The sequence below is a fragment of the Corythoichthys intestinalis genome, chromosome 4, assembly GCF_030265065.1.
Source record: "Corythoichthys intestinalis isolate RoL2023-P3 chromosome 4, ASM3026506v1, whole genome shotgun sequence".
Lineage (NCBI taxonomy): Eukaryota > Metazoa > Chordata > Actinopteri > Syngnathiformes > Syngnathidae > Corythoichthys > Corythoichthys intestinalis.
In genome coordinates, this window is record NC_080398.1 from 40,897,936 (window position 1) to 40,970,024 (window position 72,089).

General features: G+C 38.6%; 1 protein-coding gene across 1 annotated transcript; it reads left to right on the top strand.

Annotated features, from left to right (window-relative positions):
- Positions 1–6,910: 6,910 nt before the first annotated feature.
- Positions 6,911–54,146, top strand: LOC130915340 (toll-like receptor 2 type-1). Its single transcript, XM_057835300.1, has 8 exons — positions 6,911–7,016; positions 38,385–39,389; positions 39,570–40,752; positions 44,269–44,667; positions 48,059–48,132; positions 53,274–53,308; positions 53,707–53,867; positions 53,936–54,146. The coding sequence occupies exons 2-8, from the start codon at positions 38,395–38,397 to the stop codon at positions 54,083–54,085; spliced, it is 2,997 nt and encodes a 998-aa protein (XP_057691283.1). The 5' UTR covers positions 6,911–7,016; positions 38,385–38,394; the 3' UTR covers positions 54,086–54,146.
- The last annotated feature ends 17,943 nt before the right edge of the window (positions 54,147–72,089 follow it).

The window sequence follows — 72,089 nt, forward strand, 5'->3', positions numbered from 1 at the left end:
CCAGTACATGTGAGGGCCCGTCTGAGGTTTGAGAGGGGTCATGGGAGAAAGTCATGTGGTCAGATGAGACCACAGTAGAACTTTTTGATGCAAACTTTACTCGTCGTGTGTGGAGGAAAAAGAAGGATGAGTACAATCCTAAGAACACCATCCCCACTGTGAAGTACTGGGGTGGAAACCTCATGCTTTGGGGCTGCTTTCGGCATAGGGGACAGGACAACTATATTGCATAAAGCAGAGGATAATGGTGAAATGTATCGTCAGATTTTGAGCCACAACCTCCTTCCCTCAGTCAGAAACTTGAAGATGAGTCATGGCTGGATCTTCCAACAAGACAATGATCCGAAGCACACAGCCAAGCTGACCAAGGAGTGGCTGCGTAAAAACCCTATCAAGGTTCCCGACCTTCTGCAGACCTCAATCCAATAGAAAAGCTTCGGATGGAGCTGAGACTTCATGTTTCTCAACGACAGTGCCAAAACCTGAGAGATCTAGAGAAGATTTGTGTGGAGGAATGGGCTCAAAATACCTGTTTCCATTTGTGAAAACCTGGTGAAGAACAACAGAAAGTGTCTTACCTCTGTTATTGCAAACAAAGGCTTCTGCACTAAATATTAGCACCGATTTTCTCAGGGGTAGAAATATTTATGAACCCCAGTAAATTACAAATAAATTATTGAAAAATGATACAATGCGAGTTCCGGAATGTTTAATTTTTGGGGGGGATTATGTCTCTATAAGTGGAAATGCTTCTATGAAAAATTTCAGACCTCTAGCTATTTTCTAAATGGGTGAACTTGCAAAATCACAAGGAGTGCAAATACTTCTCCTCCTCACTATTTCTTTCTGATTCATACTCGTACAGCACCACAGCCTCTCACCCGCCCTTCTGCTAAGCAGTGTGGCCAAACTGTGCTTGTGTCTACTACTTAAAGTTAACGATGATTGACAGGTTTGTAGCTTTTATCTTGCCAGAGACGCTTGGTAGCTCTACGATCAAAGTCACACATGTGTCAATCATCGGTAAACTAAGGCTAGGTTCGGACCACAGGTTTCAATGCACGAATCTGATTTTTTCGTGATTTTCCGACTCGAGTGAGGCACGGTTGGAATGGGACAAGTCGCAGAGAAGTGAACCATTTCAAATCCGATCTGTGTCACATTGGTATGCGGCTTAAAACCGATCTGGGCCACATTTTTCCAGAATGTGGCGGCGGTCTGAACTGTCAAGTCTTCCAAGTCTGAATTCATGCAGCAATTACGTCAGGAAAGAGTGAGAGCGGCAGGCAGGACGGCAGCGATGTAGCTGTGCGTTAGCGTTAGCGCCTAGCTTGAACTAGGCTTTTACGCAGGAGGCGGGCTTGACCACAGTCATAAAAAAAAAAAAAAAAAAATGAAGAAAAGGATAAGCCTGATAATGCTTGTTTTTTTCTCTGCGCCAAATAAGCAATATTTCCGTACTGCTAACATGGCCGAGTCGGGGCAAACACGTAAGGCTTATGTGAGTGCATGTGTGCGTTCTAACAGTTCATATAAACTTTGAATAACAGACTAAACAAGGATTAATAATGTCCATTATTTGTGTCCTCTTTTTGGAAATCAAATTTTGATCACCCTGGAATGACGTAGAGCCAGCAAGTGTAGACATTTGTTTTGATGCTTCTGCCCATGCGGGTCAGTTTCTCAGGCGTATCGGACAGCAAATTAGTGCGCACGCTTAATACTTGAAAGGGCTCAATGGACAAAGGCAGTCTTAACGGGCACGCCCAAAAAAACAAATATGACAAAAAAAAAGACCTCCAGTATGAACCTAGCCAAAGTCTCGTGGATTAAATGTGAAGGTTCTTCTACAAACAAGAAGTTTTTAATTGCCTTGATTGTCTTTTTTAGGGGCTACTTCCCTTGGCTCTTATTTCCAATCCATTTTATTTCATCGCTAGAGCGTGTCTGAAGTGATCAAGCCTGAAAGAAAAGGTCATGGAACATCAAATGTCTTTGACCAAACAACACGCTGCCCTTTACAGCTGCTTGTTAATGAACCAAACTCAACCTTTAGCTCTGTACTTGCCCGCCCCCCCCCCTTTTTTTTTTTTTTTTTTTTTTTTTAATTTCTCAACGGATTCTCAATGACTAAGTTCACATGGACAATTTTATTTGGATTAAAAGCCGGATCGGAACAAAAATGCTTCATGTACACACCCCATGGGGAATATTCTAAACCAGGGGTCCCCAACCTTTTTTGCAACACGGACCGGTGTTATTTGGGTCTTTTTTTCAAGGACCGGTGTTCTGACAAATTTTGCAACCCATCAAAAATTGCAACGATGCATTCTGCGCATGCGCGTAACGTTAAACATAGCCGCAAAATGCGCAAATGTAGCGATTCAAAAGTAAACACTACAAACTTTCTTGAAAGAAAGGAATATTAACTTACGTTTGATCATGGAAGGACTTGTAGAAAAGTTCTCCACGGATACAGTGCCTTGCAAAAGTATTCGGCCCCCTTGAACCTTGCAACCTTTCGCCACATTTCAGGCTTCAAACATAAAGATATAAAATTTTAATTTTTTGTCAAGAATCAACAACAAGTGGGACACAATCGTGAAGTGGAACAAAATTTATTGGATAATTTAAACTTTTTTAACAAATAAAAAACTAAAAAGTGGGGCGTGCAATATTATTCAGCCCCCTTGCGTTAATACTTTGTAGCGCCACCTTTTGCTCCAATTACAGCTGCAAGTCGCTTGGGGTATGTTTCTATCAGTTTTGCACATCGAGAGACTGACTTTCTTGCCCATTCTTCCTTGCAAAACAGCTAGAGCTCAGTGGGGTTGGATGGAGAGTGTTTGTGAACAGCAGTCTTCACCTCTTTCCACAGATTCTCGATTGGATTCAGGTCTGGACTTTGACTTGGCCATTCTAACACCTGGATACGTTTATTTTTGAACCATTCCATTGTAGATTTGGCTTTATGTTTTGGATCATTGTCCTGTTGGAAGATAAATCTCCGTCCCAGTCTCAGGTCTTGTGCAGACACCAACAGGTTTTCTTCCAGAATGTTCCTGTATTTGGCTGCATCCATCTTCCTGTCAATTTTAACCATCTTCCCTGTCCCTGCTGAAGAAAAGCAGGCCCAAACCATGATGCTGCCACCACCATGTTTGACAGTGGGGATGGTGTGTTCAGGGTGATGAGCTGTGTTGCTTTTACGCCAAACATATCGTTTTGCATTGTGGCCAAAAAGTTCAATTTTGGTTTCATCTGACCAGAACACCTTCTTCCACATGTTTGATGTGTCTCCCAGGTGGCTTGTGGCAAACTTTAAACGAGACTTTTTATGGATATCTTTGAGAAATGGCTTTCTTCTTGCCACTCTTCCATAAAGGCCAGATTTGTGCAGTGTACGACTGATTGTTGTCCTATGGACAGACTCTCCCACCTCAGCTGTAGATCTCTGCAGTTCATCCAGAGTGATCATGGGCCTCTTGGCTGCATCTCTGATCAGTTTTCTCCTTGTTTGAGAAGAAAGTTTGGAAGGACGGTAGATTTGCAGTGGTCTGATGCTCCTTCCATTTCAATATGATGGCTTGCACAGTGCTCCTTGAGATGTTTAAAGCTTGGGAAATCTTTTTGTATCCAAATCCGGCTTTAAACTTCTCCACAACAGTATTTCGGACCTGCCTGGTGTGTTCCTTGGTTTTCATAATGCTCTCTGCACTTTAAACAGAACCCTGAGACTATCACAGAGCAGGTGCATTTATACGGAGACTTGATTACACAAAGGTGGATTCTATTTATCATCATCGGTCATTTAGGACAACATTGGATCATTAAGAGATCCTCACTGAACTTCTGGAGTGAGTTTGCTGCACTGAAAGTAAAGGGGCCGAATAATATTGCACGCCCCACTTTTCAGTTTTTTATTTGTTAAAAAAGTTTAAATTATCCAATAAATGTTCCACTTCACGATTGTGTCCCACTTGTTGTTGATTCTTGACAAAAAAATTACATTTCATATCTTTATGTTTGAAGCCTGAAATGTGGCGAAAGGTTGCAAGACTCAAGGGGGCCGAATACTTTTGCAAGGCACTGTATGTATTATATACACAAATAAGATGTACTGCTAGCAGTCCAATCAATGGATTTCTATGATGACATTCTAATCTATCCCGTAGTATTATATCTAGAGTAGACAGGGATATTGGTGTGTTAAGCAGGGGCACAGGGTTAATTTGGCCAAAATGCGGTCGTTATCATTATTTCTGTGCGGCCCGGAAGCAAACGCGCCCCGGACCAGTACCGGTCCGCGGCCCGGCAGATGGGGACCCCTGTTCTAAACCGACCCATTCCGATCAAGATTCTATTTCGAACGAGAGGGGTGGTTTATGTCAATTGACAATCTGATTGGTGCGCATGGAAACACTATTTTCCAAAATTTCAGAACAAATCGTCTTTACCTCGCATGTTCATGACATCAACTACGTTTCTGTATGCGTCTCAGAAGCTAGTAGAAGCAGAGCGCGCACTGGAGACATGATCTTAAAATTGTTGAAAGACTCGATGGTAGAAAAACAGGAATAGTACACGAAATAATGTTTACATTTAATATCGAAAGGTATCGAGCGATGTTCTCTTGACACAGGAGCCAGTAGGGCTTCTTCTACTACTACTATTTCCAGTATATTTGGTCATGTTGCCTTCAAATGCTTTGGGAATAATGAACCTTGCCACAAAATTACTACATTGCAAATTACAAGTACGACTCGTTCATGTGCGTTTATTGTCGTAGCAAAAAACAAACAAACAAAAAACACACAGAAACAGACTTAATTTTGGTTTGTTGCATGGGCAAAGCTTTTTTAGACCTATTAATTTATCTACTACAACAAAAATAGAATGCATCAAAATTAAGGGTGTAATGAAAGAAAAATTCTTGGCCGAAACCGAATGTTAGAAAGACTTGGCCGAAAATCAGAAAACCGAAAGTCCGAAAAATACATGCACGTATAATTCATTTTTTCTTTTTTTTTTTTAAATTTTATTTCATTATTTTCCCATTACTGCCCTTTGCCTTGGCATTTGTTCTACAACCCTGGAGGCTCGAGAAATTTAAAGGTGCAGATTCTGAAACCCTATCGGAGGGTGCGGTGGCAGGGACCAAGAAGGGGCCCTGTGTAACCCTCTTAGTCTAAGTGTCGCTGCCATCTTTGTTCGGTGTTTGTTTTGGTCAACAAGGCAATAAGCAATTTATCCTGCGTGATTAGTTGAATTTGTCTTTTATCCCAGACAATAGTTATTGGTTGTTTTGGTTGTTGAGGTTTTCACTTTCGCAGTGATTGATGATGGCTGACTTGTGATGTTCCTGTTGTGCTTGTACTTTTATCGTCTTTATTGTCTCATTATTGTCTCCTTCTCACATTCCTTCTTGTGTTCTGTTTTTCTTGTGATAAACCTCCTCCCTGTCTCCCCGAAATATGATTTATTGTATGATTTGCATGGAATATATGGAGTTACATTTGTTTTCTGGGTGGATTTTGTTCTTTGGATGATGATGATGAATATCTGTCAGATATTAGCGCTCTTTATTAGCGCTTAGCGCTCTACTGCTTTAAGATGGCGGCTGTTTACTAACGCTGCCCAGACGCGGCCGAGTCTGTCATTTCGCATCTAGTTCAACATACATGTGATCTCTATGAGACTTATCAGACGCTACCTGCTATCATGCGGGCAGGTATTTAGCAACGTCGGCGTCGTTTGTAGCGGCTGTAGTTTTAAAAGTAGTCCGAGCAAAACGTGATACTTAGAGCTGTCAAAATAAACGATTACTCGAGGTGAATAAAATTCCTCGGATCAATTTTTAAACTCGAGTTACACTAGTTGCTCGAGTATTCGTTTCAGCTCTAATAGACAGCAATTCATGCCAGACATCCCAGGAATCTGACTGAACTTCAGCAGTTTTTTAGAGAAGAATGGGCCAAGATTAGTCCTGATCCATATGCCAGACTGATCTGCAGCTACAGGAAGCGTCTGGTTGAAGCTATTGCTGCCAATGGGGGGGGGGGGGGGGGGGGATACAATCACTTACTTATTTTCCCCCCTTCTGTCATTGTTTGCATACTATCCTCATTATTCTATAAAAACCTATAAATGTTTGGTTGGTTTTAGTTAAAGCAGACGCTGTTTTTTCATCTGTGTGATTTTGACAAAGATCGGCTCACACTGACTGTGATTTTATGCAGAAATGTGAGAAATTCCAAAATGTTCAGATACATTTTCATACCACTGTAGATGGTAGCTTTTGCATTACATGCAAAGCTCCCATCAATAATATCATCATAATTACATATTAATCATATTTTTGGGGACATGTAGATTATGTACCAAATGTGAATGTTATGGCTTACGTGAGGTCTTTATTTTATTTCATTTTTTTTTTTTTTTTATGAACAAAAGTCACTTACCAAACAAAGGGCAGCTCATTTCTTGAAAATCGCGCTTGTATGTTAAATCAACAATGCGTTAATCTCTCTCAAGTGTCAATTTACCAGAACGTATGAATGTTACTTCCTGATGTTGTCGTATTATGCCTCTGTAAAAACTGGAAATTTCCCATTGTGCGACTAATAAAAGCTTCGTCATGCTTTTTCTATTCTGTCAAGTGATATATACTGCAATTTTATACTGAAGGAAAAGTTGTCAAGAGAAAGTTTTCCGAGCGGTTTTGTCAAATACAACAGTCAAAAATCTAATCATAAGAAAGGACTAAAAGGAGAAAAAAAAAACATTTTTTCATGCAACAAGGAGATAGTTTGACTTTCAAAGAGTAGGCAGAGTGAAAAAAAGAAGTCAAGTTTTGGAGGCAGTTCCACATTCCTGAACATCACACACAATAAATACTCACACACAGAGAAAGGAAAAAGGGAGGGAGACGCAAACTGGTCTGACACACTGCCCGAGTTTGACTGTGCGGCCACCCGAACGAAAACAAGCAAGAGCTTGACCACCCCGCTGAGCTGGTGAGTTGGAAAAACTAAACATCTTAACACAATTACTGCAATTTAATACCCAGTTTGTGTTGTTGTTGAATGGATGCTCATGTTGTTCAAAGTAGTGTTGCTCAATTGGTGGCTAAAGGCCAAAAAGTGGCAAACAAAATGAAACTGTTTTGGCTGGTCTGTGAAGAGCTAGTGCAAAATAAATGGCTGAAGGAATTTTCACATGCAGGCAATAAGGGTGTAAGTAAGGAGGACCAAAGCTGCCAAAATTTAAAAACAGGGCTCCACAGCAAAAGTAGGTAACTTTTCAACCTTTATAAAAAAATTTCATCACATTTGTGATGATACATCGACTGATAACTAGTTGAATTACACCTCTTTTATATCTTGAGGGGGTCTACAGTAGGGGAAATAAGTATTTAGTCAACCACCAATTGTGCAAGTTCCCCTACTTGAAAAGATTAGAGAGGCCTGTAATTGTCAACATGGGTAAACCTCAACCATGAGAGACAGAATGTGGAAAAAAACCCAGAAAATCACATTGTTTGATTTTTAAAGATTTCCAAATTAGAGTGGAAAATAAGTACTTGGTCACCGACAAACAAGCAAGATTTCTGGCTGTCAAAGAGATCTAACGTCTTCTAACGAGGTCTAATGAGGCTCCACTCGTTACCTGTATTAATGGCACCTGTTTTAACTAGGGCTGTCAAACAATTAAAATTTTTAATCGAGTTAAATACAGCTTAAAAATTAATTAATGGTAATTAATCACAATTAATCGCAATTCAAACCATCTATAAAATATGCCATATTTTTCTGTAAATTATATATATATATTCTGTAAAATAAATTGTTGGAATGGAAAGATAAGACACAAGATGGATATATACATTCATATACGGTACATAAGGACTGTATTTGTTTATTATAACAATAAATCAACAAGATGGCATTAACATTATTAACATTCTGTTAAAGCGATCCATGGATAGAAAGACTTGTAGTTCTTAAAAGATAAATGTTAGTACAAGTTATAGAAATTTTATATTAAAACCCCTCTTAATGTTTTCGTTTTAATAAAATTTGTAAAATTTTCAATCAAAAAATAAACAAGTAGCCCGCCATTGTTGATGTCAATAATTACTTACACTATGCTCATGGGTGCTGTAGCCTATAAAATCAGTCGCACCCAAGCGCCATCAGAGGGCGGCAAAACTTCATAAAACACAATTAACAAGTGGGCATTTCACTCTACTGTCATTTAAATCTGTCTGAGCGGGACATGTGCGTTAATTGCGTCAAATATTTTAACGTGATTAATTTAAAAAATTAATTACCGCCTGTTAACGCGATAATTTTGACAGCCCTAGTTTTAACTCATTATCGGTATAAAAGAAACCTGTCCACAAACTCAGTCAGTCACACTCCAAACTCCACTATGGCCAAAACCAAAGACCTGTCAAAGGACACCAGAGACAAAATTGTAGACCTGCACCAGGCTGGGAAGACTGAATCTGCAATAGCTACAACGCTTGGTGTAAAGAAATCAACTGTGGGAGCAATTATTAGAAAATGGAAGACATATAAGACCACTGATAATCTCCCTCGATCTGGGGCTCCATGCAAGATCTCACCCCGTGGCGTCAAAATGATAAGAACGGTGAGCAAAAATCCCAGAACCACTCAGGGCGACCTAGTGAATGACCTAAAGAGAACTGGGACCACAGTAACAAGGGCTACTAGCAGTAACACAATGCGCCGCCAGGGACTCAAATCCTGCACTGCCAGAAGTGTCCCCCTGCTGAAGAAAGTACACGTCCAGGCCCGTCTGCGGTTCGCTAGAGAGCATTTGGATGATCCAGAAGAGGACTGGGAGAATGTGTTATGGTCAGATGAAACCAAAATAGAACTTTTTGGAAGAAACACAGGTTCTCGCGTTTGGAGGAGAAAGAATACTGAATTGCATCCGAAGAACACCATACCCACTGTGAAGCATGGGGGTGGCAACATCATGCTTTGGGGATATTTTTCTGCAAAGGGACCAGGACGACTGATCTGTGTAAAGGAAAGAATGAATGGGGCCATGTATCGAGAGATTTTGAGTGAAAATCTCCTTCCATCAGCAAGGGCATGTGGCTGGGTCTTTCAGCATGACAATGATCCCAAACACACAGCCAGGGAGTGGCTTCGTAAGAAGCATTTAAAGGTCCTGGAGTGGCCTAGCCAGTCTCCAGATCTCAACCCCATAGAAAATCTGTGGAGGTAGTTGAAAGTCTGTGTTGCCCAACAACAGCCTCAAAACATCACTGCTCTAGAGGAGATCTGCATGGAGGAATGGGCCAAAATACCACCAACAGTGTGTGAAAAGCTTGTGAAGAGTTACAGAAAACGTTTGGCCTCCGTTATTGCCAACAAAGGGTACATTACAAAGTATTGAGATGAACTTTTGGTATTTACCAAATACTTATTTTACACCATGATTTGCAAATAAATTCTTTAAAAAAACAAACAATGTGATTTTCTGAAATTTTTTCCCCACATTCTGTCTCTCATGGTTGAGGTTTACCCATGTTGACAATTACAGGCCGCTCTAACATTTTCAAGTGGGAGAACTTGCACAATTAGTGGTCGACTAAATATTTATTTGCCTCACTGTATATCGCTTTCACCGGCAAAAATTAACTTTGAGGAGGGTGGCATTAACCCAGCCACACACACAAAAAAAACCTACAAATTATCATGAAGATGGAAGTTGATGCTAACTAAAGATGTCCGGGATGCCGATCGATCGGGTCCAATCACGTCATTTTCAAAGTATCGGAATCGGCAAAAAAATATCGGACATGCCTTTTTTAAAAAATATATATTTATATATATATATATATATATATATATATATATTTTTTTTTTTTATTTTAATCGTTTTCTAATTGTATTTAACGTTACAGACAAAGTGTCTTACACTCATCCAGAGTAGTTTTGGCTTAAAGTAGGGCTATCAAATTTATTGCGTTAACAGTGGTAATTTATTTTTTTTCCATTAATCACGTTAAATAATTATTGCATGCGCTGCACGACCCACTCACGCATTGTCGCGTTCAATCTATAAAGGTGCCATTTTACCTATATATAGAGCAAAAAGGAAGCGTATGATGGGTAGAGAGAATTTTGACAGCCTTTGGAGTCTATTTTTATTTGACCAAAGCCTTACAATCCCCCTCTCAGCACTTGGAAATAACGTGGGAGGCAATGTGGGGAAGAACGGTTGTAGTTGATCATTTTCTTAACACCGTCTATTGTTACCCAAAGCAGAGAAGATATATCAATTGGTGCCACTACGCTGAGTCATGGTTGCACTTCCCATCATGCATTTGGGCAGAACAGTTAAATGGCTACAGTCAGGGGCGGACTGGGACTAAAAAGCAGCCCTGGACTTTGACTCAGCCCAGCCCATAAGAATCGCTATACGAAGGGAAACACAGACCCCATAGGGGGGTCCTGGAACATGCCCCTCCCGGGGGAATTTTTTTTTTTTTTTTTTTTTTTACATTTTATTGTAAAATGCACCAATTTCGTGCACTTTGAGAGAAAAATGAAGAAAATGTGTCTAGACTGTGACTGTCTGACTACGGGCGCTCAAAGTACTGCAAGGCTGAACTGGAGTTGGATTCATTTTCTGTACTAGCTCTATGATCAACCTGAATAAACAAATGAAAGAATTTATTTTTCAAAGCAAGTTTTACGTATCCAATTGATTATAATATATCTCTATAGATCTCTGTCTATAAAATGACTTCATTGTTTATGCCATAATTCAGTGGTCTCCAAACTATTCCACATAGGGCTGCGGCGGGCGCAGGATTTCATTCCAACAAAACAAGACAAAACCTCTGCACCAATCTGGTGTCTTACAAGTGTAATCAGTTGATTGCAGTCAGGTGCTGCTTGTTTTAGCAGAAACTTCATTGGTTAAACTGTCGGTACTCGATCGGTTAAAACAAAAACCAGGCCCCACAGCGGCCCTTGAGGACCGGTTTGGAGACCCCTGCCATAATTAATCTTGCCATACAAATAATAAATTTCAATGAAAATACAATACACATTTCAAGACAAATCCTGTATACATAAACTTCATTAGAAAGTATTAACCAGAAAACAAAACGATATATAAATGATTAATAATGTATATAACATCAATTTAACTACCTAAACTTTAAAGTAAAACCATTCATTTTATTAATATTTTGTTATATTTCTTCTGAATTAATATTGCTATGCTGAGTGTGCATACATTGTTTTACGGCTAAAATATTTTTTCTTAGGAGAGGGATAGTAGGACTAGCATACTGTAACTTGACACGATTGCAAACGGGTACATCGACTAGCTGGCACTAACCCTTTAATTGTCATTTATTTGATTTAAAATGTAGCTACCTGATGGATAACAATTGCCAGTTTACAGAGCAAGTAACCCTCTTCATCCCAATTTACTTGCCCTGCGCTTGTCTGGGGAACTTCCAACAGTTTATCGTTGCCCCCTCCCTCTTCTTTTCTCTCTCCCAGCACCGTCTGCACGTCAGAGCGGCTGCAGCTCCCTCTCACCATCGCCGGGAGCTGAGCTGTTGTTACCCGACGTGGCCGTTGCAGCCAGACTGCTGCTTGCGAAAATATTTGTCGATTTATGACATTTTAATGCTTCACTCTCCAGTTTCTTTAATTTTTTCTCTCTAACCTTCTCCGCGCCACCCTGCTCTTTTCAGTTTTTTTGCCACCACCATCCATATTGTGCATTAACACTCGTCGCTATTTTGCTTCCACAAGGAAGGAACCAATGAAGGCTACTCTGTGCTTTCGTCGTTCCTAGTCTATCAGATTGGCGGTGAAAAGCCAGGCGCATTGCTGCCACCTGTCGGATTGGATGCGAACTGTAGATAATCAGAGGATGGGGGGATAAAAACAGTGATGCATAATGAATGGCGGCCGCCGGCCGTCCAGGGCACCGGCCGTTCTGTGATCCTCCAGAACCCACAGATTACCAGTCCGCCCCTGGCTACAGTATCGTCTACTGAAAACTCAACAAATACACTAGATGGCTATATTTAGTCACAATATACAAAGTCACATTTATCCTTTAAGAATTACAAGTCTTTCTATCCGTGGATCCCTCTCACAGAAAGAATGTTAATAATGTAAATGCCATCTTGAGGATTTATTGTCATACTAAACAAATACAGTACTTATGTACTGTATGTTGAATGTATATATTTGTCCGAGTTTTATTCATTTTTTTATTAATGCATTGTCAAAATGTATATGATCAAGAAAAATTATTGGGAATGATTGGAATAGAATTGGGAGCAACAAAAAAAAAAAAAGCAATCGGATGGGGAAATATCGGGATCGGCAGATACTCAAACTAAAATGATTGGGATCGGGAGCAAAAAAACATGATTGGAACAACCCTAATGCTAACGCTTTCGTGCGAATCCTGCAAGGAAGGCAGAGCGACAGAAACAAAAAGTTTTGTCTGAGAAGGAAAAAGAAAGGACTAGCATATACAGAATAAACATTGCCACGGTTTTCACTCGCTGGCGTGAAGTCGTCAGCGCTGAATAGTTCGGGTGGGCGGGGTGGTTAGCCATGCTAAGCCAAACGGTTACTAACCGTCATGTGCTATTGTTTAACCACAACTGGATTCATTACCTTATTACTTTTCATCTTTCACACAGCCGCTGGAAACAGAAATGTTGTTCAATCCATCTGCAGGCGACCATTATGATTTTACGTCACTATACATGTGTGCGCTGGACCTCATGGGAAACGCAGCGCTGGTCCTCATGGGAAACACAGTCTTCCTTAAGGCAAAACACGACTGCTTTTGTCCACCAGCGTCACTAAAATCGAGCTATACTCAAAAGTCACCAAGTGTTGTTTTAAATGTTGCAATTGGGCCAGGTTGCGAGAGCTGTCGTCTCCTGTTTTCAAGCTGCCATATCTGCTAAAACAACACAGCAGCTTGAGTTGCCAGGATAGTTTTCCGCGATTTGTTTTTATAGTGTGATTTAGCTTATAGCTTTATCAGTAGTTTTGTCGGAAAGGCTCTAATTCTGAACTCGTGAACGAGGTTATTTTCCCCATGCATGACTAAGCATGGCTTGAGCACAAATAACATTCACATTCTTCAGTACAAAATAACAGCAGAGATAGCCCGGAGGACTCGAGAAGTGCTGATTGCGGCACTCTGTCTGCTTTGACTCATTTTTACTTCTACGAGATCATAAAAACACCTAACAAGGCCGTGTCGCAAGTCCGCGTCTAAAACAGATAGTGTTAAAGATTTTAGCAGCCTAAAAAGCAACAGGATGCTACTTTGGAACAAGTTAGCTTGTGACTCACAGCATGCTGCTTGCGCAAGAAAACAGCAACAATTTAAAATATTTTTCCCTACAAAACCTTGGATTTATGGGATCATTTATTATTCGTTTTTACAGCTTACCGGCAAGTCTGAATGTAGAGTTTTCAGTATACTGCTCTACTCTTACGATTATCCTTCAACACAGCAGAAAGAATATATGAGTATATGTTGTATGTGAGTATGTGTTGTGGTTTATGATAAAACCATTGGAAAGTTAATAATTAAGGGTGTAACGGTACATGTATTTGTATTGTATTATCGGTAAGTGGTGCTCGGTTCGGAACGGAGGCGTACCGGACGAGTTTCTGACGTAATCTAACCCTTACTTTTCGAGGCTGTGAGTCGATCAGGTTACAGTTTCTTTGTGTAGATTATATTTACTCAGTCATCTCTACTATAATAAGTACCAACACGGAAGGACAGTATAACCCAGAAACGTCAACGGCGCGACAACGTGGCCGCCGCGAGAACGCAGTGAAACGCGGGCGTTAAAGTCAATCAGCCAATGTACCCCGTTAGAATTAACTGGCATTAGCTACCATATCAACGAATATTTAGTTTTTGTCCACGGTCTTTATGGCTTTCTGTCAAAACAGATAATCTAGCATTGCCACACTTGCCAGCAAATTCCTCACTACTTCCCTTGTAGATTTTTACAGGTGAACGAGCTCAGAAGCACATACCTTTGGGTCAAAGGTTAAATAAATAAATCATTGCATAAGCCACAGGCATGCAAATGACTGCACTTAGCATACGTGACTTTGTTTTGGGGGAATTTAACAAGAACCTACCACATTTTGCTGGCATATTGTGGCGTTCAACAAAAGAGCACAAAAACATTGTCGGCTAGCACAGCTAACAATCGCCTCAGGATCATTAACCCCTCGATGCCTGAATATACAATAAACCCCTTCAGTACCATTGACGACGCTGGACATCGGATCTTGTGGCGCCCAATCATCCTTCTGCTGTGAGTAGAAGCATTGGATGAAACCATAAGTATGTCAATAAACATTAGCATTAGGGATGTCCCGATCGCATAATTTTTCACCCGAGTCCGACACGTTTGTGCCTTTGATTGAAGAGCTACCGAGGTTTCTCTGGCCAGATCAAAGCTACAAAGCTGTCACTCATCGTTACCTTTAAGTACCAAACGCTAGTTGCACAGGTAACCAAGAAAAACAGTTTGGTCGCACTGCTTAGCAGGAGGGAAGGTGAGAGGCTGTGGCACTGTGCGAGCATATAGCCGAAAACCAAATATTTTTTAGTATTAAAAACCTGATCCTTTTCATCCGATTCTGATCCTCTGAAAACTGGCGCGATTCGCCAGATTTACGATCACGTGATCAGATCGAGGACAACCCTAAATAGTATAGATGAAAAATACTAGAAAGAAAATTGAAACATACAGCTAAAAATTTGAAAACCCTCATATTTAAAAATACAAAATCAAATATATATAGTTTTTAAAAACAAAAATAATAACATGACAAAAGGAGGAATTAATAATTTTTTAATTCTTTAATTTTAATCATTTTTATATATGTATGTAATTTTTGTGACCTATTATAATTTTATTTTTATTTGATTTTCTATATTTTTTTCAATTTCTTTTATTTTTAATTTTTTTTAGGGCTGTCAAAATGATCGCATTAACAGGTGTTAATTAATTTTTTAAATTAATCACGTTATAATATTTGACGCAATTAACGCACATACCCCGCTCAAATAGATTAAAATGACAGCAGTGTAATGTCCGCTTGTTACTTGTTTTTTGTTGTTTGGGGCCCTCTGCTGGTGCTTGGGTCCAAATGATTTTATGGGTTTGGGGAGTGAGCATGGTGTAATTATTGACATCAACAATGGCGAGATACTAGTTTATTTTTTGATTGAAAATTTTACTAATTTTAAATAAACGAAAACATTAAGAGGGGTTTTAATATAAAATTTCTATAACTTGTACTAACATTTATCTTTTAAGAACTACAAGTCTTTCTATCCATGGATCGCTTTAAGAGAATGTTAATAATGTTAATGCCATCTTGTTGATTTATTGTTATCATAAACAAATACAGTACTTATGTATCGTATGTTGAATGTATATATCCGTCCTGTGTCTTATCTTTCCATTCCAACAATAATTTACAGAAAAAAAGGCATATTTTATAGATAGTTTGAATTGCGATTAATTACGATTAATTTTTAAGCTGTAATTAACTCGATTAAAAATTTTAATCGTTTGACAGCCCTAATTTTTTTGTATTCAGAACTTACCTATTTTTAGTTGTATTTTTATTAGTTTTCTCTATTTAGTCTCTTTTTTTTTAGCTATTATTATTTTCAAGTACCTATACATTCCTCAATACTTTTTAATTTATTTTGCAAATATTCACTGTCAGTGACGATGATAAACATCTGATCATGTAGTTTTTAAAGACTCTTTAACCCTTGTATTGTGACCCCAACACAATCCGTGAGTAGTCATGTGATAATGTCTGTAGAATGAGCTGGAGCTCAGCAAACTAGTTACACTTACGCACCACTAGGGGGGACAAAGTGTGCCAAAATGTGTGTTGGGGGGGGGGGGGGGGGGTTAACACGATATGGCAAAATACTGTGGTATGGTTACTGTATGTTTCACACTTCTGAGATTTGATTTGATTGTGTATTGTGACTAGGCATCCCGTCCCTAAGGTATCAGCTATTTATCATTGTCAGTGAGTCAGCTGTGCAACACGATGACTGGAGGAGGTGAAACTCCTTAACTTTTTACGGGAATACTTCGACTACAGAAAAGTTAGACGGCCGCAGCTTAGAGGAGGAGGGCCAACCAAAATGTAAAACATGGCTGCCGTGGAGGCAAAACCTCCAATATGATTTCGCATTTATACAAAATTAAAGGTTAGTAAACACTCTCATGAACGTTTCCCACCAGCTACGAGAGTTAACTCCAGAGTGTTTAGTATCTAGCAATGGTAAAATGTGTTTTTTTCTTCTCTCTGGCAACTGTTTTGAGAAAGAGGGCGTGTGTATAAGGTAAACATGACACGAGTCATACATACATGCTTTTTATGGAAAATAATTCAATTTTTTTTTTCTGATGGTAATAATGTTGAGCTGTTGCTGTGGGTTTAGTCCCACCTAATGGACTGCATTTATTTTAGGGCTGCAGCTATTGAATGTTTTAGTAATCAAGTAATCGACTGACGATTCTATCGATTAATCGAGTACCGTAATCAAATAAAACATTTTTTTTAGGTAAGGGAGATTAGGTAAGAGCAATTATAAATATACACGAGAAAACAAGAGATTTCATCTTATATTAAACCATTTTCAGTCAATGTCTATTTTCAATGTACATATTTCTTACTTGAAAATATCATTACGCTTGATAACAGACATCACTCAAAAGTTAGGTGTTTTTCCTCACGTGTTTAAATTGAATTTCCATTTGTGTCAAGTTATTTTTAAGTTCTAGTTAAGTTTTAAGTTAGTCTAAACTAAGTTCTGATAGGATTTTGAGTTTTTGCAGTGTTCAAAATAAATGTATGATACCTGCTGTATTGGAGCACATTAGTGACCAGTGCTACTTGGTGTTTTATCCAGCAATGACTACTGAGCTAAAATTGACAGTGAGCATTATTAAGTTTTATTTTACACCCTCACCACTCTACAGCGCCATGTTTTCACAGATTAAATAAAGCCTGTACAGTTGTGATCAAAAGTTTACATACACTTGTGAAGAACATAATGTCATGGCTCTCTTGAGTTTCCAATTATTTCTACAACTCTGATTTTTCTCTGATAGAGTGAATGGAACAGATACTTCTTTGTCACAAAAAACATTGATGAAGTTTGGTTCTTTTATGACTTTATTATGGGTGAACAGAAAAAAGTGATCAAATCTGCTGGGTCAAAAATATACATACAGCAGCGCTAATATTTGGTAACATGTCCCTTGGCCATTTTCACTTCAATTAGGTGCTTTTGGTAGCCATCCACAAGCTTCTGGCAAGCTTCTGGTATAATCTTTGAGCACTCCTCTTGACAGAATTGGTGCAGTTCAGTTAAATTTGATGGTTTTCTGACATGGACTTGTTTCTTCAGCATTGTCCACAAGTTCTCAATGGGGTTTGAGTCAGGACTTTGGGAAGGCCATTCGAAAACCTTAATTCTAGCCTGATTTAGCCATTCCATTACAACTTTTGATGTGTGTTTGGGGTCATTGTCCTGTTGGAACACCCAACTGCGCCCAAGACCCAATCTTCGGGCTGATGACGTTAGGTTATCTTGAAGAATTTGAAGGTAATCCTCCTTCTTCATTATCCCATTTACTCTCTGTAAAGCACCAGTTCCATTGGCATCAAAACAGCCCCACAGCATAATACTACCACCACCGTGCTTGACGGTAGGCATGGAGTACTTGGGGTTAAAGGCCTCACCTTTTCTCCTCCAAACATATTGCTGGGCATTGTGGCCAAACAGCTCGATTTTTGTTTGGTCTGAACTTTCCTCCAGAAGGTCTTATCTTTGTCCATGTGATCAGCAGCAAACTTCAGTCGAGCCTTAAGGTGCCGCTTTTGGAGCAAGGGCTTCCTTCTTGCACGGCAGCCTCTCAGTCCATGGAGATGCAAAACACGCTTGACTGTGGACACTGACATCTGTGTTCCAGCAGCTTCTAATTCTTGGCAGATCTTCTTTTTGGTGATTCACGGTTGAATCTTCACCCTCCTGACCAATTTTCTCTCAGCAGCAGGTGATAGCTTGCGTTTTCTTCCTGATCGTGGCAGTGACAAAACAGTGCCATGCACTTTATACTTACAAACAATTGTTTGCACTGTTGCTCTCGGGACCTGCAGCTGCTTTGAAATGGCTCCAAGTGACTTTCCTGACTTGTTCAAGTCGCTTTTTCAGATCCATGTATGTATATTTTTGACCCAGCAGATTTGATCACTTTTTCTGTTAACCCATAATAAAGTCATAAAAGAACCAAACTTCATGAATGTTTTTGGTGAAAAAGAAGTATCTGTTCCAATCACTCTATCAGAGAAAAATCAGAGTTGTAGAAATAACTGGAAACTCAAGAGAGCCATGACATTATGTTCTTCACAAGTGTATGTAAACTTTTGACCACAACTGTATGTAAGACACGTTAGCCACGCATCGACAGTGGTCATAATTAATCGAAACACAGCCCTCCAAAGGGCTAACGTTACGTGAGCGAGTGACAGTAATATTTATTAGCGCTGAGAAGTCTATTGCTTAAAGATGGCGGCTGTTTACTAACGCTGCCAAGACGCGGCCGAGTCTGTCAGTTCGCATCTAGTTCTAAATACATGTGATATCTATCAGACGCTACCTGCTACCACTGTAGCATCACGCGGGCGTAGTTTTTAGCAACGTTGTAGCAAGTTTGTAGCGTCTGTCAGATGCAGTAAGTTTTTTTTTTTTTTAATTGCTTCTTCTTCTACGCACGTTACGTCAGCACGTTGTCCCGCATTAAAAGTAGTGAGAGCAAAACGTGATGCTTAGAGCTGGCAAAATTAAACAATTCCTCAAGGTGAATAAAATTACTCGGATTGGTTTTTAAACTCCAGTTGCTCGAGTATTCGTTTCAGCTCTATTTTATTTATAATATTTCAGGAATTAAATTTTTTTTTTCAAATTTTTAATTTTAACTCAATGTTATACATATGTTCCAATTTTGTAATATGTTTTGAAAAATAAAAATCCTATTCAATGGAAAACAAGTTATCGCAAAGTAACACATTTTAGAGCCAATTGCAATTCCATGATACTGTGAAACTGTGATATTTTTGCTTAACTCGTTCACTCCCAGTCATTTTCACCGGAGCAATCCCCTTTGCTCCCGGCCGTTTTACTGGATTTTGACTGATTTTGCAAGGCCCACAGAAAATTCTATTGCGATAATAAGGAAAAATATTGCAATAAAATAATGCAACCGGTTAAACTTGAGAGTAGCTGAGATCTGTCATGACAAAATATCGCTTCAATGATATCTGGCGCCATCAAGCGTCGTGAACGAGGAAAGTAGCTGAGATCTGTCATGACGGAACATCGCTTCAATGATATCTGGCGCCATCCAGCATCGTGAATGGGTATAATGTCTAGACCGCGAATATAAGACGAGCCCCTCTTTTTCAATCTTATTTCAATGCAAAAAAAACACCGTCTTATATTCGGGCCAATACCGTAACTTTGACTTTAACACAGCTATTTTTTTGCTTTTGTGACATCCCAAACATCTGAATAATGTTTTCCTTTTACAAAATAACATAAACAACAAGACAAATAGAGCTTTTGATAGCAAAGTAACACTTTATTTACACATAACTACACTATTGAACTGAGAGATGACACTGTTGTGGCCGCGGCTGCGCGGTAAATTTTTCCCTCATCATCGCCTCTCATCAAGATAGATTTTTTTTTTTATCTTTCTTTTGTAGTGACCACTACCTCATAATAGAATTCACCTTGGGAACTTGTGTGGGGCATGTGCCTTGTGTTTTATATCGTTCTCCACATTTTTCTCACGCTTCTTACTTCTCCCAACTTCCGTTTCCTGACTATTTCTCTTCATTCACTTCCTTACATGGTCAAATATGAGTTCTTACCAAATGCGCTACTGCCCTCCAGTGGCCAGTTTCATTGCTTTAAAATGGATTTTGAGCATTGTGCTTTGGAGCAAAGTTGCATCAGAACCTAGAGATGTCTCTTGTGGAAAAAAACGTAAAAGACGTACAAATACGTTTTTGGGACACTGAAACAATTAAAAATAGAACGTATTTATACGTTTTTGGGAACAAATGAATTAAGACTATTATACCGTCAGAATCTCACACTGGCACATGCCTAATTTTGACCGAAGCACAATACATGGGATAAAGAGTCTTTAACCCTCATATTGTGTTTGGGGTCAGAATGGACCCATTTTCAAGTTTGGTTATGTCAAAATACTCAATGTCAAATACTCCATGCCCTGGCCCTTCCCTACCTTTGCGATCTTCTCCGTCTAAACAATCCAACCCGTTCACTTCGCTCTACCACTATTCTTCCCCTCTCCGTCCCCCATGTCCGCCTCTCCACCTTTGGTTCCAGAGCTTTTAGTCATTGCGCCCCCCAGCTCTGGAACTCCCTACCCCCTGATCTCCGCAGCATATCTACTCTATCACTTTTCAAACCTAGACTGAAAACACACCTGTTCACTCTTTCTTACCCACCATAACCCCAAACTGTTATATTTTTACTTCTTTTAATTGTGCTTTTAATTTTTTATCCTTTTAATACCTTTTTATCGTACTGTGATTCCATGTCTCTTGTGAAGCATCTTTGTGTGTTTTGAAAAGCGCTCTAGAAATAAAATGTATTGTTATTATTATTATAAAAGAACTCATGTATTTTGCTTAACCCAAAAACAATATACTGCAAAGGTTGAGTATTTTCAGTTGGAGTCATAAAACACAATACAAGAGTTAAAGAGTCTCTAAAAGAGTGTCACTCGTAGACGTCCCATCCATTTGAAGTGGGAGGGCTAGCAACGGAAAAATAGTGCCAGCCACCCACTTTAAATTGATCAGACACCGACCTCCATCAATGCCAGCCAGCTGTCTGAACTTCCAGCTACGATGCATCATGCATGTGAACCTATTGACAGGAAATGAATAACACAATAGAGCACATGACCCAGTTTTTCCAAAGCTACCCCTTTATTGATTGACGCAGCAATGCCAATGTGTCACTCAGATAAAGCCTGACCATTCCTCCCACTGATAAGCTCCAGAGCAAGATGCATCAAAACTTCCTCCATGTGACTCAGTCTTACCAAAGCTACCGTACCAGTTAATAGTAAACCAGCCCAAGGACACACATTCACACAATACAGATTCTTGCCCACACAGGAAACTGTTTCACCCTTCAGAAATACCCTGTCAAAACCCACAGATTTCGTTGAAAACATTTGCAGGTCAAGTAGTTCAATGCGTGGAAACTGGCAAACTAATAAGGCGTCCAAAACATGCCATTTTTTAAATTGGAAAGCGGTTGGAAAGAAATTGGCTATTCAAGAGTCGACCGGCTGTGTACACATGAGGAATGTAACCATGGCAACTCACGGTGGTTCAAAATCAAAAGGGAAAATACATATAAAATCTAATCCAACAGCGACTGTCTGAGATGTCTATCAAATTACTCTCTTCGACACCCTCAGCATGATGATTCTATTTTTTTTTTTTTAAACTGGTTTAAATAGTATTGTATTGAGTGTTAGCTGAAACAGACTCCACATACTGACGGTGGGCGTTTTGTGGATGATCGCCAAAGCATTTGGTGATGTAAAAATAGTATAAACCAAGCCATTTAACTCATTCGCTGCCATTTATTGGACGGTCGATGAATCGTTGAGAGACGTTGTTGAACTAAAAATCCAAATCATCTCTTTCCAGCCTTTTATTAGTAAAAATTCTTATTCGCATTTTTTCTATTCATATATGCCTCTTTATATATAACTTTTTTTTCGAACAAAAAGTCAGTTTTTTTTTTCCCTCCATAGTTTGGGGGTTTGACTTGTACTCAAAACACCGAAAAGAAATTGTAACGTTAGCATACCCTACACTTATTCAGTGTGTGGTTTTTCGATTCTTATTTTAAATTGCCTTTTAAGCCTTAGATGCATAAGTGGGTCAAAAATGACCCGGTGAGGTTTTTTTCTTGAGATATCTTCGGAATGAAAAATTGTTATCAATTCATATTCCAGGTATTCCCCAAGAAACGTGTTTTTGATATCATGCCATTCAAATTTTTGATGAACTTTTTATACATTTGAAGAAATTGTCATTTTTGTATTACTACCCTAAGCTTCCACAAGTGGGTCAAAAATGACCCACATGCGTTTTCTATGGAATCCAATGGAAATCTTTCATTCTTATCAACTTTGGCTGTCAGGCATAAATTTACCGTGGACCACACAGACTAGGTATGTAAAAAGTGACATCCCTTAAGAAGATTATTTTACACAGCAAGAGCTGATACGTGTACTGTAAGTATTATGTCCATATAGTATTTTGTGTGTGTGTCTTTCATGACTCTTTATTATTATTTATCAACAAATTAACCTACTTCATAACTAGCTAGCTAACTGAGGCTAGGTTCATACTGCTGGTCCTAATGCACAATTTCATTTTTTGTCATATCTGTTTTTTTGGGCGTAACCGTTCAGACTGCCTTTGTCCATTGAGCCAGTTCAAGTATCACACATGCGCTCTAATTCGCTGTCCGAGATGCGCTCAGCAAACTGGCCCGCATGTGCAGGAGCACTGGAGCAGAGAGAAAACCGAGCATTGTCAGGCTTATTCTCAACCCATTTTATTTTTTTATGACTCTTGTCAAGCCCGCTCCTTCCCCAAAAGCCGCGTTCAAGCTAGGCGCTAACGCTAATGCACAGCTGCACCGCTACCGTAGCATCCTGTCGCTCTCGCTCTTTGCTGATGTTAATTGCTGCATTAATTCCAATTTGGGGTACTTGACAGTTCGGACTGCAGCCACATTCTGGAAAAATGTGGCCTGGATGGGATTTTAAACACATACGAAAGTGACCTTGATCGAATTTGAAAATGGTCCACTTTTATGCGACTTTTCCTGTTCAGTCGAGTCGGAAAAACACGAAAACATCGGATTTGTGCTAGATTTACAGCTAAAATGGTCCTACAGATGTTGGATGATGGAGAGGCAGTGACGGGGTTGGACTCAAGTGTCCGAAATGTCTGATGATGAGGACCCAGACTATTGTCCAGGTGGCAGTGGCAGTTGTCCACTTGGAAATCCAACTGAACAGGATCAATCTGACTTATAAGATTCCACTTATGTGTCCTCTGAAGAAGAAAGTGTCCAAATCATGGCCAACAGAATGAGTTGGTAGGGCTCTTACTAAAGAGAATTACCACCCAACCAGGGCAGAATACAGAGCCACAATATTCTCAGAAATCGGTCAGTGCCTCCACAAGGGCTTAGCACCGCTGGCTCACCAAAAAGATGCATGGGAGCTCTTTATCATTGATGATAAAATACAAGGAAGGATGAAGTCTATTGCTGTTTTTTTTTTTTTTTAAATGTTAATTGAATCATAAAGATATTTCAAGCATCAAATCATTCTTGTGTGGCCCTAAATATCATACTAATTAATATACAAGTGATTATTCTTCACCAAAATGGCATAAAAACACTTTGGTTCTAATATGGGTCATTTTTGACCCACTTATGGAAGAGTGTAGGGTCCAGTAACTTGTGCATCTAAGGGTTAAGATAACGTGTCTGTTATAGGTGTTGGATTTTTTTTTGGTTTGAAATTTTCCCCCTAAATATGCGAAATATGCTCCGGTGCGACTTACATGTTTTTCTTCCACCTCATCATACATTTATCGGCTGGTGCGACTTATTCTCAGGTACAAGTTAAAAAAAAAAAAAATACGGTACGCAAAATGAAACACTAAAGGAACAATCAATATTCTTTACTCAATTTAATTTAAAATAAATAAAGGACGACAAAAAGGAAAAACACTTAATATTCTATTTTTTATTTTTGGGGTGAACTTACAATTTTACAATTACAATTTTTACAAAAAAAAAAAAAATATATATATATATATATATATATATATATATATATTCTCCGATTTCTAATTAATCAAAATAACTGAAAACATCTGCTTTTGATTAGAAATGATAAACTTTATTTCATCATAATATTATACTAATACATTTTATTAGATTATATTTTATATTACTATATAGCAGCAGCTTGAAGGCAGGCTGTTACATGAAGCTTCAGGCTTGTCTGTTTTGTAAATATTGTAAGATGTTTTTTATCTTGCATGAGAGAATATACAATGTTGCTTCAGCCTTTTAAGGTGTTTACTGATTGATCCTTGCACTCTAAATGTAACTATTAGCATTATGTAGCAATCGCGTTAGCATTAGCTTTAGCTTGGCATGCAACCAAGTGCTGCGTTCGTTGGTTTGGTAGCACTAGACCAAATTGTTCCTTTAAGTCACAGGTCATCACTGTGAATTTGAAGCTGTTGCAGCAATTTTAAAAAATCCTTTATAAACTATGTGCTTTAGAAAAAAAAAAGTATATCGGCCTCAAATATCAGCAATCGGCCGGAAAATTTTCAAGATATTGGTATCAGCATTTGAAAATCCCATATCGGTGGATTTCTAATAAATACAGTACATAATATAAACTGTAATATGCTGTACACTATTAAAAGATTGTTACTTAATACTTATGTTACTAGGAAATTTGACGTATATCGTTATCAGCCGTTTTTTAAAATCCGACCGGCCGTTATGAAAAAGTCCATTTAAAACTACGGAAAAGGACTAGGGATCCCGCCATTTTTCAGAGGATCGGAATCGGGTTTTTAATTTAAAAAATAAAGATTTCTGTTTTTCTGCTTCATGGCTCGTACAGCCTCACTCTCCCTTCTGCTGCTTCTCTTGGTCAGCAGTGCACTGTGACTTTTGCTTGTTAAAGTTAACAATGATTGACAGGCGTTGAAGTTTTGATCTTGCCAGAGAAGCTTGTTAGCACTGCCTTCAAGGACGCCGAATGTGTCAATCATCATTTAGCTTGTTAAACACTAGTGTGCTGTGGCAACTCATTGTGTGTGTGCGCGCGGCATTATGAAGGCGGCATGGTGGGACAGTAACACGTTAAAGACTTTTTTTCCCGGACGGCTATTTATTTAACCTTTATTTAACTTTATAAGAGATGTTTCTGGGTATAGGAAATTCAGGCACTTCTTAAGCTATTATTTTTTATTTGTGTGATTCAATAAACATGCTTTAGGAATTTCATTTTTGCATCATTCCATTTTTTAATGCCAATTTTTAAACTTTTACTTCAAATGAATATCAGCTCCAAAAATGGGATATTAGCCCCTCTAAATACTAATAACCTTTATTGGTATCGATCCTGAAAAACTCATATCGGTAGATCTCTAATTTTCTTTGCGCAATTAAATGTAAATCCCTGAGTTATTTACCTCTTAATAACGTGATTTATTGATGAGCAAAAATACTCTATGACTAATCATCTATCAAAATTATTATTTTGTGGCTGCCCGAAAGAACATCAACTACATTTCCAACCAGGTAATATTTAGGTACAGCGACATCCATCTTTAATGCTGTCAGAAACAAACAAATAAGCTATTTTTCATGTCAGGCTTTTCCTCTCAACATCGAACCGGCAACAAAAATCAATAGGACTTGGAACATTAAATTCATATATCAGCACTGAAGCGCACATAAACACACACCCACGTGGAGGGAAGTTGTAAAACTTCCTTGCACGTGAGCCAAGCACTATAACAAAGCATGAGGAAATGTTTTGATAGAGTCCATTTACAGTCTGCAGCAGGGAACTACCGCTTGAAGGTATGTGTTCAATGGAATACCTTTGTCCTGTATTTTTTAATTACTTACGGTATGAATTACGGCAACAGCTATCAAATATTTTAGTAATTGAGTATTCGACTGAAAATTCCATTGATTAATCGAGTAATCGGATGAAACATTTTTTTTTAGGTAAGGAGCAATTATAAATATACATGAGAAAAAAGACATTTCAACAAATATTGAACCGTTTTTAGACTATCTTTACTTTGAATGTACATTGTTGAAAATTTTTGTCAATACAAAAAAAAAAAAAAAATCTTGTTTCCAACTTGAAATGTCATAATGCTTGATAACACACATTACTTAAAAGTTAGGTGTTTTCCCACGTGCTTCAATTGAATTTCCATTTGTGTCAAGCTAATTTTAAATTATAGTTAAATTTTAAGTTAGTCTAAATTGTAAGTCCTGATAATATTTTAAGTTTTTGCAGTGTTCAAAATATATGTATGATACCTGGAGCAAATTAGGCACCAGTGCGACTAAAATTGATAGTTAGCTATATTATGTTTTCATTTTAAACCCTCATCACTCTACAGTGCTGTCTTTTTACAGATAAAGCCTGTATGAAAGATGCGTTAGCCACACATCAACAGTAGTCATAATTAATAGAAACATAGACTTCCGCAGAGCTAATGTTACGTTAGCAAGCTAGAGTAACGTTAATTTTAATTATTAGCGCTACGTTAACTTAATTTGACCTTGTCCTGAGCAGGCATGTGCCGGTATGAGATTCTGACGGGATGATAACCAGTGTTGTTAATCTTACTGAAAAAAAGTAATTAATTATAGTTACAAATTACTTCTCCCAAAAAGTAATTGCGTTAATAACTCAGTTACCTGAATGTAAGAGTAATTAGTTACTTGGCAAAGTAATTGGTGATAATTACTTTTTTTTTTTCCCTCAAAAAAAAAAAAAAAACATTGGCCACACTATGTGAAGTTTTTTGTGAAGGTTTTTGGTACAATTGGCCCGAGCCCAATTCTTTACCCTAATTTACCCTTTACCCTGAATCAACTGTTAAAAGTTGTTAAAATTGCTCCCATTATTGCATTTGTTCCCTTCTCTCTACTTTCGACATATGAAAGTTTTAAAACTGTTTCATCATTTAAAGATAGATTCAAGTCAAGATTTTGCCGATTTAGAAATATTTTAGATAAAAAGTTACTTAGGTTCGCTAGGAAGGTTCTCTACAACAGAGCCGTCCTAAAAAGTCTACTGCTTTAAGATGGCGGCTGTCTACTAACGCATTTAGTGCCATGCAGTGTTGTTAATTTTACTTTTAAAAAGTAATTAATTACAGTTACAAATTACTTCTCCCAAAAAGTAATTGCGTTAGTAACTCAGTTACCTGAATGTAAGAGTAATTAGTTACTTGGCAAAGTAACTAGTGATATAAATATTTTTTTCTCAAAAAAAAAAAAAAAAAAACACAGGTCACACAATGTGAAGCTTAAAGGGTTTGGGGGACAATTGGCCCTAGCCCAATTCTTTACCCTCCACTTAACTAGACACAAGGGTATTGCGATAACTAGCTAGTAACCTTTACTATGTGTGGAAGTCATTTAAAGTTGTGAATCAATCGTTAAAGTTGTTAAAATTTCTCCCGTTATTGCATTAGTTCCCTTCTGTCTACTTTAAACATGTGTAAGTTTTAAAACTGTTTCATCATTTAAAGATAGATTTAAGTTAAGATTTTGCCGATTTAGGAGCATTTTAGATAAAAAAAAATTACTTAGGTTCGCTAGGAAGGATCTCTACATCAGGGCCTTCCTGAGAGGTCTACTGCTTTAAGATGGCGGCTGTTTACAAACGCATGTAGTCCTTAAAACATGTTGGCGATGCAGCAGTGTCTGTCATTTGCATCTAGTTCTATAATATGATATCTACCGTGTCATGTGGGTGTAGTTTGTCGGCTATGGCTGCAGTCAGGTATTATTGGAGCCACCTAGCATCGCGGTTGCAACGGCGTCTTCCCCATTCCTGCTCTGCTCTCGTCCCCGTGAGTCCGTTTCTCTCAGACTTTTTTTTATTCAACCAACTTAGTAACGCATAGTAACGCACGCCTTTCCCGCCTCAGTAACGGTAACGGCGTTGCCAAGATGAGAAAAGTAATTAATTAGATTACTCATTACTGAAAAAAATAACGCCGTTAGTAACGCCGTTATATTGTAACGCCGTTATTAACAACACTGATGATAACCTTAAGCAAAAATATCACGGTTTAATGGTATCACGGTATTGCAATTACAGCTCTAAAATGTGTTACTTTGAGCTAGCTGGATTTTTAAAAAAAAATGTTTAAACTTCCATTGAACAGGGCTTTTATTTATTATATTATCGTAGCTGGTGGGAAACGTACATGACAGTATGTACCAACCTTTAATCTTGTACGAATGCGAAATCATATTGGAAGTATTGCTTCCTTGGTAGCCACCCTCCACAAACATGTTTTACATGTCAGTTGGCCCTCCTTCTCTAAGCCGCGGCCATCCATAACTTTTCCGTAGCCGAAGTATTCCCATACCAGCGATTTCATTTCTTTGATGGGGGAAAAAGTTCAGGAGATTCACCTCCTCCAGCCATCGTGTAGCACAGCTGACTCACCGACACTGAGCAACAACCGGTGGGGGACAGTTGAGCCTTACAGCTGCAAACGAAATATTTCTCCATGCATTTTTGGGACATAAAATTAGCTAATATGGTATGGTATGACTGATTTTTTTGCAGTTTTGAAACTGATGTTTACCACGGTATACCTTCAAATCGGTTATCGGCACATGTCTAGTCCTGAGTATCGCTCATCCGTTCTCGGAGTAAATCGGGTGCCTTCGGTGGAGCTGCAGCATTGCAGACGTGCCGTAATGGTATGCAAGCGCTGTCTTAAGGCTGATTTATGCGGACCTACGCCGTTAACACAGACTCAATTTACGACCCTACACTGCAGCCTGACGTACACCTCCGAAGAATCCTGCCCACGCGTCACGTCAACGTGAGTGAACGTCGAAGGACTGTGATTGGTCCGCTCAGAAAGTCATTTCCTCTTCTGCACAAAAACACCTATATTTTCAGACATTTGCAAAACTCTTTTGTGTCGCCTACACTTCAAGATTTAATTAAAAACATTTGTTGTTCAAAATTGATTAGCTGCAGAAGCAAATACACACATTGCCATTGCTGTCATTGACTGGAGGAAAACTAAAGGAATTCGACAAGAGTCCCCCAAAATCGTTCAAAGACAAAACCACACCCCTCTAGTGGCATGGCGGTGAATGGCGTAGCGCACGCATGCTATTTTTAGACCGTGACGTCGCATCGTAAAGCGGAAGTAAAGCCGAAATGGGACATTATCGACTCGCCCTCGCATAGAAACAACCTAATTTGTGCCACTTTTCCCCGGTAATCTTTCAAAAACGAACATGCCGATCACGCATTGCTTTTTTGGAACTTGTAGAAACGACTCTAGACATTACGACACATGAAGGATGTTTTCTTCATATGTTTCCGGAAACCAAAAACTCGGGAGGAAAAAATGTGAAGACCGAATCAACTTGCGCGGACTTTAACACCAGCTCGGTGAATCCATTCATATTTCATATGCAGTAAACATTTTGTTGGGTCTTTCAGAGGACAAAGAGGTAAGCCATTTTTATATTTTTAACTTATTCTTTAGCGTAACGTTGCTTCTGTCTGACAATGAATGACCTGAAAAGAATTACAATGGTATCTGACTGTTACTGTTACCGTTTGTTATATTTATCTAAAAAAAAAAACAATTTTAGTAAGGGGGAAGTGTAAATAAATTATAGAATTAAGAATTGTTATCAATGAAAAAATTAAATGTGTTCGTTGGCTGTAACTGAGTAGCATTTGCGATCGCTACACAAAGCAAACTAAATTACCCCTCAAGAACGAAGAGACGTAGGACAACCAGAGGATACATAAGAAAGACAGGGCTGATGGTAAAGGATGGCTTGTTGAAACAGGAAAATGTCAATGTCAGTCGCGTCGATAAAAAAGCTAAGGCTATGCTTAGGTCGGCTCGTTTTTTTCGTCTTTTTCAGCCTTCGACACTCAAGCCATCTCTTTAACTGAACATTTTTATATTCTTCCACATCTTTGCCAGTGAATTTGGCACCAGGCACATCATTTTCGGAGAGAATTGGTAGGTTTAGCTCTGTAAACATCTCCTTCGTACATGATTTCCATTCGTTTCCTATTAGGGACAACCGGTGACTTGTCCCTACTTAGCAACAGTAGCTAATGTCATGAATATTAATCAACGGAAGTGACGTGTTGCTTGCGGTACGCCATAACAGAGCAAAGCGTTCCCTTGAAGCAGAACTTGGAATGCGCCAAGACGGCGTAGGGTCTACGCCAACGTTCCGCCGTCACTGGAACGCAGAAGCATAAATAGGCCTTTACAGTGAATAAAACAGTGTTCGCCTCGGTGTCTAGCTTAAAATGCTCCCAAACTTTTGACATTTTCTGCTTTTTCTTGGTGCCTGGTGTACGTACGGGACATCAGCACGTTGTGCCGCATTAAAAGTGGTCCGGGGAAAACATCATGCTTAGAAATTATACGATTTCTCGATACATAGAAAATTCCTCAATCGATTTTTAATATCGAATTACTCGGGTCATCGTTTCATATCTAATATGAATACGTTTAAAACAAAAATAAGATTGAGTTAGTTTTAGGTAAAGTTACAGTGTAAAAATGGGGAAAAATTGCTTTGTTACTGATATTGTGCATGTGTATCGGAATATACATTGCTGGTGACTGGGGAATGCAGGTTAAAACAGTGGAGAAATATGACTAAAAAGTAAATGAAATGAAGAAAACAAAAAGGGGAAAAAAATGGAATGAAATGATGCAAAGCCCAAAGGACAATGCACAGTGACTCATCTTTAGTGTGGGATGAACAAACATTTAGGAAATATAATTTTAAAAGAGTCTTCTCATAAACAAAAACACCAAACAAAGTGCTAGTATAGCGAAGATAGACAAAGATAATTAGTTGTTCATTTAATGGGGCAGAATGAAAATGCTCAGGGTGGAAATAAAATTTAGTTAAGACTATGTTAGTGCAAAGTGTAACAGTAATATAATAAAACTAGAAAATGCTTTGCTCTGATGGATGGTAAACTCTCGCTGGCCACTTCCTTTTGGTTTGAGGGCATTTACGGATCATTTCCTGTTGATTTTTGGGTCACTTCCTGTCGTTTATGGGGCATTTCGTGGTCTCTTTATTTTAATATAAAGTCATCTTCTGTCGGTTTTGGGGCATTTTTGGATCATTTCCTGTTTGAGGCATTTTTGCGGGCACTCGCTGTTGATTTTGGGGCATTTTTGGATGACTACTTTTTCATATCGGGTTACTTCCTTTTGATTTTGAGGCATTTCCAGGTCACTTCCTTGCACTTTCAATGTTTTTACTTTTTTTTCATCAAAATTACAATTTTTAAAAATATATTTTATTTCATTGCAATGTGTCTCTCTTAAAGCAAGACTAGGTAACTTTTCAGTTTTGGTCGATTTTAGCAACGCCGGTAGACAAAAGCGGTAGTGTTTTGCCTTAAGGATGACTGAGTTTCTCATGAGGATCAGCACACACCTGCACACTGTCGTAAAATCATGATCTCCCGGAAGCCTGTAGATGGATTAAACGACATTTCTGTTTCCAGCGGCTGTGAGAAGGACACATTGTAATGAGTTAATGAGGTAATGAGTTTAGTTGTGGCTAACAGAGGTGCCTGAAGGGAAATTATGGAATAACGGGAGCGATTTTAACAACTTTAATGGTTGAGTCACAAAATTATAAGAATGTAGCTTAAAGCTGTTGATACAAAATGGGGACTTAAAGAGCATTGGACAGGAGAAAAAAAGTCATAAATAGCATTATTATGTGAATTAGAATCATACTTTGAGACGATTCGACTATATACACCAATTTAGCAAAGCGCAGATGACGAGAAATTAGTCTTTTAATCTGCTGGTTAGCCACGCCTACCATTATAGGGCTCTAGCGTCCCCAACAGGTGGATGACGTCAGCAGGAGAATGGGCTTGTCGGTTTTACTATTCAGCCCATTGAGGGGGAATTATTCAGAATGAGGAAAACGCGACGAAGAGAGCCGCAAAATGTCATTGTTTCAGTCTCTCTACTCCAATATTTTTATAAGATATTCTTTTTATCCAAGTATTTTTCCCCAATAGCTAAATAAATGGCTTGAGAAGGACCAGTCAGCCCGTCGAGGGGGAACTATTCACAACGAGGAAAACGCGACGAAGAGAGCTGCAAAATGTCAGTGTTTCTGTCTCTTTACTTCGATATTTTTACAGGATATTCTTTTTATCCAAGTATTTTCACCAATTGCTAAATACATGGCATGAACATGACAAATAAGTCTTGTGCTAAATGGAATATAAAATAATAAAAATGCACTTATTCAGGACGACATGGCAAAATTACTCCATAATGGTCAAAACTGTCGACTTCACCTTTACTGTCGCACCTCCCGAACGATATTTTATGACACCTAAATCGGACATATGTCATTTCCCTTCCCCTGCTTCGGACAATGTAAACGAACCAAGAGGCGTGACAACTAGCCGACATGCTAACCCGAACCGAGGGATGTTTCAAAGTCTTCGAAGCGGAAACATGCCTATCAATGATCAAACGTAAGTAGTCCTTTATTTAAAGAAAGTTTGGAGTGTTTACTTTGGAATCGCTGTATTAATATTTGACATAATACAAAACAAGATGTTGACTCACTTCCTCGTAAGTCCAATGGTCCCACAGTAGTAGGGCTTGGCCAATATCCACGGTGAATGGGAACCTTTTGAAACTCCAAGAAGGCGCACACGCTTCTCCCTCATAAAGCAAGATTTTTCTGCAGCCGTTTGGCTGGCGTGATGCGAAAAATAAACGTATTAATCCGCAAAATCAGCTGAATCCTTAGTCCTCATAAACAACAGTACGGCTGTTTAGTGAAGAGAACGCCTTCTCCCGTACACGTCACAGCGCCCTCCTCCTCAATGCAAGACCGAAGTCGGAAGTCACTCATTTTCATGGCGCGGGATTCAAAATCACTTCCACACACATCCAAGCGGTCCATATCAAATGAGGACTTAAGTATTATATTTAATGTTTAGAACTGTTAACTTGATCCTGAAATAGTGGTTTATATAAGCCTGAGAGGATTTTTTTGTACAATTTTTGTAACTAATGTACGAAACGTTAAAAGCAGCTAATAGCTGGGTGGGGGGGGGTGCATCATTAATCAAATCGTAACCTCTTAATCGTAATGGTAATCAAATCGTAAGGTGACCCAAGATTCCCACCTCTACTAGCTAAACAGTAGCATATGACGGATAGCAACCGTGTGGCAACCCCGCCTCCACCCCACCTGAACTTGTCAGCGCTGATGAGTTCGGTTGGGGGTGGGGGGATTCACGTCAGCGAGTGAAAGCCGGGCTAATGTTGATTCTAGGGCTGCAGCTATCGAATATTTTAGTAATCGAGTAATCGACTGAAAATTCTATCGATTAATCGAGTAATCGGATAAAACAAATATATTTTTAGGTCCAGAGCAATTATAAATATACATGAGAAAACAAGACATTTCATCTAATCTTGAACCATTTTCAGTCAATGTCTTTATTTTCGATGTATATTGTTGAAAACAGCCAACAATTGCATCTCAGATGTAACTAGAATAAAAAAAAAGACTAATTCACTGCTTTCACTCCAAAAACTTTTAGATCTTATTTTAAAAAAAAAAAAAATATATATATATATATATATATACATATATATATATATCTTACCTAAAAATGCCGTTACGCTTGATAACACACATCACCTAAAATTTTTTCCCACGTGTTTTGATTGAATTTCTCTTTGTGTCAAGCCAGATTTAAGTTCTAGTTTTAAGTTAGTCTAAACTGTAAGTCCTGATAGGATTTTGAGTTTTTGCAGTGTTCAAAATAAATGTATGACACAGGCTGTATTGGAGCACATTAGGGACCAGTGCTACTTGGTGTTTTATCCAGCAATGACTACTGAGCTAAAATTGATAGTTAGGATGATTAAGTTTTTATTTTACACCCTCATCACTCCACAATGCTATGTTATGTTAAAGCCTGTATGTAAGACACGTTAGCCACGCATCGACAGTGGTCATAATTAATTGAAACCTAGCACTCCGCAGGGCTAACGTTACGTGAGCTAGTAGCGACAGTAACGTTCATCTTATTTATTAGCGCTTAGCGCTCTTTATTAGCGCTTAGCGCTCTACTGCTTTAAGATGGCGGCTGTTTACTAACGCTGCCAGACACGGCCGAGTCTGTCATTTCGCATCTAGTTCAAACATACATGTGATCTCTATGAGACGCATCAGACGCTACCTTTTACCAACGTAGCATCGTGCGGGCTAGTATTTAGCAACGTCGGCGTCGTTTGTGGCGGCTGTCAGCTGCAGTAAGTTTTTTTTTTCCCCTTCTTCCTCTCCGCACGTGACAGCGCGTTGTCCTGCATTAAAAGTAGTCGGAGCAAAACGTGATGCTTAGAGCTGTCAAAATAAACGATTACTCGAGGTGAATAAAATTACTCGGATCAGTTTTTAAACTCGAGTTACTCGAGTTGCTCGAGTACTCGTTTCAGCTCTAGTTGATTCTTGACTATCCTTTTATCCTGGTACCCTCTCATTTTTTTCCTCCTTGGATAAAACTTTTTGTCTCTTTTGTTGCTCTGCCATCTTTACAGAATTGACACGAAAGCGTTCGCATCGACTTCCGTCTTTATAACAAATGGGGAAAGGGGGAAGTGACATATGCTGTAAAGCAGTCAGGAAATTTGTAGTTTTTTTGTGTAGCAGGGTTCCTGCCACCCTCTTCAAAGTTAATTAGTGCTGGTGAAAGCAATACAGACCCCCTCAAGATATAAATGAGGTGTCATGCAACTAGTTGTCAGTCAACTTATCACAAATGTTATGAAAATATTTTATAAAGGTTGAAAAGTTACCTCGTGTTGGCTTTAAGTCATTGGATGCTAATGATTGGGATAACATTTGTTCATTCCCACCGCCCAGTCAAAATGAATCAGACGTCTAGCACTGTCGATGGCACTAAAACACGAGCATTATAGCATCAGAGTAAATCTGTTTATATTCTATTCTACTCGATTATCAATCAATTCCCAAGAATATCCATATCCGATGCGCTGAGTTGTCAGCACCTCCACAAATCAAAACAATTAAATTTTATAGCTTTAAAATTCCGACTCGAGTATCATCAAACGAGGCACAATGGACCCAAACTTCCTCAGCTTTCATTTCCAGGTCTTATCATTAGTCTTTATCATCCAGCGCAGGGCTTCTTGGAATCGTTGTTTGTTATTGTTCTTCCAACGAATGAATGGTCTTTTTGGGACCCTCAAAATTTCTTTAAAGTAGGATTAATTTTTGCTGGCACCTGTATTATACTCAGGGTTTCTCTCAGAAAACTAGAGAAGCCCGCCATGGTTTTGGAAATAAAATTTATTGATGGCCGCAAGGCTTGTAAAGAATTTTGGGGTCCCGAATATTAAATGACAAAATGTAATTAGTTAAGCCCCCTAAAAAGTTAACCCAGTGCCCCACTGGAGGGGGCTTATGTACTAGAATAAAGCAGGAGATGTGAACTCATTGGCTGCCACCGACAGCAATAGATGTCAAATCCGATGTCCGATTCGTTTGATGTCCAATCTGTTGGAACTGGGAAGGCCGGCACTGAATGAACAAATGTCCATTTTTAGATAGCCTTTCGAGTTTGAATGAATTGGACCTCACTAATTTAAATTCATAGCAAAAGGATGAAAAGAGCGACACGATTAGATGTCTATCTTCGTCAGTGGCACTGAAAGAGTTTAGTGTGGTGAACAAACCAACATGGATTTTTTTTTTTTTAAAGAGACAGACAACCAAAAGCCTAAAACTGGAAAATGACAAAGAGTACATACTGTATGTAGCATTTGTCTTCACTGGGACTATGACAGGGGTGTTTACCATCTCAAAAAGTGTTGGCAGCAGGTTCTTATAGATTCCTTATAGTTTCCTGAGTGAAAACACGGGCGGCGCCATCTTGGAAAATGTGTGCTCCGAACTTCCGGTTTAGAAAGAACAACGTGAATTGCGGTTGAAGTAAGCAATGTGATGACCAAGTTAAAACTGCAAAGTCAAACCAGAGGAACCCACGGAATCTCCAAAAATGGATCCACCACGACGTAGATGAGACGTAGATTAGATTGTATGATTGTTTTTATCACTTCGTTCATCATTCGTGAACAAAATTATAACAACCTGTCAGCCTGTGTTGACGTGAGGTATAGATTGATACTCCGGCCACTTGAGTGACCAAAATGAGGTGAAATTACAAATTATATTACATTTGCCGAATGCAGAAGGGCTGACACGGATTTTGTTGTTACATGGAAATACTACAAGGTATGTACATCAGGGGTCGCGTTAACCAAATATTTTCCGTCGTTGACCGGTTTTTTAAAACGGTGACGGAAAAAACTGAAGTCCGTCAGTCATTTTGACAGGTTGCAATTCACACCCCAGACCACAGGGTGGCGATTGAGCATATTAATTAGCTATTGTCTCTCTTAATGCACGACGTCGTTGGCTATTCAGTCAGAATATTGTAGCGTCACCGGGGTCTGGCGGCAGAACCGTGATTGACACATCAATGCGAGGTTCTTATTGGTGCACCCGGTGTGCCAGCGCGTCATCCAATTGGTGGACTAGATTGCCGCCTGTGTATAGACCCTACTCACGTGACGTCACAGCCACGCCCCCGCGCCATGTTGTCCGTCTACTCGTCATGTTAATGCATTAGCGCTCCGTAAATTCCTCCTATTATGGCGTGTTTTTCTGCTCGTTAACATTAATAATCAAAATGGTGAAGGCGTGTGTGGCAGTTGGTTGCTGTAACAGAGAAGATAGACGGAGAGACTTGAAGTTCTACCATATTCTGAGAGACCCAAAGAGGAGAGCGAGATGGACTACTGTAATTCGACAAGAAATCTGGGCACCAAACAATCACCACAGACTATGTAGTAGTCATTTTATATCTGGTAAGATGCATTTAATATATATTTAGAAGATTTTGGGCTGACAACCACAATTAAGATCATTGTGTGACGTTGGTGTTTGGGGTCTATATAGTTGCCTCTTTTTCTTTGGGGGTGGAGTTGTTGTTTTGTTGGTGTTGTTGGCGGTAAGCAGAGTAAAAAGAGGGAGAAAAATACCACGACTTCCGTGTCTAATTTTTCGCCGCCAAGCAAGCGTTACAATATTAATTAAAAATGAATGAAAACTAAATACTATTGAATATGTCATCATTATCATTTTAAAAATTTAAGTGACGGGTAAAAATAGATTATGACCGGATTTTTATGACCCTGTCAGTCAGACAACGAAAATGTCTAGCGTAACCTCTGATGTACATATAAACAAAAATAGTATGCCATCCCTTTTTATTGCAGATATTGATCGCAATAAAACATTTGAACAACATGATACCATTACTTGTTTTATTTAAAGCGATTGGTGCATGTGCAAAACAGGTCAATAAATCACAATTTATAAAATTATTAGAACTATATTAACAAAGGTTGAGCATACAAGGAATGTGTCATTAGACAGCAGAGCTTAAGGGAGCCTCACCAAACTTTCACCCGACATTACGGAGACCCTCGGTGGCATCCAGACGGGCTTTCTCCCACTGTCCTCGGTAATTCCAGCTCCAATAGCCTATCTTAAAGTTGTTGCAGTTAAAACGCTCGTAGTTGGATCTCGGGATCGAGCTGACGGTCCGCCGCAAGGCGACCTACGTCTCCAGCCCCAGCCTCTTGGCCGCCTCCGGGTAGAACGCACGTAGTCTTAATATATGTCCATCAACGTACAGTAAGTGTTGTGAGGCACATCAACTTATTTTCCCTTGCCTAACAGTGTTTTCCACCTTTAAAAAAACGAACAAAAACTTGTAACTTGTAACCTTCCATAACACAGCGGCAACATGGCTACAAAAACACCCGGTCTGTGTGGTGGCACTAGCTTGGTACCACATCTGCCTTCATGAACATGTTGTCCTCCCCTGTCGTGATGTTGACAGATGGATTCCGTATTTCTAAATTGTCTTTTTTAAAGGGTTTTGATAAGCAATGTTACTCCAGCTCCACTGCTGTTTTGGATGGAGAAATTCTAATACGGAAGTTGTGAGCAGACATGTGGAATTACCTTGGAAACTTGTCTATAAACTAATTAAACTGCAGCACTTGGCTCCAAAATGTCAGGAAAACTGAAATGGTAATAAATGTAAAATACAGCCCAAGCAGATAGCTAATGCTAACTTCTCAAGACCAGAGTATCAGACACCGAAGATCAATTTGAAGACCCTATCAACGTGGCTGCAAGCTTATATCATTTTGGCTTCTTTGTCTCGACAGGTAAATCACAATGCTGTGGACATTCGTCACCCTCAGTGTGGTCTTCAATGGAGGGCGCACCTCACCAACCCAAAGTCCAACCCTCCTGTCAACTCATGCCATGACGGTAGAGGTACCATGTACCTTCTCCAACGCTGAACGCAAAGCAAACTGCCTGGGCAGGCAGCTGGAGAGTGTCCCATGGAGATTCTTTCCATCCACGCTGGAGGAAATTGACCTATCCTACAATAAACTCCAAGCGATCCGTTCAGAGGACTTTCAGCAGTTCCCTCGCCTGCGTGTTCTTAAGCTGTCGTATAATAACATTTCGCACATCGACAGTGACGCCTTCAGGAAAAACAACTTGCTAGAGCATCTCAACATTTTCAACAACTCCCTGAATGAGATTCCTGCCTCTGTGCTCACATCTCTGTTAAACTTAAAGTATCTTTACATGTCTAACAACCTTTACAAACGCGCCACATTATCTCAAGGGTTCTCTGAACTGTCCAAGCTTCAGGTTCTCTCCATGGGAGGACCACTGGTGGAGGGTCTGAAGGTGGAAGACTTTCACCCACTAAAGAACATCAAGTTACAAGGTTTCGCTATCAAATGCTCCTCCAATTTAAGTTACTATGAACCTGGAAGTCTACGGATTATCCAAACTTATCAGATGGGCTTTGATATGGCAGTCGACCAGCGGCCCAGCGCTCTCCTTTACATGCTGCAAGATCTTGCAAACAAGACATTCAGCGCCATCCAGTTCCGCAACCTCTTCGAATTCATGTACTATAAGGGGGATAAAGACATCTTCCAGGGCTTAGGGGATATCACTGCCTCCCAATTAATCTTCCATAGAGGCAAGTTCAATGAGAACCTCCTGAGAATGGCCCTGACTAACTTGCAAGTCGCCCCCATCAAGAGGGTCAGGTTCCAGTACATTGACTTTGCACGATCTCCAACATTCACAGATAAAGGTGCTGAATCCAGCATCACAAACCTAAAACTGGAAAACCTGGATCTCTGGTAAGTCGGAGTGTTGTTGCAATACTGGTACCTAGTTACAATTTTTGGAAAAAATATATATGAATAGCTAAATTACTGTTGGGAGTTATATCATGGAATGGATTCAACACTTCAAGTGTGTAGTACATTTGATGTTTTTGTTTAAAAAAAAGTATCCGTTCGGTTCTAAATGTGTTCCAGGTACATAAGCAATCCTGACATACTGCGTTTCGACTGGCGATTCACATGGTTTAACAAGATCAAGCAGCTCTCTATCCGTAACGTTTACTTCAACTCGGTTCCTTGCGACGCTTGGGTGGAAATGGCCGGCGTGGAGATGCTGGATGTTGCCGACAACCGTCTCCAGGACGAATACATCTTCAACCAGCGCTGCGACTACAGGAGCTCCATGCCCAACCTTCAGACCTTTAACTTGAGTAACAACGAGCTGGACAACTTGAGAGACATATCAGCGCTAACGAGACGGTTCAGCCGCCTGGAAGTGCTGGACATCAGTCACAACAAACTAGGAGCCGCCGATACTAGCAGAGGCTGCATCTGGAACGGTAACATCACCAGGATCATTGCTGACCACAATCAGTTCACCGCAGAGGCCCTGGCTTGCCTGCCTACCAGCGTGCAATTCCTAGACCTGTCTTCCTGCAACCTTGACCAGCTCAACATTGCATACTTTGAGAAGGCCCTTAACCTAAAGGATCTTCTGCTGAGCGATAACAAAATCAAGTTCATCCCGTCCAAATGGGAGAGTCCATCGCTGCTCAGGCTCTCTTTGGATGGCAATTCCTTTGGTGTCATCAGCAAGAAATCCTTCCAGCTCATGCCAAAACTCTCACACTTGAGAGCTGGAAACAACCCATACCACTGTACTTGCGAGCTTCACGCCTTCATTGAGGACACCAAGACCAAAGGGTGGATCAACCTGACAGACTGGCCTGAGAACTACAAGTGCTATCACCCGGAGCCCTTTCTCAACACCGGCATCTCCAAGTACCTCCCGAGCAAGGTGGCGTGCGATGTCAGATTGGTCATTCTAATTAGTGTTGCGACAACCACGGTGGTCATCCTCATCCTGATGCTCCTCTGCTACATTTTCGACCTACCGTGGTATACCAAGGCCACTTACCAGATTATCAGGGCCAAATACAGAGCACACAAGGAGCGAGCTGCAGGAGAAGCCGGACCCTTCGCCTATCACGCCTTCATTTCCTACAGCCACTGGGATGCAGACTGGGTTAGGGATCAGCTCCTGCCGTGTCTAGAGAACAACCGGAACCCTTACCGACTGTGCATACACGAGAGGGATTTTATGCCGGGACGCTGGATCATCGACAACATCATCGAGAACATAGAGAACAGTCACAAGGTATATCAATACTGTTGTGCCAGTACAGTGGCGCCTTACGATACGATATTAATTTGTTCCAGAGTGGCTATCTTGATTTTTTCGTATAATGAATGAGGTTTTACATGTAAATCGCCTAACTAGTACCGAGCTACAGTAAAACACCACGTTCAATTCTAAAATCAGAGTAAAGCCTGAATTAAACAAGAGCCAAACACATTTGACTCATTCAATATACTTATCGTAACCGTTAATACCTGTAATAACGTAGATGATAGAAAACAATGCAGAGAAAAAATACAAAATTGTGGAACCTTACTAGGGGTGCACGATATCCATTTTTTGAAACCGATATCGATAACTCAAAGCCGATACCGATATCGATAACCGATAATAAATATATAATTTTCTTAATGTATAACCTGAGTTTTTGAACACCTGGAGGTTTAAAAAAAATTGTGGGGGATTCAACATAGATTTGCCTTTGAGCTCATCAGATTTTTTCATAATGACATGAACAAAACAGTGCGTTTCACTTCTGCACTGCCCGACAGCCAGTTAAGAATGAATGCACTTCCATTAACCACAAGGCTTGGTCTTTTCTTGCTTTTATGGGAAGACAATCGTCTTAATATTGTGAAAGTACAAAAGAAAAATACACATATTCAATCCTCAATATACAACAAGCTGCACAATACACCTATATACACAACTATTATATGTATATCATAGCACACTAGCTTGAGCTACTAAAGCATTGGCTGGCTTCTATAACATAACTTATGAAGATCTGTACATTTGACCCTTCAACACAGAAGTAAACATATTTTGCAAATCCTTTTGTAATAGTAAACATAAAATACTTACATATATTTCCGAGGCGGAAACGTAACAGAAAGCATTCACGACTGTCAATGCTACCGCTAGACACCGCAATGTGTAAGTGATTGAACCAAACTACTGTAACATAAAATAGGTGCATTGAATTATTCTGACCAGCAGGTGGGAGCAATGCCCCGCAAATGGTCAACTGATTTCCCATACTATTGTGTAAACTGCAAAGCCAGAACAGTATATATTATCGGTAAATGTTATTGGATTTATCGGGATGACGTCATAATTCCTATTATTGGACCAATAATTATCGTGCACCTAAACCTTACCTTTCGAGTGAGGCGACATCCGAAAGTGAAAGTGATACCAACATTAGGCCAAAAGGAGAGCAACATTTTGGAACTGAGCATGATGGGAAAGATTCTTACCAGTAGGACAGCAGGATCTTATGGCAGTCATGTCCTCTGCCTAATTTTATTTGTAATGCTTTGTCGCACCCTAGCAGCGCTTAAAGTGTAAGTTTGTTAGGGTCCATATGATTCTACATATGTTATCACATGACTACTCAAGTTCATAGCAAACATGGAGTGCTAAAAGACAAGCTAACTTCAGCCATTGGTTGCTGTTATGTCTCGCTGTTTGTGCCTTGTATAAGCATTGCTTATAAATTATACTCTTTTGTTTCATATACACAAGCATTGTGTAGCACATTCTTGTGTATTTTATTTGTTTATATTTAAAGTCAAACGTAATTGCATTATTGCATTACATATTACCTTTTGTACGATGAACAACTTTTCGTAATATGAAGCAAAACGGTTTTCGAAAAATGAATTTTTCGTGTACTGATTCTTTCGTATCACGAGGTACCACTTTAAATTGAGGTTCTTGGTGTGTCTCCAAATTGCTAACAGTGAGTTTTTTTAGAGGAAGTGGCCTTTTCTTTCCTCAAAGCAGTACCCGCTGGCATTTTTGAGATGATGAAAGACGTGCTGCACTAAAAACAGAACCATGGTTGTTGATACTTAGAAGACCAGGGTATAAATTAGGTTCTTTAGCATAGACAGTCTGAAAATGCCTTAAAAGTTTGGCATCCAGAAGTATCTCAACAGGAATTTGCCATATTTCCAACAAGCATGATTTGGTAAAAGTGCACTAAAGTTTAGTACACTGAGGTCCTGATAGTTTCACAAGCTGTGCTGACTTCACAGATATGGAATGAGAAGCTGGCATGCTGGTCAAACGGTTTCTCTTTCTGTCTTCAGACAAAACTACTAATTTTACATTAGGACAGCAACTTTTCCACCTTGTGGGCAGTCTCGTTACTTCCACTTCGTAAGCAGCATGAAGTTTTAAACTAAGGAAAAGACTAGCGCTAATATTAGGGTGACCAGTTCCCAACTCACCTAATGTGGGACAAAGACTAAATCCGTGTGAGACACACGCACGAGGAGACATAACAGTATTTCACACGTCCACCTTTTTAACTATGAGGTGTCAAACTCATCTTTCTAGCAGGTCACGTTGTAGTCAAGCTTTCCTTTAAAGGGCCATTATGTTGGCCAACCCATATAATATTGATAATATATTTGCCATTGACAGCGCTAGACGTCCATTACATTTGGACTAGGAATGAGCATTAATTAAATTACATTTAGTTTATTAAGTTGATGAAACTGACAAAACAATAATACAGTGCCCTCCATAATTATTGGCACCCCTGAAAAAGATGTGTTTTTTAGCTACTATTTTTTTTTTATTCAAATAATATTGGACCTTACTGGAAAAAAAGAGAAAAATCCAACCTTCAATACAAGTGCATTCATTCAGTGCGGAAAAATCCCACAAAAAGAAAAAATGATTTGACATCAAATAATGTGTGTCACAATTATTAGCACCCCTGGTGTTAATACTTTTTACAACCCCACTTTGCCAAAAAAACAAGGTCTGGGGACTGAGATGGCCATGGGAGGAGCTTGATTCTATGTCTGGTGAACCATTTCGGTGCAGATTTGGCCATATGTTTAGGGTCATTGTCTTGCTGAAAGACCCAGTGACGACCAGTCTTCAGCTTTCGGGCAGAGGGCAACAGATTTTGATTTAAAATGTCCTGGTATTTCAAAGCATTCATGATGCCATGCACCCTAACAAGGTTCCCAGGGCCTTTGGAAGCGAAACAGCCCCACAGCATCACTGGCCCACATACTTCACAGTGGGTATGAGGTGCTTTTCAGCATGCGCATCTTTCGTGGCACGCCAGACCCACTTAGAGTGTTTGTTGCCAAAAAGCTCAATCTTGATCCCACACAAAAATACACACGGTCCCAGGCTTCAACGTGATTCTTTTTTTTTTTTTTTTAATTACCGCCGTTTACGCAATAAATTTGATAGTCCTACTTTAAGCCAAAACTAAAGACTCTGGATGAATGTAAGATATTTTGTCTGTAACAGTAAATACAATTAGAAAATACATATTAAAAAAAGGCATGTCCGATATTTTTTTGCTGATTCCGATACTTTGAAAATGACGTGATCGGACCCGATACCTCGTTACCTCACGTTAACGATAAGATTTGCGAAACAAAGCTCACGATAACTATGACTAAATAATTAAAACTGTATCCCTAATTTGCTTCAATGAAAAGCAAAACAACATTATAATGGACTCTAAATTGGACCATTTTTGCTTGTTTCCCATTTCAGGTGATATTCGTGCTGTCACATCACTTTGTCAACAGCGAATGGTGCAACTACGAGCTGTACTTTGCTCAGCAGCGAGCCATGGGCAAGACATTCAGCGACGTCATCCTGGTGGTCAAGGAGCCCATTGACCCGGGTTCATTGCCCAGCAAATACTGCAAGCTGAAGAAGATGCTGAGCACCAAAACGTACCTGGAGTGGCCTCAGCAGGCCAACCAGCAGGCCTTCTTCTGGGCTCAGCTGAGGAGCGTCCTGGGTAAGCCCACTAGGAACAGCGTTCGGAGCAGGAAGTCGTCGGTGGGGGGGCGATCGCTGGAGAACGGGGGGCCGGAAGTGCCCTTTCCTAACGGAGAAGCGGAAAACATTCATGACGGAGTATTTAACAAAGGACAAATCCCATTGGTGGCATGAGGTGATCGGTAAACCTAAACGTCAGGTCACAAAAGCGCCCACGTGAACACGATCCCTCCACACTGAAAGGACTGGACCAACGCGGTGCACTTGATTCAAGCCATTTGAGCATTCATTTAATATCCTTGATTTCTATCTTATATTCTGTTTTAACAAGGCACTTGTTGAGTGATTATGTTCATCTGAGCATTTAAACATACAGTACTTGCAAGTGGAATTTAACCCATTTACGCCTGAATTTACATTTGACAATATACAGTGGGCCAAATAAGTATTGAGTCAACCACTAATTGTGCAACTTCTCCCACTTGAAAATATTAGAGAGGCCTGTAATTGTCAACATGGGTAAACCTCAACCATGAGAGACATAATGTGGGAAAAAAAACACAGAAAATCACATTGTTTGATTTTTAAAGAATTTATTTGCAAATCATGGTGGAAAATAAGTATTTGGTCAATACCAAAAGTTCATCTCATTACTTTGTTATGTACCCTTTGTTGGCAATAACAGAGGCCAAACGTTTTCTGTAACGCTTCACAAGTTTTTCACACAGTTGCACACATTCCTCCATGCAGATCTCCTCTAGAGCAGTGATTTTTGGGGGCTGTCGTTGGGCAACACAGACTTTCAACTCCCTCCTCACCCTGTGACGTCAAAATGATAACAAGAACGGTGAGCAATAATCCCAGAACCACGCGGGGGGACCTAGGAAATGACCTACAGAGAGCTGGGACCACAGTAACAAAGGCTACTATCAGTAACACAATGCGCCGCCAGGGACTCAAATCCTGCACTGCCAGACGTGTCCCCCTGCTGAAGAAAGTACACGTCCAGGCCCGTCTGCGGTTCGCTAGAGAGCGTTCGGACGATCCAGAAGAGGACTGGCAGAATGTGTTATGGTCAGATGAAAACAAAATAGAACTTTTTGGTAGAAACACAGGTCCTCGTGTTTGGAGGAAAAAGAATACTGAATTGCACCATACACAATGTGAAGCATGGAGGTGGAAACATCATGCTTTGGGGCTGTTTTTCTGCAAAGGGACCAGGACGACTGATCTGTGTAAAGGAAAGAATTAATGGGGCCATGCATCGAGAGATTTTGAGACGTGGCTGGGTCTTTCAGCATGACAATGATCCCAAACACACAGCCAGGGCAACAAAGGAGTGGCTTCATAAGAAGCATTTCAAAGTCCTGGAGTGGCCTAGCCAGTCTCCAGATCTCAACCCCATAGAAAATCTGTGGATGGAGTTGAAAGTCCGCGTTGCCCAACGACAGCCCCAAAACATCACTGCTCTAGAGGAGATCTGCATGGAAGAATGGGCCAAAATACCAGCAACAGTGTGTGAAAAGCTTGTGAAGAGTTACAGAAAACGTTTGGCCTCCGTTATTGCCAACAAAGGGTACATAACAAAGTATTGAGATGAACTTTTGGTATTGACCAAATACTTATTTTCCACCATGATTTGCAAATAAATTCTTTAAAAATCAAACAATGTGATTTTCTGTTTTTTTTTTTTTTTTTTCCCACATTCTGTCTCTCATGGTTGAGGTTTACCCACGTTGACAGTTACAGGCCTCTCTAATATTTTCAAGTGGGAGAACTTGCACAATTAGTGGTTGACTAAATACTTATTTGCCCCACTGTGTATAAAACGTTGGAGGAATCCATAAGTACATAAAATTAAAATACAAAAATACTGAATGTAGAATTTAAATGGAAAAAATACAACTAAAAATGTTTTTTAAAAAAATCATAAAGACAAACTGAGAAATAAGTACTAAAAGAAGATTTAAAAATAAAAATTGTTATTAAAATAACATTTTAAAATAATTCTAAAGCAACACTAGGTAACTTTTTCAACCTTTATAAAATATTTATATAACATTTGTGATGATATGTCAACTGAAAACTAGTTGAATGACACCTCTTTTACATCTTGAGGGGGTCTGTATCACTTTCACTAGCACTAATTATCTTTGAAGAGGGTGACAGGAACCCTGCCACACAAAAAAAATACAAATGTGCCGACTGCTTGACAGCATACGTTCCTTCCCCTTTTCCCCATTCGTTACAAGGACGAAAGTCGATGCAAGAAAGAGAAAAAAAATTGTCCGAGGAGAGAAAAGAAAAGTGAAATGGAGGCTACCACCATAAAAGGACACTCAAGAATAAACATTGGCCCGGCCCTCCCCACAACCCACCAAACTTGTCAGCCATGACTACTTTGGGCGGGAAATGGGGTGTTGAGAGGGTTGTGGAGGGCCAGTGGGGGAATACAGTACAAAATCAAACATTTCAACATTGTCATATGCTATGCACAAATGTTGTTTAATCCATCTGCACACGCAAATGCAGTCTTCCTTAAGGCAAAACACTACCGCTTTTGTCCACCTGTGTCGCTAAAACAGACCGAAACTAAAAAGTTACCTAGTTTTGCTTTAAGTATTACTAAAAAAAAAAAAAGAGACATTCATGAATAAATCCCATTCATTTTTATTTAATTTTTACATTTTTATTTTTATTTTCTATTTTTCATGTTTTTTTGTTTTTTTTAAGACTTTTCCAATTTGTTTTATAAACAAACACGCATACATATCCATAAAAATCAAGCTTTTTGATGTGTCAAAAGTAAAATCAGGAATCGAGCAGGCCCGATTACTATTATATCAATTAATTCACTAAGGTATTGGAATAATTCTGATCGAACAAATATACTGTATTTCAAGTTTAATGCACAGAATCATTGACATTTTTTACAATTGTCAGTCACAATATGCGCCTCATCTGTAAATTATTTGAGAAATGCTGGACATTTTGTTATTTTTATATTGCTGTGTTCTTGAATTAAATTTTGTAATATATACGTTTGTATGTCTGTACTCTGTAAGACTGAAGTGGACTCACAAAAAGGCTTTATGTAAATGCAGGTTGAAGAATGACATCCATTTCCTATCACTTTGTAGTCTGAAACATAACAATTCAGTTAAATTAATGTACTGCGTATATCGAAAGACTGTAAAGCTGAAATATGTTTAATGCTGGATTGACAAAGCTTAACGTTTCGCTTTAGTACGTCCAAGAGTTAGTTGCTAACGACTAGCATGGTTAGCTTAGCACAGAGGTGGTTTTACTGGGTTTAAACTTGAAATTATTTCTTACTTTTTGCGTATTCTTGTTAACTTGTTCACAAAACAGAAATGTCAGATTCAGTTAAACAGTCATACCGCCATATTTGTGAGTATTACATGTTTTTTACGGTAAACCGAACCAATTACAAAAGACAGTTGTCGGGTGATAATGCACTTCACCTGTCCTGTGCTGATTAGCTGCTATCCCTGCAATGATCACAGGCGTCGCTGTTGTCTCTCAGATGATTTAACTGGCTCAGGTGAGAAGAGCTCAGTTGATGAGATGCCAGCTGGACGCGCTTGAGCTTGATTTCTTCGTGGTCAGGTGAGTTTGTGTCTCTTGAATCAAGAAATGTGATTATTTAAGATATATTTAAAACAAATGTGGATTAGTTTTTTATTTTGGAGATTTTGTCTTAAGGCAAATTTCAAAGTCATTAAATGAACAGCTATATAAGTGGAAATAGTTCTACTCCTAAGTAGTTATTTTTGTTTGTTATTCTTATAGTCCTTAAAAAAAAAAAAATATTACCATTAACTCATTCACACTGCCATTGACTTTTGGGGACCTTTTATGATCAAAAATCCTGCTGATTATAAGGCTAAAGACTCAAAATGAACTATTTGCATGTCAAAATTTTTACTTGTGGTTCTAATGTATTTAATCTGATTCGTGTATGATAAGGCGAATGGATGTGCTCTGAGTTTTTGTGCTTTTAGGGACCTTTGTTGCCACTTGTCATGCATTGGTCTACAACATAAAGAACTCATTCGTTTTAGTACATGCAATTCTCTACCTGTTGTTTCATATAAATTAATTGATGTGAGAATTAGGGCTGCAGTTGATTAATCTTTCAACTAGAGTAATCGGATTAGGAACATTTAATGCGTTCCTAAATTTTAGATGTAAAACAAAGGCTTGCTAAAATGACACTTTCAAAAAACCAAATGTGAATACAAAATAAAATTCCAGAGTGTTTCTTCAAACTGCGGGATTACACTTTCATTTAAAAATAAAAATACCTGTACTTGGCCTCAAACGGTATAAAATAAATGATCAAAGTACAACAAAAGAACAATTGGCTGACTTCCGTAGCAAAAGTCCACTAGTTTAACATCTATTAAATGCAAACTTTTTTTACAATGTTAACAAATTGTTCATTCCCACAAAAAATGGCTAAATATACCTATAAATTAAAATACGAAAGCATAAAATAAACATACAGTATATGTTGGTCTTAAAGGGAGCAGCTGGATTCAACCATGTTAAATGAGTTGTCATATACACTGTTGCCACAACAGGGCAGTGCATCCGCCCATATCAATAAAACTAAATGCAAACACTTCCAAAACAAACCCTGACAATTAGGGTTGTTCCGATCATGTTTTTTTGCTCCCGATCGTTTTAGTTTGAGTATCTGGCAATCCTGATATTTCCCGATCCGATTGCTTTTTTTTTTTTTTTTTTGCTCCCGATTCAATTCCAATCATTCCCGATAATTTTTCCCGATCATATACATTTTGGCAATGCATTAAGAAAAAAAAATGAATAAAACTCAATTCAATTGCTCCAAGTATCTTTTTTTTTTTTTTTTTTATTGTCCAACATGACATTGTTCCACTGCTTTGGATCAAAACAAAGCTTATCAGCACTTAAAGTTACACGATGTCACTTCCATGTTCCAAGTTTTTTTCAGTGCCACACTTGGTGAGTGCGACAATAAATGGCAGGGGAGGATGTTTATTATGAACCAATCTTTAAACCAAAACTAAAGACTGGATGAGTGTAAGACATTTTGTCTGTAACGTTAAATACAATTAGAAAATAATTTAATTAAAAATATACTGTGTGTATATATATATATATATATATATATATATATATATATATGTATATATATATAAGGGCTGTCAAACGATTAAAATTTTTAATCGAGTTAATTACAGCTTAAAAATTAATTAATCGTAATTAATCGCAATTAATCGCAATTCAAACCATCTATAAAATATGCCATATTTTTCTGTAAATTATAGTTGGAATGGAAATATAAGACATAAGACAGATATATACATTCAACATACGGTACATAAGGACTGTATTTCTTTATTATAACAATAAATCAACAAGATGGCATTAACATTATTAACATTCTGTTAAAGTGATCCATGGATAGAAAGACTTGTAGTTCTTAAAAGATGAATGTTAGTACAAGTTATAGAAATTTTATATTAAAACCCCTCTTAATGTTTTCGTTTTAATAAAATTTGTAAAATTTTCAATCAAACTGAAGTCATCTCTTTTTGACAGGAGCACGTTTCTTGTATTTTTGTAAAACTGAAAATAACAAGGCAATGTGTCAATAACTTGCATAAATCACAAAATAACATAAAATGTACACACACGTGTCCATTTGAGCAGTAGCACTAGCCAATTAGCTCACAAGCATCTAACAATGTAACTGCATTTCACCATATATGTGAACAAATTCAAATACACATCACCAATAACATTATGATGCTCATGAACTTTAAGGAGGAATAAAACTCACAAGCGATGCATGTATTAGACACAAACAGTGTGGTGAGGCTATGAGAACTGCCACTGAACACTGGATGCAGACCTTAGCTGGTCTGAATAGCACTGTCTATTAGTGTGAGTTCGCGTCGACATAATCACGTCAGAAAAGCGCGCCGAAACCCAAATAATCAGCTGCACCGAATCGCCAGCAGAGGGCGACATTACGCCAGATAACATATGCAAGTCACACCCAAGCGCCAGCAGAGGGCGAAAAAACGCCATGAAACACAACAAGTTGGCCTTTCACTGTACTGACATTTAAATCTGTCTGAGCGGGGCAAACGTGCGTTAATTGCATCAAATATTTTAACGTGATTAATTTTAAAAAATAATTAACGCCCGTTAACGCGATAATTTTGACAGCCCTAATATATATATATATATATATATATATATATATATAAAAAAGCATGTCCGATATTTTTTTGCCGATTTCGATACTTTGAAAATGATGTGATCTGACCCGACCGATCGGCATCCCTACTGACAATGCCACTCGAATCAGCACAATTTGATTAAAGGCCTTTTTTTTCTAATCCAGTGGTTCTTAACCTTGCTAAAGGTACCAAACCCCACAAATGGACTTCACATGTGGATTCACCGAACCCTTCGGAATTGGATAATAAAGCTTTTTTTCAAATTAAAAACGGATTATATCCAAGCTAATAATTTCGCAAATCCATGTTCTAAATTCTTCAAAATTCAAAACTGGTCAAAATTTGAGACCATGCTGCCCATTGGTTTGTTGTATTCCCTCATACCAAGTGAGAGTCTACCTTCCACTGAGCAAACCAGTTCCTCCTCCAATCAGATCGAGGACTAGGAGTTTAAAAAAATGGATTAATGGTTCCCCCTTTTTCAATCCAAACTCAAAACTCACCTGTTCACTCACCTGCCCATAAGAATCCCTAATTTCTTTGTTTTCTGCTACTTATTTTTTATGTATAAGTATTTTTTTATACATCTCATTCGTATTTAAAATTTGCCCTAAACGTTCTATACTTTTTTTGTTTCCGATCTTTATTTTGTTTCAATATTTTTTTAAATGATTGCGCGGTGACCTTGAGTGCCAGAAAGGCGCCTTCAAATAATATATTAATTAGGGTTGTTCCGATCATGTTTTTTTGCTCTTTTTTTTGCTTTTAGTTTGAGTATCTGCCGATCCCGATATTTCCCGATCCGATTTTTTTTTTTTTTTTTGCTCCCGAATCTATTCCAATCATTCCCGATAATTTTTCCCGATCATATACATTTTGGCAATGCATTAAGAAAAAAATGAATAAAACTCAGACGAATATATACATTCAACATATAGTACATAAGTACTTTGTTTATTATGACAATAAATCCTCAAGATGGCATTTACATTATTAACATTCTTTCTGTGAGAGGGATCCACGGATAGACTTGTAATTCTTAAAGGATAAATCTGACTTTGTATATTGTGACTAAATATTGCCATCTAGTGTATTTGTTGAGCTTTCAGTAAATGATACTGTAGCCATGCCCAAATGCATGATGGGAAGTGCAACCATTACTGTGCGCCGTGGTACCACTTGATATATCTTCTCTGCGTTGGGAAATAACATAGGGTGTTAAGAAAAAGATCAACTACTATCTTTCTTCCCCACATTGCTTCCCATGATTATTCTAATCATTGGGAGAGGGATTGTAAGGCTTTAGCCATTTAAAAAAAGGCTCCAAAGGCTGCCAAAATTCTCTCCTCATTTACGCTGCCTTTTAGCTCTATATACTGTATGGGTAAAATGGCGCCATTATAGATTGAACGCGACAATGCGTGAGTGGGTCATGCAGCGCATGTGTTAATTGCGTTAAATATTGTAACGTGATAAATGTAATATTCTCGCCGTTAACACGATGAATTTGATAACCCTACCTTAAGCTTAAACTAAAGACTCTGGAAGAGTGTAACACATTATGTCTGTAACGTTAAATACAATTAGAAAACGATTTAATTAAAAAATACATATATGTTAAAGGCATGTCCGATATTTTTTTGCCGATTCCGATACTTTGAAAATGACGTGATCGGACCCGATCGATCGGGATGCCGATCCATCTCTAATATTAATATTTTATTTGAAGGCCTTGTAGCATGTAAATCTGGAGGAGCAAACCAGTCCAAAACTTGGTCTAAAAGCGCTTTGCCTAGATGTAATAAGCGTACGAAAATAGGTCTCTGAATTTACATACCTTCGTCGAACCCCTTAGACTAACCCACCAGACCCAGGTTAAGAACCACTGTTCTAATTGAATAACTCGAGTTAATTCATCGTTGCAGCACTAGTGAGAATAATTTTGAACCTAGAAATGATCAACAAATTGGCCACATTCGTGCCATAACAAAAGATTCTGCACTTTCATCACAATTGAATATTTATGCTAACAAATTCTGTGTGTTTAACTAAATGTTCATCTAAAAATGACAAGAAAAGCGAGTATCCTGTGAAACTTCGCACCCGTTTTGCTAACATTCACAGTGTTAACAAATGGATCAGAAAAATTCCGGCTTTCACTGGCAGTGTGAAAGGTTTCACCTTCATAAAATATGTAGCAAGCTGAAAGTGGATTCAAATCTTCAGGGGGTGTTGAAGCTGCTCGGCATGGGGTTCACTTTGCCGCTTTTTTCCGTTCTCTTATTCTGAGGCGATATGACTCCGCGCCGTCACCCCCCACATGGCAACTTCTCGGGTGTCCATCTTTGCCAACAGTTGGACGTAATGTCTCGTAGGATTTGAGCTCGTAGCTGTTAGCGATATAGCAATGAATGCTTTTCAGTGACCGGAACGAAGCTCTCGTGAAAGGGAATAGCGACACAACGGGTGATCGTCAACCGGCACTGACGTCTTGTAATTATCTGATTGCAGGATGCTGTGTTGCTGCGCGAAAGCATGCAGTAGCGGTAATATTCCACTTCGTTGGATTCTGTGTGAAAGGTACCGACACGGAATGGGGGAGTGAATGGCAAACTAGCAATTTTTCGGCTTTAGAGGTAGATTCAGTGGTCGTTTATGATATGTTCCCCATTTATATTAACTCATCCGACCATATGTTCAATACAGACAGATTTTTAGGCAGATTTAATGACGTGCTATGCCACTGCTTCCCTCCAGTGGTCAGCAGTGGAAGTACATGCAAAATCAAAGGCAGGAAAAGTCTAAAATGAACAAAAAATTCTAAATTCCAGGGCGCTAGAACCTACGATGTATCATTTAAAAAGCTTGAAGATTGCAGTGACTGTTTTTCATTCCCCCTTCCTCGTCTTGTTGTTAAATTTGTGCCTTTGTGTTTGTCTTACAGGTACTGAGCACGTAGACAAAATGAGCAGTCAGCTAGAGAAAGCCATCGAGGGCCTCATCACGGTCTTTCACTCGTACTCGTCTAAAGAGGGTGACAAGCACAAGCTGAGCAAGGCCGAGCTCAAGACGCTCCTGCAGGAAGAACTCACAGACTTCATTGCCGTGAGTGACGACACGTTTTCTGTTGAGACGTGCGGAGTTTGATACTTTCCCCCCGTCTGTTCTTTAAGGGCTGCAGCGACGCGTCCGCCGTGGACAAGATTATGACAGACTTGGATGAGAACGGCGACCAGCAGCTGGACTTTCAGGAGTTTGTGGTTCTGGTGGCAGCGCTTACTGTGGCCTGTAATGAATTCTTTGAAGGCTCCTGCCAAAAATAAACTTAAATATTATGGGAGATGATCATGTTAGTGTTTTCTGCATCTTAATAAAGATGTTTAAAGTGCTCTGGGTCTTTTATTTTCTGCGAACAGTACATCGGTTGACCAGCAGATGGCAATAGACTTCTATTTTATTAAAGTAGGTACTTATGCACACAGACGTCCTAATTGAGGATGTGCAACCTACAAACCCCACATTCAAAGGTTGTGTGACAGCTTCTTAGTTGATTTTAATTTGAAGGTTGCTCTAAATCTGTTCCAAAAGCATTTTTGTGATGAATTTTAACCTGATTTTAAGTATAGAACACTAGTATCACTTGTGCTCAGAATGTGTTGCATCCTACAACAAAGCTAGCTTGGATATCCGTATCCACTAGAAACGTGACATTTAAAATGTTTTGTTCCATATCCTCTGGCAAGAGTAGTTTGTAAGCCTATGACAACAGAAGTAAGCACACATTTAGGTCCAGCTGTCATTGGTGGCTAACGTCAGCTACAGCCATAGATGTTAAATATATAGACTGCCACTTAGGCAATAGATGTAAAATCCTGCCATTGTTTTTGTGCTTTTGATGCTGTAATTGGCACCCAATGAGTTAAATGAGTGATAAAATTCACTGACATGGCTTGAACTTGCTGTCATTTAGCAGTATAAACAAAAGTTCCGCTCTATCATGCTAGCATAACATCCTAAGTAGCGTAAATCTGCGAATGTGCCATGATAGTAATTTTTTCGCAGACCTCGTCATAAAGGCAAACTTTGGATGGTGCAAAAGGCTTGTATTTAGATTTCTGATGTTCTGTATTTGCATGTGAATGCTCGTTCAACCTCTTCAGAATGGTTTGGACGTCTATCACCGTCAATGGCAATATGAAATATTAATGTCGTTTGAGCAGTCGCAGGTTTCTTGGGTTTGTTATGTAAGTGGTAGTATGCCAAAGTTAGGGTATGATCAATATAAAAGCTATTAACCCAATTCTGGTTAATCTGAAATCATTTGAATAGAAAAGTTTATTAAAATTCAGGATTTTTAGTAGAAATCAGTGTTGTCAGTTACTAATTAATGTGTTACTGTAATATACTATATGATTACTTTCAGTAATGAGCAATCTAGCGCGTTCATTTTTCCAAACCAGTTATCTCTAATTAACCCTTTAACACCGAACGTGTCGGCAGCGACGCGTTTACGCGTATCGTCTTTGAAGCTTTGTCACGCTGTAATTACATCACCCACGTGCCGCTGGTTGGTCTTATTTGAAAGTGCGGAAGTTGATGTCCACACTAGTTTTTATTTGAAGTCAATCGACCACGAAAAACGGAAGATAATGTCATTTGAGTTTTATAGTTTTATTGCACTCATGCATTAAAACGCTGCATGGACTATGTATCTATCTCCATATTTCCATCATTTCTTGTCCTTTTTCAAAACCGAAAGCAGCACAAGAGACTACATATCCCAAGAGCCGCTGTGATGTCAAGAAGGACGAACCAAATGTGAACATTTTTAATACATTTCCGAGCGAGGCGCCAACTAATGAAAGGGAGGCATGCGAAGCAAGCAACGGCATTTAGCGCAAGCTAAAGCATTATTTCGTTAACTCAAGGAAGAAGATGAGCCGTATTTGTCGTTGTCATAGAAGGCTGCGTGACGACGTGTGTGACGCAGCTCAGTGACCTGTTCAAGAAGAAGCTTTATTGAGGGTGCAAAAAAAAAAAAAAAAAAAAAACTTTATTGGGTCGCATGCCTGAAAATTTTGAATTGAACTGAACTACTTGTCAATATTTTTTCAAATATTTTTTTTAAGTTCTACATATATTTTTTTCTTCACTATAATCTTTTCAATTTTTATGTAGATGTGTGTTCGAGAAGCTTGATTGCATGTACTTATATACTTTTGATAAGGTGATGGGTACAATATCTAACTTCAAAAAAAGATATCCTCCAAACCCTTTTTGTGTTAGATGATATATATAATTTTTTTCTCACTATTTTGCACTGTATAGAACGTGTTTTGACCATAGTATGTGTAAAGGCCAAAAACGCCTATGACCATACCTGCTGTTTGTGTTGAATTGTCAAACATAAAACTATTCAACCTTATTTTTTTCTATTGAATGTTTATCCTAACAAGTTGAATAAATATTATCAAGCTTCAAAACGGTTGGTCGAGCATGTTTGGTTGTCAATGGGACATCAACATTACAAATTTTGAAAAAAGATTTGGGGATTTTTTTGTCTTTTTGGGTCCAAAATGTGGATTGTAATTGGTCAGTGAAGAAAACAACAGTTTCGACAACTTGGCCATTGTAAACAATTTTTTCTTTGAAATATAAATGCAACATCAAATGCATGCAAATTCGGCCAAAATAGGCTTAGGTGTTAAAGGGTTAAAGTTTTCTTCGTCTCCGTGTGTTACTATATTGTTATTGCCTCATATATGGCGGAAAACACAGACAAGACTGAAAAAGCAGTTTTTGCTCTTGCACTCCTCTTTAAAAGAAACTGCTGTATTTAAGCCAAAACAACTGTTATGTTTGATAGAACAATATGTCTGTATGCTGCATTAGCAGATTCATGGCGCATTAAGCCCCCAAACTATTTTTAATTTACCCGTTTTACCCCGAAAACCCCTGTTTACAGACGTCGCGCAACCGCTTTTGTTTCAACCCAGCCATAAAACGAAGGTAATTAAATTATATTTATTATTCAAAATGTCTTTGTGTCAAAAACTCTTTTGTATTAGAGTGAATCAGATGCAAAACAACGTGTTTAAGAATAGGCTAACTCGTCGAGTCTCGCGGGCCGTGTCCGTTATCAAACGATACGCTGCGTGAAAGAGAGTTATCAGCGCATCTGAGCTGTTTACACACTTTTCCGCCAGCTGTGAAAGATGGGACATGGAAAAGCGTTCGATAGCGTTTGGGTCAATGTTTACCCCCGCGCCTTCCTTATCCGAGGGCCCCGTTTGCTCTCCGCTCGAACGCAAATCCCCTTTCGTGGGACAGGCAAAAAAAAAATTGCGCCGACTCCAAACACAGGTGAGGCTGCGCCAAAGTTCGCCGCGTTGGAATGCGGATAGCAAGTGTGGACCATTAACCTTCTCTGGAGGGGTGAGTGCTAATCCCAAATGTAAGACAACATTGATTTCTTATCATGAACTTCAACTACCTTCCTGTTTCCGCAGCCGGCAGCTGGAGTGCTTCACCGAGGAGAACCCACGTCGAAATGGATCTGCTCACAGAGGTAAGGGTGTAGAAGGGGGTGAGGCCATTTATAGGTTAGAAGACAAATAGCAAATTCTAAACAGTTTAGCATGTAGGCAGTTGAGTTATGTGACAGTAAAGTTGTGACTGATTTGTAATTCTACCTATAGTCAGGTAGCATATATAAGACCAGCTTACCTTGAAAAACATAATAATTATCCTGTAATTGTGATGACTATCCAATAAAAACGTGATAACTATCATCGATAAACATGCTAAGTACAGTGGGGCAAATAAGTATTTAGTCAACCACCAATTGTGCAATACTTGAAAAGATTAGAGAGGCCTGTAATTGTCAACATGGGTAAACCTCAACCATGAGAGACAGAATGTGGAAAAAAAAAAACAGAAAATCACATTGTTTGATTTTTAAAGAATTTATTTCTAAATTAGAGTGGAAAATAAGTATTTGGTCACCTACAAACAAGCAAGATTTCTGGCTGTCAAAGAGGTCTAACTTCTACTAACGAGGTCTAACGAGGCTCCACTCCTTACCTGTATTAATCGCACCTGAAAAGACACCTGTCCACAAACTCAGTCAGTCACACTCCAAACTCCACTATGGCCAAGACCAAAGAGCTGTCGAAGGACACCAGAGACAAAATTGTAGTCCTGCACCAGGCTGGGAAAACTGAATCTGCAATAGGTAAAACGCTTGGTGTAAAAAAAAATAACTGTGGGAGGAATTATTAGAAAATGGAAGACATACAAGACCACTGATAATCTCCCTTGATCTGGGGCTCCATGCAAGATCTCACCCCGTGGCGTCAAAATGATAACAAGAACGGTGAGCAAAAAATCCCAGAACCACACGGGGGGACCTTGTGAATGACCTACAGAGAGTTGGAACCACAGTAACAAACAATCAGTAACACAATGCGCCGCCAAGGACTCAAATCCTGCACTGCCAGACGTGTCCCCTGCTGAAGAAAGTACACGTCCAGGCCCGTCTGCGGTTCGCTAGAGAGCGTTTGGATAATCCAGAAGAGGACTGGGAGAATGTGTTATGGTCAGATGAAACCAAAATAGAACTTTTTGGTAGAAACACAGTTTCTCGTGTTTGGAGCAGGCCCGGATCTAGGTTTACCCACCAGAGTGGGCACTAAGAAATCTTGAGGGGGCACCCCCAATGCAGGCTTTTTTTTTACCCTCTGCATTTCTTTAATTTTTCTTAAATCTAGTCGAATAATTTTCTCCATCTTGTTCTGAGTGTTAACGGCTGGTTAACAGATTAATGCATCAGATTCTTCCACTTATTTTAAGTAAATATTACTATTGCTACAGTATTTGTTCTTATTAAGGCCATACAACTACAAGTTGGTCATTTTTCACCTAAATCAAGAGAAAAATGCTTTCAAATAATGTTTTGAACAATATCTATTCTTGAATTTAAAAACATTTCTGACAAGTTTTTTATGCTTATTTTCAGCTAGGTATTTTTCTTATTTCAAGAAATCTAAGTGAGTAAATTTAATTGAAGCACTCGCAGATAATTTCACTTATTTCTAGTATATTTACACTGAAAACAAGGGAAGCTTTTCTTTTTTTTTTGGTTTGGGTTTGGCAGTGTATATGTAATGGTTTCATTGGTACACAGTTTGATTAAACCTTTGTTTTTAAAAACTACTTAAGAAACATTTTGAAAACTTCCAGAATACGTGTCTGGATTTTATAAGCAAATTTAAATTGCAATATTTAAACGCGGAGGTGGGTAGAGCAGCCAACATTTTTACTCAACTAAGAGTAGTGTTACTTCAAACTAATATTACTCAAGTAAGAGTAAAAGTAGTCATCCAAAAAAATGTACTCAAATACAAATAAAAAAGTATGCAGTGAAAAGAATACTCAATTAAGAGGGACATTTTGAGTAACTGCTTATTTTTGTTTAATTGTTTTTTTTTTTTCAATGGTATATGAACCATTGTTATAATGATACTGGACAATAACACATTACATAATCTCATAAAGCCATAGAAATACAAAAAAAAAAAATGTATTCCAATGAGAGAAAAAAAAAAAAACATAAACGAGGCATTCTTCGTCCAAAGAGCATGAGTGCTCTCTAGTGGAAAAATAGTTCCTAGTTTGAATAGTGAAGAGTTTCTTCATTATTACTATTTAGAAATTAAAAGGAGCATATATCCGGTTATCCTTGGTCAATCAATGCCAAATAAAAACTGGTATAGAGGTTGAAATCCGCACTTTTGAGTCCTGTTGAGAGCAGCGCTCAATATAAAATACTTCATTTTTTTACGGTACTAAAGACCACATGATTGAGCAGGGTGGCGTGAAGCTAGGACGGCAACCTTGCGTCTGAGATGTATAATGGAGTCATGTGATTATTTTTGCGACGTCTCATTGGTGAAATCGGTAGAGCTACTTGGTACTACTACAGCTTTTACAGCTACTCGGCATCGCTGGCAAAAACACTTTTTTATGTTCTGTCGGGAGGAAAACGGCTGCCCACCCAATAATATGGTATTGGTACAGATCTTTTTACTTTCTTTGACCGAACATTTAGTGTAACGACCCCACAGTATTATTGCTGTTCTATCAGCTTCCTACCGTCAGCGAACGCCTCTGGTACGGATGGGTGTGTGTGGTTGGATGAGTATGAGTGGGCGGGGCGAGCGGAGGGTGCGTGTGTGTATGTGCCTGGAGGAGAGAGAGGAAGTGCACGGATAACAAACGAGGTTGGAAAAACAGCTTGTTTAGGTGGTTGCTTGCTCGGCTTTGTTGCGGCCAACAGTAACCGTTAATCCTACTATAAAAAAGTAGGTGAGACCAACTCTCCGTGCGTTTTCTATATCCAGTGCAACGCTACAATAGAGATTCCCGACATTTTGATTGGGTGGGCACGACTCACGTCTGGGTGGGCCGTGCCCACCCCGGCCCACCCATACATCCGGCCCCGGTTTGGAGGAGAAAGAATACTGAATTGCATCCGAAGAACACCATACCCACTGTGAAGCGTGGAGGTGGAAACATCATGCTTTGGGGGTGTTTTTCTGCAAAGGGACCAGGACGACTGATTTGTGTAAAGGAAAGAATGAAAGGGGCCATGTATCGAGAGATTTTGAGTGAAAATTCCATCAGCAAGGGTATTGAAGATGAGACGTGGCTGGGTCTTTCAGCATGACAATGATCCCAAACACACAGCCAGGGCAACAAATGAGTGGCTTTGAAAGAAGCATTTCAAGATCCTGGAGTGGCCTAGCCAGTCTCCAGATCTCAACCCCATAGAAAATCTGTGGAGGGCGTTGAAAGTCTGTGTTGCCCAACAACAGCCGCAAAACATCACTGCTCTAGAGGAGCTCTGCATGTAGGAATGGGCCAAAATACCAGCAATAGTGTGTGAAAAGCTTGTGAAGAGTTACAGAAAACGCTTGGCCTCCGTTATTGCCAACACAGGGTACATAACAAAGTATTGAGATGAACTTTTGGTATTGACCAAATACTCATTTTCCACCATGATTTGGAAATAAATTCTTTAAAAATCAAACAATGTGATTTTCTGTCTCTAATTGTTGAGGTTTATCCATTTTGACAATTACAGGCCTTTCTAGTATTTTCAAGTGGGAGAATTTGCACATTAAGTGGTTGACTAAATACTTATTTGCCCCACTGTATCATGTAAAAACAGCTAGAACAGACGAAGAACCATAAAAACAGCTCAGTCGGTGAAGAAAAAAAACCAGCAAGCAAGAATGAGATGAAAATGTTTTACAAGAAAAACAGGAGAACACAAAATTGAGATTTATAGTATGAGAATAAAACATAAACATAAAAAACAAGTAATCATTTGCCGAAGAATAAAAAAAAAAACATGGAAATATTCAAACGAGACAAACAAGAGAATGTGAAAACAGCAAGAGAGAGAAAACATGAGAACAGCATGAGTGCAAAAACAAAAAAATTATGAGATTAAACTGTGAAAAATATTGAAATTGCCAAACGAGAACAACATGAGAAAAAACGGCAATTTCTGAAGAAATTGTGTTTGGAGCTCTGCAGCGGTAGGTAAAGACACAAAACCCACCCAGTTGATTTTGGGGCATTTTGGAGTCACTTCTTGTTGATTTAGGGGCATTTCAGGGTCGCTTCCTGCTAATTTGTGGACATTTCGGGTCACTTCCTGTTGATATTTCGACATACACTGCCAGCACGGATCCTAACTGATGCAAGCTAATCGTTTGCTGCATCAGGAGCTAGTTATAAACACAACTATGAATTGCTGTTATTGAAGATTAAACTGATTTAATTTCAATTTTTACTTTCGTTTCATTCTGCAAGTGTTGATGTCATGAGCAACTGAATAAAGTCAGCAAACCACACGGACGTCTGACATAATCATTTCGGAGTTTAGCTCGCTGTCTAGCTAGGATTTAGCTCCAACGGCTTAGCGAGGACAGTACAATGACGTATAATACATGTTTTCAGATAGTTATTTTGAGGTTTAGAGGGTACTTAGGGGTACTTAAAGGGTTAAGTCCGACTTATGCGAAAATTTGAGTTACGTCGCCAGCATAGGATCAGAACTCGTTCGTAACCCGTGGACTACCCGTACATGGCCGTCAATAACATGGACGTACTGTACATTGGTGTCAATGTCATGGACGAGCATGACTTTCAGTGGAATCCAAGTACATGACCGTCAATGGCAAGGACGTACATGGCTGTCAATGGCATGGACATACAATGCCATTAATAGAATGGCCATACGTTGGTGTCGATGGCATAGACGTGACTTTCAATGGCAAAGACGTACATGGCTGCCAATGGCAAGGATGTGCATTGGTGTCAATGAGAAGGCCATACATTGGTGTTGATGGCATGGACGTACTTACATGGCTGTCGATGGCATGGCCAGTTGAATGTGAATGGGCTGTAATGGTTAGTATTTGGTCAAAAATCACAACCACCCATGTTTTTCTGCCATTGAAAATGAAGGGGAAATTTTGGCCTTTAGAAACGAATGGAACGACGTACATGGCCGTTAATGGCATCCCGTTAGAAATGAATGGGAAAGTTTTTGGCGAACTTTGGGGGAACCATAGGTTTTTGGCAAATTCTGTATATAACTTTTATGCCCCTTACCTTCCTGATTTTTTATGTGTAAAACCATGAGACAATAGCATGAGACCACTGAAAAAGTAGTTATTCCAAGCAATAGATTTACACGGAGTAGATTAAATGATGGATTGAGTGCTTGATTGAGGTTGAGCAGCCTCACTTTTCCGTCATCAACGCGACCGCCGGCTGGACGGGCCAACGCGAGGACAAGCTAGCCCCTCAGGCTACGCTAAGTTCGCGTATGTGCGCAGAGACTGATGACGCTACATTAACAGGGGCATCCTAATGGGTGAACTTTGACCTCCAGAAAGGGGATCCGGGCAGGGGAAGTTGAAGGAGGCTAAACGGGCGCCACATTACGCCGCCTGTCACTCAAAGTCACACCCACGGAAGGCCTGCCCACCATTTTTGCTAACACATATGTAAAATTGTACTTTTTTTGTGGTTTGAAATGAACTCTTGGCTGCTATTGACGGCGATAGATATCCAATAAATTAAAAAATGTACAAAAACAAAAAATATTAAATCATAAATTAAAACAAATTATAAGAAAATAAAAAGATTTAAAAAATACAGAAAATTAATTGAAAATAAAAATGAAAAATCTGTTTAATAATGAGTAATTTATTAATAAATTCCTCCCTTTGTATTTATTTTAGAAATTAGCTTGCCTCGCCTGTCATCTAAAATCACATCCGCGGAAGCCCCGCCCACCATCTTCACTAACCACAATTGTGCTTTTTTTTGTGGTTCAAAAAGTATTAATTGGCCGCCTTTTATGGCAATGGATGTCCAACAAGAATTTGAAAATACCAAGTTAAAAAAAGCAATTATAAAAAACAAAAAATAAAACAAAAATAAATATAAAAATTATATAGCATAAACTATATACATTAGTTATATACAATATATATATATATATATATATATTACGGCTGTCAAAATTATCGCGTTAACGCGCGGTAATTAATTTTTTAAATTAATCACGTTAAAATATTTGACGCAATTAACACACATGTACCGCTCAGACAGTACCGTATACTGCCTTTTGGTAAGTTTTACAGCAAGGTTTTTTGTGCTGTGTAACAGCGAACTCTTGTGGTCGCTTTGCGACATGGTTTATTGCTTTCTTGCCAGTTCAATATAGCTGCACGACGTCTCGGGCTGACGCCTACGTTGTAATGTTGTGCTTATATGATCCTTGGACAGGATTTGTCCGTAAGTATGGTTGTTGTAAAGAATGTACATATTATGTTAGTAAGCGAAATGTTATATTTTTTGTATGAGACGCTTTTTGTTGATGTTTAGTTAACCTGTATAGCGTGCTAAGCTAACATTGTTGCTAATGCAATGCTTGTGTACTTTTTTTTGTAGTTTCACTACGGTCTAAAGAGGACAGTGGTTTGAGTCCATTTTATTAATAAATCAGATGAAAAAGGAAGAAGTCCGATTATTAAGCGTCGTTCACTAGCTGTCTAGCTTTGGAAAAAGGTAGACGCTTCGGAGTGAGGACAGCATAGACAGATTTAAATGACAGTAGAGTGAAATGCCCACTACAGTCCGTATGTTGAAAGTATATATCCATCTTGTGTCTTATCTTTCCATTCCAACAAATTATTTTACAGAATATATATATAATTTACAGAAAAATATGGCATATTTTATAGATGGTTTGAATGGCGATTAATTGCGATTAATTACTTTTTAAGCTACAATTAACTCGATTAAAAATTTTAATCGTTTGACAGCCCTAATATATATATATATATATATATATATATATATATATATATATATATATATATGTATAATTACATACATATATATATATATATATATATATATATATATATATGTATAATTACATATGTATATATATTAGGGTTGTTCTGATAGTGTTTTTTTGCTCCCGATCCCGATCGTTTTAGTTTGAGTATCTGCCGATCCTGATATTTCCCGATCCGATTGCTTTTTTTTTTTGCTCCCGATTCAATTCCAATCATTCCCGATAATTTTTCCCGATCATATACATTTTGGCAATGCATTAAGAAAAAAATGAATAAAACTCGGACGAATATATACATTCAACATACAGTACATAAGTACTGTATTTTTTTTACTATGACAATAAATCCTCAAGATGGCATTTACATTATTAACTTTCTTTCTGTGAGATGGATCCACGGATAGAAAGACTTGTAATTCTTAAAGGATAAATGTGACTTTGTATATTGTGACTAAATATTGCCATCTAGTGTATTTGTTGAGCTTTCAGTAAATGATACTGTAACCATTTAACTGTTCTGCCCAAATGCATGATGGGAAGTGCACCCATGACTGTGTGTAGTGGTACCAATTGATATATCTTCTCTGCGTTGGGAAATAACATAGGGTGTTAAGAAAAAGATTAATCACTACCTTTTCTCCACATTGCTTCCCACGATTTTTCTAATCGTAGGGAGAGGGATTGTAAGGCTTTAGCCAATTAAAAAAATGCTCCAAAGGCTGCCAAAATTCACTCTACTCATTTTACGCTGCCTTTTAGCTCTCTATATACGTAGGTAAAACGGCGCCATTACAGATTGAACGCGACAATGCGTAAGTAGGTCGTGCAGCGCATGCGTTAATTGCGTTAAATATTTTAACGTGATAAATTTAAAAAAAAAAAAAAATTACCGCCGTTAACGGGATAAATTTGATAACCCTACCTTAAGCCTAAACTAAAGACTCTGGATGAGTGTAACATAATATGTCTGTAACGTCAAATACAATTAGAAAATGATTTAATTAAAATATATATATATATATTAAAAAAAAAGGCATGTCCAATATTTTTTTGCCGATTCCGATACGTTGAAAATTACGTGATCGGATGGTCGGGACATCTCTAACATATATATATATATATATATATATATATATATATATATATATATATATATATATATATATATATACATATATATATACATATATATATATATACATATATATATATATATATATATATATATATATATATACACATATATTATATATTAAATAAATATAAATGATATAATATAAAAAATAAGTATGATAAATATAAAATTATAAATAATATATAAATAAAATATAAAATAATATACATATAAAATTATATAAAATATAAAAAATATCATATATAAAAAATATAATATTATATTAATTGAAAAACAATTAAAAATAAAATTAAAATACATTCAACAAAAAGGGAGAAGGTATTAATAATTTCAAAAGTAACTTAAAAAATCCTCAAAATATCCTTCCATTAAATTTCAATTTAAAAAAAAGAAAAAAGAACTACTTGGCTGCCATTGACAGAAATGGATGTCAACGGCAAACAATGAGTAAATCTTGAATCATAAAAAAATCACAACTTTATCTTAGCGAAAATGATGGGCGGGGCTTCCACAGGTTTGATTTTAAGTAAAAGGCTAAGCAAGAAAACTTTTGTTTTGACTTAGAGGGGCAACTGAACGAATGTAGATTGAACACTGTCAATTGCAGTTAAAAAGCTTTGTAAATATGCCATGTTGAGGGTTAGCCGCTAGTCATCATACACGGCGCTGGGCTCATACATCACAACATATCGCGCCTTTATTGGGATGAGAGGAAGTCGTTAAGGCCTGGGATGCGACCCGGCCGTGACCCTGCAGCAGCATTGTTAAAAACCCTGACAGGTCAGCGATAAAGAGGGCGGGTTCTCTTGCCAGCTTCAGCCAATCACGGGTGACCTCCATGCACAAGGTTTACACGATGTAGCATTTGAATGTTAAATGCTCATTTCTTTACTGTTGTGTTGAAAATGATGTAACTACATTTTGGTCATACAGTATTTTTTCCATGTTATTAATTGACTAAGCTTGTTTTGTTATGGCGATATATTGACATTTTCATGGTAGGTGCTTGTCGACTGTGAGAGACAAGCTAAAAAATCCAGAAATCACAGTGTATGATTTTTAAAAATCTATCTGTATTATACTGCTGCAAATAAATTTTGAACACCTGAAAAAAATGAATGTTAATATTTAGTACATTAGCCTTTGATTACAATTAAAGCAGGGATTTTGCACCACTGATCCACACGAATCTTCTCTAGATCAATCAGGTTTCTGGGCTGTCACTGAGAAACACAGAGTTTGAGCATCCTCCAAAGATTTTCTATTGGGTTTCAGTCCGGAGACTGGCTAAGTCCCTCCAGAACCTTGATATGCTTTTTACGAAGCCACTCCTTGGTTATTCTGGCTGTCTGCTTTGAGCCGTTGTCATGTTGGAAGACCCAGTCACGACCGATTTTCAATGCTCTAACTGAAGGAAGGAGGTTAATCCTCAAAATCTCACTATACACGGCCATGGTCATTCTCTCCTTAAACAGTGCAGTCGTCCAGTCCCATGTGCAGAAAAACACCCCCAAAGCATGATGCTACCACCCCCATGCTCCACAGTAGGGATGGTGTTCTTGGGATGGAACTCATCATTCTTCTTCCTCCAAACACTATGAGTGCAATTAAGACTAAAAAGTTCAGTTTTGATCTCACCTGACATTTCATGACTCCTCTGGATCATCCAAATGGTCATTGGCTAACTTAACCTTCTGTGCCATGCATGATTTTAAACCATGACGTCTAAGTGTGTTACCAACAATAACCTAGGAAAATGTGGTCCCAGCTCCTTTCAGGTCATTGATTAGCTCCTCCTGTGTAGTTCTTAGTTCTTGGCTGATTCCTGACTAGAGGTGTGAATCTTTGGGCACCTAACGATTCCATTACGATTACGATTCAGAGACTTCGATTCGATTATAAATCGATTATTGATGCCCCCTCCCTCCCTCCATTTTTTTTTTTTTTTTTTTTTTATGTTTTGTATATTTGTTCCAAAATTCTTCAAAAATCCTCTCAGGTTAAATAAACCAAACTGCTATTTTAGTATCAAGTTACCAGTTAAAAACAGTAAATTAAATACTCAAGTCCCCATTCTGTACCAGCAGCTTTAAACTACATTCAATTAATTTAATGATGTCAATCATCCGTTAAAGTTGTTGAAATTGCGCCCGTTATTCCATAATTTCCCTCATGTCTACTTTCGACATGTGAAAGTTTTAAAACTGTTTCATCATTTAAAGAGAGATTCAAGTCAAGATTTTGCCGATTTAGGGGTATTTTAGATCAAAAGTAATTAGGTTCAAATTTGCCTATGCATGATTGTTTGGTTATTATATATTTTTTAATGTCTTGAATTGGGCTGTCTCTGTTTTTCTTTTTAGCTAAAAATGTCAATTTAACCAAAATAAATAAATAAATAAATGAAATGAAATCCTGCATGTTTTTAGAGGATGAAAAATTGAGCATGATCCAACTTTGGGTATACATGCTTTTTATTTAGGTCTACAATCGAGACAAAAAAAAGACATAATAATGTTAATAATACAATAAAAATAAAAAATAAAAAAAGCAAAAATATTTCGTATAAGCATGATCCTTTATCTCCTGAAAACCATCCATTATTTTAGTGTTGATTCAACCAAAAAATTGGTGTTTTGATAAAAACAAACCAAAAAAAATTTTTAAATTAACATTTTTTTCATCTAGAAATGATTTTTCTCTCCGTAAAAAATACAGCTACAGCTATTAAAAATAAATGAGTAACATGCTACAGAAGTGGAGATAATTATGACCAAAATGAATTCATTTATCACTCTGGTGCAGAAAATAATCACGTTGGCGTAAAAACTCACTAAAAGATGCAGAATCTATTTTGACCACTAGATGACGACATACTCTGTGAATCCAATGGCTCATGAATGTTACCCAATCCGTAAGCATCACATTGAAACTGTTAGTATTCCCTTCACGCCAGTCTCATCTGGTTACTTTATAAGAAACTCCCTACATTACACACAAAGATTAAAATGATATATGAAGAAGAAAAAAATGCTAAGAGGAGAAAGAAGGCGAGAAAAGAAGGAAGTGGAGAAAAATGAAGGAGAGAAATGGAAGAAAGAAGCTGTGAGCATCTGTTTCCCGTCTGCTGAGCAGCTGGGCCTGGAACAAACGACAAAAGAAGAACAAGAAGAAGAAGAAAGGAGGAGGAAGTACCGCGAGGCCTGAGAACCTGCTCACACACACAAGAAGCGGAAGTTGGATTCGTTTTTTTCCCTGAGGAAGTGTGCTCGATCGTCCTAATAATTTGTCTGGCTTTATTTGTCACTTCTGTGCCATTGACAAGGATAGATGTCAAATGCATTTGAATTGGAAGGGATGATCGTGTATTAGTGCATTGACGGCGCTGGACGTTTAATCCATTTTGACTAGGTAGGGCGAATGACTGTTAATTAATCGGAGATAAAAGTAGTAGGATAAATAGTAAAAGCAGTATAAAGTTGTTGTTTTTTTAAAATACAATATCGTAATTTTCGGACTATAAAGCCGCCCTATAGACCCTACCCACGTGACGTCACAACTCCTTCCTCCTGACTGGTGCCGCCCAATTGTCCGTCAACACATCGTGTTTACCTGTTACGGCTACGTACATTCCTCCTATTTACGACGTGTTTTTCTGCTCGTTAACATTAATAATCAAAATGGTGAAGGTGTGTGTGGCGGTCGGTTGCAATAACAGAGAAGATAGACGGAGAAGACGGAGAGACTTGAAGTTCTACCGGACTCCGAGAGACCCGGAGAGAAGAGAGCGAGATGGGCTGCTGCAATTCGACGAGAAAACTGGGCTCCAAACGATTACCACAGATTATGTAGTAGTCATTTTATATCTGGTAAGATGCATTTAATATATATTTAGAGGGTTTTGGGCTGACAACCACAATTAAGATCATTGCTAGGCTAATCGCCGACAACATACACGTATGTATGTAGTGAGAGTGCTATCGCTAAACCATATAAACATTAAAAGCCCTAACTCCATTGACAAACGACATGAAATACATTAGACTTGACAGTGGATGTTAGCAATAACAAAAGATTTTGAATTGAAAATTTCGTAACTCACCTTTCCAAGCACAAGATAGATTCTTGCCGAATTTTCGTGGACGAGGACCTGTTTCACCCAACCAGCGACGAAGTATTTATAAGCCTCCAAGCTCTTAAAGTTTTTCAAACTTTCGTGAGAATAGGCTGATTTTGTGTGGACAAGATAGTTGTACATATCAGGGTAGCTAGCAGATGTCAGGCAAATACGGCGGAGACAGCGGGTCGAAAAACATCGATTTAGGCATCAAATATGGATCTGGCGAATGGATAAACTGAAGCTTTTCCACATAACGCCTTTTATGCAACGCATCAAGTGAGTTTACGGCATCCGAAAGCACCGGGTCTTCCATGAAATGCATTATAAATTGCTCGATCAATTGAGACCATTGATAATACAGACACAAAATGACGGACAAGGGGGCGGAACCATACAGCGATCACGTGATTTTGTGACGTCGGTGGGTAGGGTCTATAGAAACGCTATTCTTACTCCTCTGCTTTGGGTTACGTTAGTCGTGACATTTTTCCTCTTCATTCTTCATATTAGATTTGACTTTTTTCCATAAGCGGATTTTAAGGGGGGCCAGGAAAGCATGCACCCCCTGGTGGCGGAAAGGTGTCATTGCATAAAATTGACTTTCCTATAAATTAAAAAATATATATATCTATATACTGTGGTACCTCTACATACGAAGTTAATCCGTTCCAGGACCTTGTTTGTAAGTCGAAATGGTCGTATGTCGAGCAGGATTTTCCCATAGGAATACATTATAATTCCATTAATTCGTTCCACAGCCCAAAAACCTTCACTAAATCCTTAAAAAATACTGCTGGTACTATTACAAATGGCAATTACACATAGCAAAACAAATAAATTATAAATCAAAATCGGAATAATAATAATAATTCCTGTATTAATGTAACGAATCGGGTTCTAATGTGGCGGACGTTTTTTGCTGACCCTGAACGCACCGCGGGGCTGACGTGCCAGAGACAGACTGGTGAGCTTGAGTTTCACTTTGAGTGTTTTCTTGAGAACACCGTCAATTGCGGCAGACAGAAGGTGTTTTTGTTTTGAATAAGTTGTGAAATAAATGATAAAAACGTGGTGAAGTTGGCGATTTCTCTGGAGATGTTACCACAATAAGAATTGTCAGCTTAACTTATAAAGACTGGCGAACGATGGTCGGAGGAGGACCGTGGAGATGTATTGTTGAGCCATTTCACGGATGCCCATCCTACGCTCATTTTTTTCTGTCATTTGCATCTTCCTTTAGAAGGTAAGCGTCAACTTTTTCCTTGTTTCACCACCTGTACCAACCTTTTCTGAAACCAGTGTTGATTTGTCACACAAGAAAATCTGCCGTGCATTCGTCTGCGGTGCTGCCATTGTCGTCGTATTTCGAGCATGTCGTCGGATGTAGAAACAAATGGCGAGTCAAATTTTACGTCGGATGTCGAAGTGTCGAAGCGATCGTATGTAGAGGTACCACTGTATATATATATATATATATATATATATATATATATATATATATATATATATATATATATATATGTATATATCAGAGGTTGCGCTAGACATTTTCGTTGTCTGTCATTTTGACTGTCAGCGTCATAAAAATCCGGTCATAATCTCGTCGTGGTATTTTTCTCCATCTTTTTACTCTGCTTACCGCCAACAACACCAACAAAACAACAACTCCGCCCCCAAAGAAAAAGAGGCAACTATATAGACCCCAATCACCAACGTCACACAATGATCGTAATTGTGGTTGTCAGCCCAAAATCTTCTAAATATATATTAAATGCATCTTACCAGATATAAAATGACTACTACATAGTCTGTGGTGATCGTTTGGTGCCCAGATTTCTTGTCAAATTACAGCAGTCCATCTATCCTCTTCGGGTCTCTCAGAATACGGTAGAACTTCAAGTCTCTTCGTCTATCTTCTCTGTTACTGCAACCAACCGCCACACACGCCTTCACCATTTTGATTATTAATGTTAACGAGCAGAAAAACACGCCGTAATAGGAGGCATGTACGTAGCGGTAATGTGTAAACACGACGAGCTGACACACAATATGGCGGCTCCAGTCAGGGGGGGCGGAGTTGTGACGTCATGTGATTGGGGTCTATACACAAGCGGCAATCTAGTCCACCAATTGGATGACCCGCTGGCACACCGGGTGCACCAATAAGAACCTCGCGTTGATGTGTCAATCACGGTGCCGCCGCCAGACCCCGGTGACGCTACAATATTCTGACAGAATAGCCAACGAGGTCATGCATTAAGAGAGACAATAGCGAATTAATATGCTCACTCGCCACCCTGTGGTCTGGGGTGTGAATCGCAACCTGTCAAAATGACCGACGGACTTCAGTTTTTTCCGTCACAGTTTTAAAAAACCGGTCAACGACGGAAAATATTCGGTTAACGCGACCCCTGATATATATATATATACATACGTATATATGTATATATATATATATATATATATATATATATATATATATATATATATATATATATATATATATATATATATATATATATATATATATATATTTTTTTTTTTTTTTTAATTGAAGCAACTTTTTTGGGGATTGAATGATTTAGACACAAATATCCTACCCATAATATGGCCCAAACACAAAAA

Excerpts from the sequence above, each read along its gene's own strand:
- LOC130915340 (XM_057835300.1), top strand. The coding sequence starts at position 38,395 with ATGCTGTGGACATTCGTCACCCTCAGTGTGGTCTTCAATGGAGGGCGC. Across the intron at positions 39,390-39,569 it reads CTGGAAAACCTGGATCTCTG|GTACATAAGCAATCCTGACA; the intron begins GTAAGTCGGAGT and ends AATGTGTTCCAG. Across the intron at positions 48,133-53,273 it reads CTTGATTTCTTCGTGGTCAG|GATGCTGTGTTGCTGCGCGA; the intron begins GTGAGTTTGTGT and ends ATCTGATTGCAG.